The sequence below is a fragment of the Musa acuminata genome, chromosome BXJ2-8, assembly GCF_036884655.1.
Source record: "Musa acuminata AAA Group cultivar baxijiao chromosome BXJ2-8, Cavendish_Baxijiao_AAA, whole genome shotgun sequence".
Lineage (NCBI taxonomy): Eukaryota > Viridiplantae > Streptophyta > Magnoliopsida > Zingiberales > Musaceae > Musa > Musa acuminata.
The window spans coordinates 30,121,076-30,192,500 of record NC_088345.1 but is presented as its reverse complement, the minus strand read 5'-3'; the positions used below and the strand labels follow the sequence as shown (position 1 = coordinate 30,192,500).

The 71,425-nt window shown below is 37.7% G+C and overlaps 1 protein-coding gene across 2 annotated transcripts; it reads left to right on the top strand.

The window, feature by feature from the left end:
• Positions 1-11,124: 11,124 nt before the first annotated feature.
• LOC103994871 (uncharacterized) lies at positions 11,125-60,552 on the top strand. Of its 2 annotated transcripts, none has more exons than XM_009415324.3 (8): positions 11,125-11,460; positions 13,284-13,397; positions 19,348-19,595; positions 23,125-23,244; positions 23,382-23,523; positions 29,822-29,961; positions 30,065-30,100; positions 59,485-60,552. In XM_009415324.3, exons 2-8 carry the CDS (start codon positions 13,322-13,324, stop codon positions 60,250-60,252), a joined length of 1,530 nt encoding a protein of 509 aa, XP_009413599.2. In that variant the 5' UTR covers positions 11,125-11,460; positions 13,284-13,321; the 3' UTR covers positions 60,253-60,552. The 2 variants fall into 2 exon arrangements, with proteins under 2 accessions (XP_009413599.2, XP_009413598.2); XM_009415323.3 differs by having other exon boundaries at positions 23,376-23,523.
• The last annotated feature ends 10,873 nt before the right edge of the window (positions 60,553-71,425 follow it).

Below are 71,425 nucleotides of genomic sequence, written 5' to 3'. Positions count from 1 at the left end.
CCGTCGGAGTCCCTATCTTATTGGATATCCAATAAGCCCCTAAATTATTGGATCCCATGGACGAGATCTAATAAGAGCCCATGAGAGATTTTTGGATAGAGATCCACTAATATAAAAGGCTTGGGTAATTGGATGCAAATCCAATACCCACTAGGGGAGGATCCATTAGGGTTTCATAGGGGACCTCTATAAATAGGAGGGATTCAATGGTTTATAAGCTAGAGCTTTTGCTTGCCTCTCCTATTCTCCTCCCTCTCTCCACCTCAAAGTAGGCCTGGAGTTTTGAGGAGCGTCGTCGTAGTCCTACTGTGTGGATCACTACTAGAGAGGAAGACGCTTGACCTCCTTCACCCTCTCCTAGAGATCTGCAAGGAAACAGAGATATATGATCTCCCTAGGTAACACAATATATTCTATACGCAGTTTGTTTCACAGATTTTTTGCACCAATCTTCGTACGACGACGAACATCTTTTTGGGAAATTAGGGATTTTATTTTTTTTGTTCTTTCACTGCGCATGTGATGTTCTCCGAGATAAGGTGCATTTGCCCAGAAGCTCCCTTCGTCTTTGGCACCATGCAAGATGAGTCCGCTCCGTCAAAATGAAGGACCTATGGAACAATATGATCCTGCGCTTGCCTCTGCAAGAGTTCATGTCCTTGACCTCTATCTAAGGAAAGCATTGTGCCTTCATTTTTGCATTGAAGGTACTTCACCAAGTTACACCCAAGTTGCTCCGCTCCTCATTTTTGCATTGAGTTGATGGTGGCCCTCGCGCCCACCATTCCACAGGTCAGCCCTCCCTTTAGTCCAATCTCCATATCAACTCCAAGTGTACCTTCATTTGTGTTGCTTTGGGTCGCTCCCCCACTTGATCTCGTAATGCATCCACCAATGCATTCTCTCAAGCGAGATCATACGACAACTCATCGCCGCTTGCTCGGTCCATTGAGCTTCGTGGAGTTATTGTTTGTTGAGGTACTCCTCCTCAACATGCGCGGTCTGTTACACATGATTCTCTCTTTGGAGAAACCAAAATCTATCCCTCTTGGATAACTGTCCCATTGGAGCAATATTTCTCTTCGCTTCTTTCTCTCCGAAAATTTCAGAGACCACTATCCCCTTCGGACTACTCTGATTTGCTGAACAAACTATGCATTGTTCTGTCGTCTGCAAACGCACTTCCTAGATTATGACTCCACATTAATACAGCCCCCACTGCACCACTCAAGGCCTAGCAATATGTTGAACTTGCTGCACACTTCAGCCTCCTACGGACGTATCCTTCACATGCCAAAGAGAAAGATTCAATGCTCCATGGCGTCGAGTTTCGGTCGCCTTGGGATGGCCGTGAATATTCCATTATCCGCATACAAGCCTATGCATGAGTATCAAATTCTTTGAGTTAGCAATTTCCCTCACCTCTGTGAGCTTTGCATAACTCTTTCGATCATTGAGCAACTCATTCCACTTTGCATGGTATCATCCTTTACTAAGCGCCTAGTTACTAGTCATAGGTGCCCAGGAAGTCAATCACGTGAGTGATGGCACGTGTGACTTGATACAGAATCTTTTTACTTATTATATTTTGGCGTATATCACTTTATAACTATTGCATAAATGCATATATATATTGTGATGTCCTTGGATTTGTGCAATGGGAATCGGATTGTGATGAGATCACGATAATGAGATCGATTCACCTTTAAACACATATCCTAAATAATCCTGGTCATAGGTTACTCGAGAGGGACATCGTGATAACCGGATAGACTGGTGTGCTGTATACCCGTCCATATGATGGATGCAGCTGGTCTCATAGCTGCTCGTGTAGGGACACTAGGGATACAGTACAGGTGCTCATTGGAGAATGAGTTCACTGATTGATCCGCTTACGGAATGCTGGATGGTTGATGATGCCTTATTGTCAGACAGCGATTCTATAGTCCTAGTGGTGTATTTGGTCCTTAGACTTGAGACACCAAGGATGTCCTGTATGAGTGCTCCACTCTTTAATACCAGACTTATAGGTTTGGCTGTCCCAGATCTAGTACAGTTGGTCATTGGGAGTGGTAGTTGACTTTACGAGGGCTATTGAGTGTCGATAGAGGATCATCCACTCTCGGCGTCATGAGAGGAATATCCCATGTGTTCTTGCTCAGACAAATCCCTAGCCAGGGTTATTCGGGTTGAGAGAGAAAGAGTTCTCCGGGAGAATCCGACTAGAGCGAGACTTGAGTAGAAACCGTATAGGTCTGACAACACCATGCTCGATATACGGTCTCTGGGATATTAGATGGATGAGGGACTATAGGTACATGGTAATTGAGGACAGACAGGTCCAATGGATTGGATTCCCCTGTATCGTCTGGGGACTACGGCGTAGTGGCCTAGTACGTCCGTAGTCGATGAGTCGAGTGAATTATTACAGAGATAATAATTCACTGAGTTAGAAGGAGTTCTGACAGGTATGACTCACGGCCAGCTCGATATTGGGCCTAGAGGGTCACACACATATGGTAGGCATTGCGATGAGTAGAGGTTCGGATATGAGATATCCGACGGAGCCCTTGTCTTATTGGATGCAGATCCAATACCCACTAGGGAAGGACCCATTAGGGTTTGACACGAGATCTCTATAAATAGGAGGGATTCACAGCCTCATAGGCTAGAGTCTTTGCTTGCCTTTCCTATTCTCCTCTCCCTCTCCACCTCAGAGTAAGCCTGGAGTTTTGAGGAGGGTCGTCGCAACCCTGCTATGTGGATCACCGCTAGAGAGGAGGACGCTTGACCTCCTTCACCCTCTCCTAAGGATCTGCAAGGAAACAGGGATATACGATCTCCCTAGGTAAAACAATCTCTATACGCAGTTTTGTGTTTTGCGGATTTTTGCGCACCAATCTTCGCACGACGACGAACATCTTTTTGGAAATCGGGGATTTTTATTTTCTTGTTCTTCCGCTGCGCATATGATATCGCCCCCCATGATTTCCCAACACTAGCTTGCATTGAGTACCATCAAATATTGTTGTCAACGTTAAGTTGTAGCTCAAACTCAGTCATCCCAACATTTGTGCGCTCCGCATTCTTCCAAGCTTTCTTGTTCTCGTGGTGCCTCTTGTCCAAAGGGTTTGGTCATTCCTCTGAATACCAATCTCAAATGCCCGCTCCTCTAAATGACTCCTTTTCCCTATATCTCCATGCCTGTTTTCCCCCAAACGGTCGCGCATGTACTAACTGCCCTCAACGCAACCCCGCTAGGGTCCCCACATTTTCATGCCAAGTGTTTCTATGAGCGCTTGTCCCGCTCTAATACTATCTATCACAGACTTAACTGGTTTTGCCTAAGTCGTGTGGCACCCTTGTATGTCTGTCTGCAATGGCCAGCCTCCCCGAAACCTCCCATGGTCCCTTAAGACCTACAAAAGAGAAAATTGGTTAGAGAAAACACCTCAATTAGGATCCACAAGCAAACATTTCTGAAAACACTTCATAGACAATGCAAATTACAAACAGACTTTACAAGCTCTGAACGGTTGCACAACAAAGGGTCAAAATGGTTCACTACAGACCGAATATCTCTCACAAGTGTCTACATGACATGATCTTTATTTACAAGCCTAAGAAGGCCACCAAACCCAACTAAAATGGGATTGTTAAGCCTTCGACCGTTCCTCTACATGCTGTGCAAAGCATGAACAAACAGAAAGACACATATATACATAAGTACTACATCAAACATCCTGTTTAGAACTTTATCCGTGACAACCTGGGAGACTAAGTCTCCTAGACGGTGCCACTGTCGGCCAAGCTTTCAACATCCTGGTTGGGCCATGAATTCGGCCCAAACCAGCCTAACTTCGGGCCTAGTTGGCCCTTAACATAGTTGATGGGATTACCTCCCAATCCCAACTCCAATTATATGCTAACTACGATTCCTAAGACATATTCTAAGCATTCTAGTTCCGGTATGTCAATTGGTCTTCCGACAAGCTTCTAGCGATCTTTCGGCGAACTTCTGATGAACTCCCAACAATGTTCCGGCAGACTCCCGACAAGCTCCTGGACTTCACAACGATCTTCTTGGCGAGTTCCGATGAGCTTCTTTGGCAAGCTCCTGGACTTAACGATTGGTTTCGGTAAAACTTTTTATGAATGTTCGGACTTCCGATGAACTCTCGAACTCCCGATGAAATCGCGTTCTTAACTCCGAGACCTCATTTTGCTTTATGTCTTGCTATTGTAGTTAATCCTGCACACATAAAAACATACTATGATCTAGACAATTTTTACTAAGCATGAATCATATCGTCCGGCATGTCATTGGTCCATCGACACTTCGTCCGATTCTTCGGTGTATCATCCTCTCTTGTGACCTATTGCCCAATCAGCCAATTGACCTCTGCAACTCCGATATCATTGGTGCAATATCCGCTCTTCTTTGCCTGATGCCCGAATCCATGGCCCAAAGCCTTCTATCGATATGTCGATTGATCCTCCGGCCCGACGTCCAATTTTTTGACATGTTTTCCTCCAGCCCAACATGATTCTTCCTACTTTAATTGTCTCTCCTTGATCGAAGTATCTCGCGTCACTCAAAACGCAGATCAAATCATAAACACTTATCAATTTGTTTCATTATCAAAATATGAGATTCAACAATCTCTCCTTTTTTTATTATGACAATCTATTGATGACGGAGTTAACCTTAACTCCCCCTATCAATATACCATATTGATAAAACTTTGAATTCAAGCTGAATTTAAGTCATTGCAAATATCATCATGCATATTTGCAATACATCATCATGCATAACATAATCATACTTCTCCCCCTTTGTCATCAACAAAAAGGAGAAGTTACAACTATCAAGTATTTGGACATAGAAGTTCAAATCATTGCAATATAATCATAATATTCAATTTTATCATCATACAAGCTAGCAAATTTAGCATCACTTTACAACATACATAATCATTAAATCATCATTAATTTTAAAGATGTGAAAGATAGCAAATTATGCAAGTTTGTATTTTTGTTTCTTAAGATAGGCAATCTATCAATTTTTTGGTGATGTTCAAGATAGCAAGCTCTTTCTTCTCTTTTGAGAAGTGTCATTTTTGCTTCCTTTGTAAAGTGCAAGCTAGTAAAATTTTACATTATTTTACAACATGCAAGCTAGCAATTTAACAAGTGTTACTTCTCTTTGAAGTATGAAGCCTAGCAAGTTTTTTTGAAAAATAATGCAAGATAACAAGCTAGTAGGATACAATGTTTTACATGAAGCAAGCTAATAAGTTTTGCATCTTTTTGCGATATGTACATTTACAATTTTTGCTTCTCTTTAGATATGCTAGTAAGCAAGCAAGTTTTTCTCCTTGCAATTTGTGAGCTAGCAAATTTTACACATATGAAAGTTGGCAAGATTTTTGCATCTTTTTGAGATGAGTAAACTAGCAAAATTTGCTCCCCCTTTGTCATTGTCAAAAACAAGGGAAGAATACAATGTTGTAGTTCTTTTCCCTTTACAATAATTTTCAAAGCATGACAAAGATAAAGTATCAATCTTATTTCAATATGTTTGTGCATCATTATGGTTTCAATTTACAACATGCACAATTTTAAAACTTTGCATATGGTATCCTTACTTCATGCATGACAAATAAATCAATCGTCATGGGCAGATCATACATGATATTCGTGCATTCATGCTACATCATTTTGGTAACAAATCATAGCATTTCAAATCATGATGGTATCTAAATGTCAAATTATATTACATCCTATCATGCATGATCATAACTTCTCATTTGTTTGCATCAACATAAATTCATGATTATGTCATGCATAATTTCATATCATCATATGAAAAATATCAAGAGAATTTTGGTGATAAGATATACAAATTATGAAGACAAATTATGAATATCAAGAGACATATTATGATTCTTTTTGGATAACTCAAATAGCGAAAAGAAAGAATCATAGTAGACAATCTTGATTTATAAAAAGAATTTTCAAGTTATAATTCTAAGAAATCAAGAGAAACCATGATTCATTTTAATAAATCTCCTCTTAAATAAATAACGAAAAGAATTATTAAGAAATCATGATATAGATAAAATTCATTCAATCTTGTAGGAGAACAAGATATTAATTCATGCATATAAAATCTTATGATTCACATAGAAATTCTCCTCTTTAGTAAAATACTAAGAAAAATCGTAGGAGTACAAAGAAGAGATCTTGATTCATAATAAATCTTAATTTGTAAATGTCAAGGAATCAAGATCATGATTTTGATAAAACTCATTCAAATTCAAATCATCAAAACCATCAAAATCTCAATATTTCTTTCAAGAGATTCAAAATGGCATAAATAATTTTATTGATCTCTTAGTGAAAAATTGATAAGGTAGGGATTGAGAAGTTTTCAAGAAAAGTGCTTTCCTCTTTTTGTTTCAACTTATTAATTGATTTCATACATGTATGTTCTTTTCTTTTATGCCAAACCCATGCATCATTCATTAACACCAAAAAAGAACTTTCAAAAGATCACAAAAACTATCATGCATAAGTTTAAAATATAAAATCATCATTTCTTCAAATCATCATGCTTAATTAAATATAAAACCATCAAGTATGATACTTACATTATTTTATATAAGCATGCCTTTGTCATTTATGCCAAATCAAGACATGTATCCTTTTTAAAATCGAAAAAGCCACTTTCATTATGGTAAAAATCGATAATCCATAAATCGCAAGAATTATCATGCATAATTTCAAAAGATACACTCATTAAGTATGATATTACTTCAAATCAAACATGACTTCATAAGGCATTTTTAATCAAAAATATTTTTTTTGTTTATTATAAAATATATAATTTTTATCATTATTTTTAAAATCATTAGAAAGGTAAGCATGATCCGATTTTATTTTTACATTTTTATTAAAGATGCAATTAAAAAAAATATAATTTTTCTAAACTAATTTAAGAACAACTCATGAAAAATATTATATAATTTCGAAATAAATTAAAGGAGTTTCGTTTGAGTTGTTTACCTCATTGTCGAATGTCATTAAGGCGTAGTTTGCCACCTCGCCTTTATTGATTTTCTTCTTGTCTTCGGATGAGCTCGATTCGTCCAAAGTCACATTCTTCTTCTTCTTTTTAAGTAAATTTTTAATTTTTTATTCTTGTTTTAAAAATTTCATGAGAAGTTCAAGTTCATAATCACTTGAGCTTATGCTTGAGTAGTCTTCAATTGTTCTAAGTCTGAAATCCTTCTTGTTTTTTGGAAGATGGTTCTCAAGTTCTTCACATACATTGCACGTCATTTCATAGGTCATCAAAGACTCTATAAGTTCTTCAATTAGAAAATGGTTCAAGTTCTTTGATTCTTGTATTGTCGTTATTTTCGAATCCCAATTTTTAAAAAATAATCATAAAATCTTGTTAACGAGTTCAAAATCCGAAAAACTTCTATCAAGTGTTTTTAACTCATTGACGACACCCGTAAAATGGGTGTATATGTCAACAACAGTTTCACTTGGCTTCATTCGAAAAAGTTCAAAATCAAGCATTAAAAGATTGACTTTAGAATCTTTTACTCTACTCGTACCTTCGTGTGTGATTTCGAGAGTGTGCCATATTTCAAAAGTCGTTTCGTAAGTAGAAACCTGATTAAACTCAGTTTTATCCAAAGCGCAAAATAGAGCGTTCATAGCTCTAGCATTTAAAGAAAAAGTCTTCTTCTCCAAATCATTCCAATGGTTCATTGGAAGAGAAGACATTTGAAAACCGCTTTCGACAATATTCCATAAATTCAAATCCAACGAAATCAAGAAAACTCTCATTCGAGTTTTTCAATATATGTAGTCCGTCCCATTGAACAAGGGAGTACGAATGAGATAGTGACCCTCTTGAAAGCCGAAAAGAGCCATTTCTCTTGGGTGTTAAACCAAATGAGAAATACGAGGCTCTAATACCAACTGTTAGGAATGAGTCGGCACTAAGAAGGGGGGGGGGGGGGGGGGGGGGGGCGGGGGGTGAATTAGTGCTATGGTAAAATCATGTCGGTTCTGAAAAAATCTTCGTTTCATATGATAAAAATCAATTTCAGAAATGCTTAACTTTGAAGGCAATAAGAAGAGCGTAACAAGTAATGAGAAGGCAGTTTGCAGTTTAAAGTAAATTGCTCAAAGTAAAGGCAAACCAGATTTTTATAGTAGTTCAGTCGTCATGACCTACATCCACTCCGCCGATTCTTCTTCCGTTGAGGCTACCGGCATCTACTATCGGTCTTCCTTCAATATGCAAAGACTAGCCACCTTTTACAATTCGATTCTCCTTTTATCGGGTTTAGGAGATAACCCTTATATCCTCACTTACTCCTCTCTCAAACTATTCTAACACTTAGAACTTTTGAGAGGAGTTCACACAAGATTGTAGTAGCGTTTCTTTCTATATTTACTCTCAAGTCTTATGTATCTTAATCAGGGATGAGAGAGGTATTTATAGGCATCAAGTTGATTTAAACTTAGAGCCTAAAAACATCTCATCCCAGGTTTCCTAGGTATGGGTGGTACCACTGCTTGGCATCCTGACACTAGGCGGTACCATCGCCCAATCTAGGTGGTACCACCGCTTGACAGAGCTCAGAGACCGAGCTCTAGCAGTACCACCTCCTAATAGGGGCGGTACCATCACTGGCAGCATTTACTGCTAGTAGTACCACCGCCTAGTCTGGGCGGTATCATCGCCCATCCACTTGGGAGACTGAGTCTCCCAAGCGATGCCACCACTGGCCAGGCTATCAGCATCCTGGTTGGGCCTTGAATCTGGCCCAAACCATCTCAACTTCGGGCCCAGTTAGCCCCTAACAGAGTTGATGGGATTACCTCCCAATCCCAACTCTAATTATTTGCTAACTACGATTCCTAAGACATTCTGAGCATTCTAGTTTTGGTATGTCAATTGCTCTTTCGGCGAGCTTCCGACGATCTTCCGGCGAACTTCCGACGAACTCCCGGCAATGTTCCAATGGACTCCTGGCAAGCTTCTGGACTTCATGACGATCTTCTTTGCGAGTTCTAATGAGCTTCTTTGGTAAGCTCCTGGACTTCTCGGCTGATTTCGGTAGAACTTCTGACGAACGTCCGGACTTCCGACGAACTCTCGAACTCCCAACAAAATCGCGTTCTTGACTCCGAGACTTCATTTTGCTTTATGCCTTGCTATTGTAGTTAATCTTACACACATAAAAACACACTATGATCTAGACAATTATTACTAAGCATGAATCATGTCGTCCGGCATGTCATTGGTCCATCGACGCTTCGTCCGATTCTTCGACGCATTGTCCTCTCTTGCTGCCTATTGCCTAATCAGCTAGTTGACTTCCGCAACTCCGATATCCTTGGCACAATATCCACTCTTCTCGACTCGATGTCCGAATCCATGGCCTGAAGCCTTCTATCGATACGTCGATCGATCATCCGACCCGACGTCCAATTTTCTAACATGTTTTCCTCCGGCCTAACATGATTCTTCCTGCTTTAATTGTCTCTCCCTGATCAAAACATCCTATGTCACTCAAAACTCATATCAAATCATAAACACTTATCAATTGGTTTCATTATCAAAATCTGATGTAAAAAATATCAGAAATATCAAATAAAATTTTGAAAATAGGAAAAACTATATTTTTGTCCACATGGAAGCAAAGTTTCCTTGAAAGTTTTATCTTGTGTTGTTGACCCAGTTATACAGTGTTTGAATTGCTTAAAAAGAATATAAGTGAGTGTAAATTATGGTTTTTTGGGACCACACTTTCAGAATAGATTCTAAGCCTATTTATAAGTTCAAATGTTATAAAATATTGAATGAAACATGACATTTTATCAACTTTTATTAAAATAAAAAAAGAAAAATTCGGAATATTTATAATCTAAAAATATCAAACAAAAATTTTAAAATAGAAAAAGTTATATATTTTTTATTGCTATGAGAGTAATTCAAAGGTTTCCTGAAAAGTTTTAACTTGTTTTGGCTAGGTTTTAACTGGGTTACAGAATTGCCCCCAAAACAGTATAAGTGAGTCTAAATCATGTTTTTTTGGACCACACTTTTTCAATAAGTTTCAAAGATATTTAGAAGTTATTTTAAAGATATTTTTAAAGCACATTGTAGTATTTTTTTTTGGGTTATTTAACCATTCAAGGGTTGAAATCAATTTTTATGGCTTAAAAATGAAAAGTAATGGTAGACCTTTTCAAATTTATGTTGAAGATTTATTAAATATAGAAATGTTTTTATATTTTATATTTTTTAAAATATATAAATATTGTTATTATATTATTCTTCATTTTATAGTTAATAATATTATTTTTAAATTTATTATTTATAATCTTTTTTGATGATTTAAAGTATTTTTTATTTTTTAATATCAATTGATATATTATTAAATTATTTTATATTATTCATTTTAAATTGGTTAAAGTTTTTGGTTGGTTCAATCAATTCAATTGATTGGTCATTTTTAAATCATCAATATAGTGAATTTGAAAGGGGAAAGAGATAGAGAGGATTTAACTTTTTAAGAGAAAAAAAGTAAAAGGTGATTGAAGATTATTTTTTGTCATTTTAAAAATTTGAGACTCTCCGTTGAAATATTTGGAAATGAGAATGTTTATTGAGAATTTCATAAAATAAAAGGCTTTTCTAAAGAATTTATGTATATTTTTATACTGTATTATAGTATTGGACTGGTTCATCCAGCGGATCGATCTATAGAAAAAGGACGGGGAAAAGAGAGACAAAGGGTAGGTGGTCTTTTTTTTGTTTTTTGTTTTCCTTCCCAAAATTCGTCCAAAACAAATTCGTTTTTTATATCTAGAAAGCATGGCTACTAGGCCTATGAATCCGAATCCGGATTCGGCCCAGATACGGATCCGACTACCGAACACGGGCCCCGTCGGAGTATTATTCGGCTGCTGTCGGACATTACCCATTTTCACCCCCGCGTTGATGACGATGATTTGGAACACGTAAGGCTATTTTAGGAAGATAAAAGAAGGGAACCATGGTAAGAAGAAAGGAAAGGGGGAGGAGCACGGACAAGTCGATGGTCTTATCTCACAAGTCTTTTGGAGCCCGACTTGAATCCGTTCCCTTCGCATTCCCTTGCCTTCGCGACGTCAAAACCCACAGGCGTCTTCGAGCAGAGTGGCAAGTAGTTGTTTTGTCACTGACAAAGACGAAGTAGCGAATTATTTCCCTCTCCGTAACAAAGAAGGGGAACTAATTAAGACGCGAGGAGCCCTAATTCTTCCTCCCCCGACCCACCTTTGGATATCGTGAAGAAGCGCAGGAGGAGAATGCGTCGATCCACTGGGCTTTTTCTTTCCTCGACAGGCTACTCTAGCCTCGCCAGGCCGCAATAGATTCTGCAGGTCGGATTGCCTGTGGTTTTGTGGATCGAGGGTTCTGTTCTCCTTCGTTTTCTGTTGAACTAGTTTCTTTTGTAGTTTTATGTTTGTATGCGAATTCTTAGTAATCCTCTTGTAAAAGAGGTTTCTTTTTATCTTTAGTTTTAATATCAATGGTGGTGAGTGATATCTTTCGTGGAAAGTACCAGTTTTGACATTTTATTTTGGAGTCTTTCGGCATGATATACTTTCAAGTTTATTTGGTGTTTGATTATTTAGCTCAATAATCAGGACTTGATTTTCTTTAGATATACTGAAAAGTAACTTTGACTTACTTAGCTTAATAATTAGGACTTGATTTGCTTTAGATATACTGAAAAAGGGTAACTTTGACCTATTCACTTGGGGCAGTAAAGTTGACCTCATTATAAAACAGTTGTCAGATTCATTAGAGGTTGAATGTTTACCATCTGAGCTTGTTACCTATCTTTTTGTGGGTTGTCTTAGTGGTATTATTCTACTTGTTGTGTAAGTAAAGATAAATCTGCAAACCTTTTATCTCTACTGTTGAATCTGATTATTTCATGATACGCTGGATGCATCAAATATTTGATATACATGAAGAAGGATGCATGTAAAATATATGGAAATGACTTAAATATTGTGGAAGGGAAGCTTTTATGTAGCATAGTATCTAGGAGCTTCCTTCACAACTGCATAGAAGCTTTTGGCTGCTAATTATTAACCTACTCAGCAGCTTTTTATGAAGCATAAACACTTCCAAATAATGCCTGTTGTTTCTGTGTCATATGCATGTTGGGCATTGATACATGTGGAACACTTCTGGACAAGTGCTGGATAGTTCAGAATATATTAGGATTCTTTTACCATCTATACTTAAAATTATTAATGAGTAGGGGACATTTAAGTCATTTAAAAATGACTTCAGGATGTGTTAAACATATGGCAATATGTACACGATTTGGATTTATAATTTACTCAATGTTTTATGTTTGGGTTCGAAGTGATTTTGTGAACATTTGCTGCTTATATAATTGTTGTAATGCTTCTCTTCAGTTTAACATTTGATGATCATAATTTGCTATATACAGTTTAAATTCGCAATAATGTATCAAAGCATGCCTTCATTTCGATGTGCATGTCATCTTGTGTCCTACTTCTGTAAGATTTGCCATTTGTGTGTATTCTTGTCGTGTTGTGTTTGAGTCCTATGTCCATGTTCATGCTTGATGGGCAGCATTATGAACTTGCAGAACAAGTTATCTTCAAGTAGTTAGTAGTCAAGTCGGGGATCTCTTGTATCAATGCTTTGAGGCAAGGCTGTAAATACTACATGAGATTTATAATAGCAAGGTATATGGAACATCTTCATAGTTCACTTATAGGTGGACAAATTGACATCAATTATTGTAAGATTAGGCAGCATTGTAAGACTTCCAAAAAATCCAATGGATATCCATTATTGTAAGAAGAATATAAATAGAGAAGGCATCATGGAATTATTAACTTCTCTTTGGCTTGGTTGGTCTATGATTAAAGTGTCTTTGCTAATTGCAAAGGCCCCTATAGAAGATGATTCTGATAATGATCTGTGCTCCAATTGGTTTCTTGAAGGAGACCTTCTGAAAACATGATTTAAGTGGCATGGTGTGTTTTGGTTTTGGAGGTTTTATAAGAGCATTGTTGTTAAATGCTGTTGATATGCTGGTTTAAACTGGCTTGATTTGGTTTAAATTCTTTCTTATTGAATTTATTTAAGAAGTACATACATGTTTACTAAGAGTTCATGTTGATATGCTTTTTATTTGATCTACCCATATTTGCAGGTTGTCATATTTAACTTTCAAAATATAGGGCAGGAACAATGAACAGTTCGTTTAATGGGCAGATTTTGGTCGACAAGCTTGTCAAGCTCAACAGCACACAACAGAGTATAGAGAGTATCCTTCCATTTTCATTGATGTAAACTCATTTGGCAAGTCAACTATAGCAGTGTAGTACTTGTAATATCTGGTGTTGTTTGTAGCTTACAGTTAATGAACTAACCTTCATGTTCATGATGTTTAGAAGTTTTCCCAGGCTGTATAATGTAGTCATGTGTTGCCTTGCCATAGTGCTAGGTTGACCATTAGAAGAGCACCTTTGCAAAGCCACAAATTGTGTTATTTGTTGTTGCTTTTAGAGATAGAAATAAATGTGTATCTGGTGGCACATTCTTAGTTAATGATGAAAAGAGAGATTTAATAAAGTAGATAAGCCATCATATAAATTCTCACTATTCAGGTGCTTTTATATTTGTAGTCATGACAAAAGAGAATAACTGAAATGATCTTTAATGATAAATCAATGTGTCTAGTAAAATTTGTCTAAAGTTGTCTCTCCCAAGTTTTAAAATTTTGGTGCAGACTGATATTTACTGGTTCGATCAAGCACTAATGTTGAAACATATAACTCAAGAATGGTACAAAATCATTCATTATTTATTATTTTTTATCATATCCAAATCCAATGATACTGGATTGTGCGGATCAGTATACTGGCCAATATATTAATATTGTACCAATCTAGTAGGTTATTGAAACCAGAATCAGACTGATTCGATTATTGCTCTATACTTTATAATTTCTTCAGACAACACCATTGAGAGAAATAAGTTAACACTTCATGTGACTTCTGATAGAACCCTTATAGATTCTAAACTTGGGGTTGATCTCTTTAGGGGATCGACCTCCTTGGAACTCTATAGGGGTTCCTCCCTCCAAGTTGTTGCTCAAAGGCTGCAGAAAAGATTCATCTAGTGCTTATCAAAAGAGGTGGAATACATGACTATTTATAGGGCTTCTAAACCCTAACTCCTAATAGGACTCTTACTTAAGACTCATACTTCTAACCAACTCCTAATAGGACTCCTACTCAAGACTTCTACTTCTATCCAACTCCTAATAGGACTCCTACTCAAGACTCCTATTCCTTTACAACTCCTTATTTTTTTCTATGAAATAACCTCCTAACCCTAGCCGGCCACTTCACCTCTTTAATAGGGGTCGGCTTAGGTAGGTTTTACATAAATGTCCATCTCAATTAGGACTCTCCTAGCTAGAGTCCTAACAAACCCGCCCTCTTCAAATCAGCCTTGTCCTCGAGGCTGACGATTCATGAATTTTGAGAATTTGATCTTCAAGTCATCATAGTTCTCCCAAGTGACATCTTCTATTAGTAGGTTTGCCCACTGTATTAGCAATTCAGTAGTGGATCGTCGTCGTCAGTCACGATCCGTCGATCAATAATGACACTTGGCTGAGTCAGAAGTTCTCCTTGGGTAGTCATATTTGGTGGGTGGCTTTGGGCTGTCTCCAAGCACATATTTACAACTTCCGTCTGGCCGTCGGTTTGTGGGTGATATGCCATACTCTTTTTCAATTTAGTACCCTGCATATAGAATAACTTTGTCTAAAATCTGCTCGTAAAGATGCAAGTAGAATTTATCATAAGCACAATACGTCCCTTATAGCGTAATTCTTTTGAGTCCCAATTGTAATGAGCCATGGGGCTTGGTGCTTCCTCCAATTTTTTTATAATTTTACTAGTCTTTGAATCTTCCTGCCATTCCATCTTAATATCCTCAAGGAAGTCGTTGGTCGGAAGTGAAATGGCCAAAACTTCAGCTTGCTCGGTTAGCTGCGAAAGCGCATCTGCAAGAACATTCTCTTTCCCCTTTTTGTAAGTTATTTCATAATCAAATCCAAGAAGTTTTGTTACCCATTTTTGCTGTTCAAGGGATGATATCTTTCGCTCCAAAAAGTACTTGAGGCTTTTATGGTCGGTTTTAATTTGAAATCGTTGACCAATCAAGTAGGGTCTCCACCTTGTTGCTGCGCGCACAATGACGAGCATCTCCTTATCATATGTTGACTTATTTTGAAGGGAGGGAGATAATGCATTGCTATTGTATGCGAGTGGTCGACCATCTTGCATGAGAATGGCTCCAATTCCGACTCCAAATGCGTCGGCCTCAATAATGAAGGGTCGGTTGAAATATGGTAGTGTTAGCACCGGCGTCGTCGTCATGGCTGCCTTAAGTTTGTCGAAGGCAGCGAAGGCTCTGTCTAACCATTGGAAGACATCTTTTTCCAGTAAGAAAGTAAGTGGTGCATTGATCTTTCCATAGTTTTTCACGAACTTACGATAGTAGCCTGTTAAACCCAGAAAGCCATGTAGCAATTTTATGTTTCTCGGGGTAGGCCAGTTTTGCATTGCTTCAATTTTGAAGGGGTCCACTGTCACACCTTCCTCTGATATGATATGCCCAAGATATTCCACCTTCTGTTGAAGAAAGCAAAAATTCGTAGTGGTTGTTGTGTGTTCAAAAGGTGGTTTTTGGTATGTCTTCTTCGCACACTCATATTTGATGATACCCGGATCAAAGGTCCAGCTTTGTAAAGATTTGTGCTCCCTTTCATCTAGCAATTCATCTGCTATTGGAATAAGGTATTTGTCCTTGATGGTTATGCCATTGAGAGCTCGGTAATCAACGCATATTTGCCATGTTCCGTCCTTCTTGCGTACAAGTAGCACCGGTGAAGAATAGAGGTTGCAACTTGGCCGAATAACTCCTGTTTTGAGCATCTCTTTTACAATCCTTTCTATTTCATCCTTCTGGAGATGTAGATATTGATATGGCCGAGTATTTGCTGGAGGTTTGCCTGAAAGAATCGTTATATAATGATCATGCCGACGGGTAAGAGGTAGGTTGTACGGTTCGTCAAATATATCTGAAAATTCAGCAAGCAAAGGAAGTAGGTTTGGATCTTCAAATTCTATTGGCTCTCCCTTAGTTTGCTGCTCAAGTTGTACCAAAAATCTGCTGCATGCTTTATGCAAAACCTTCTTCATTTGTTGTGTGTAAATCATCGTTACGTCGCCCCCACGTTTCCCGTTCAGTATCACCTGTTTCTCCTTACTGTAAAATTTCATAATTAGTTGCATAAAATTCCAAGAAATATCACATAATGTCGTCAACCATTTAATTATGAGCATGGCCTCATAATCATCAAGAGGGAGAAGGAAGAAATATGCAATTATCTCTTGGTAAGGCCTCATGATTAGCAACAGTTTCACTTGCGGGCGCCTACGATCATACTTCAAAATCCATCCATCGGTGACCTTAACGTCAAACTTGTTGCTATTCTCAATAGGTAAGGCCATCTGGATAGTAACCTTACTGTTTAGAAAGTTATTAATACTGCCCGTGTCGATGAGAAAAGTGATCGGTTGTTGTTTGAGAAGGCCTCCAACTTTCATCGTTTGCGGGTTTGAGTAGCCGGCTAGTGCATGTACCGTAACTTCGGTCGGTTGTGGCTCTTTATCTGCATCTTCTTCTTCATGTTCAAGGCTCTCTTCTGGATGTTCAATGATCTCTTCTTCTATTGGTTCAATCATAAGAAGTCTCCCTTTACTACAACGATACTCACGGCTCCACGGCTCGTCACAATGCCAACATAACCCCTTCGCATATGGCTCCCGAAGCTCTTCTCTTGTTAACCTCTTTGGTGTAGGGACTTGGTCAATAGTAGGGGGGGCTGAGGGCTTCAATATTACTGGTTGAGGAGCGACCCTAGTCCTTCGAGCTTCTTGGTTCAATTGCTCCTCTTGATGTCGTGCGAAAGAGATGGCTGCCATAAGCGTATACGGTTGTCGTGCTTTAACTTCTCTTCGGATCTCCGGCTTCAAGCCCTCAATGAAAGTCCTCAATAGCTGTTTTTGAGACCAATCATGAGTTTGATTAGATAACCTTTCAAACCTGGTTTGGTACTCCTGAACGGTGGAAGTTTGTCGGATCTTTGCTAGTTGTCTATCAGTATTCTCGTAATCAGTTGGTCTGAAGCGGATCAGCAGTCCTTCTTTGAATTGTTGCCATGAAAGGACTCCATAAGTATGTTCAAACCAGTCAAACCACTGTATAACATCCCCTTCAAGATGTATAGCTGCAATTTTCACCATAGATGCATCCGCGGTTTTATGGTACCGAAAATATCGCTCCGCGCGCGAGATCCAACCAATCGGGTCTCCTTCTTCCCATCTAGGGAAGTCCACTCTCATGCATGGATAGTTGGGGTTGGTCATAGAGCTTCCCCTCTCTTGGAAGTCATATCTTCGGACTTGGTGCGATTGGGCAAAGCTCTCTCCTTGATGTGATTTCTTCGGGTTTAGTGGTCGGCCCAATCTGAGTTCGGTAAAGAGCGTCCGAATCTTATCCTCCATTCGCGCCTCGAAGGCTTCAAATTTAGCATTGATTACCTCCTCATATGCCATAGTATAAGTCACAAAATCTGTGATGTTATGATCTCTCTTTTGTTGTCGGGTTAAGGGCATGTATTGGTTGAGAGAGGTGATGGTCGAAAGGGTTGGTGGATTGGTGGATGTAGGCTACGGTTTAGGCTTGTTTTGTGGCTATTTTGGGTGCAGTTTGAGGGTGTGGTTTAGTGGAGTTTTAGGGCTGTAGATGAAAGTTTTGGATCTGTGGTAGATGGTAGCAAAGGTTTGATAGAAATCAGTGGAAGTTTGCTGCAGAATTGTGTTGTCTTATAAGAGCAGAATTATCGTCGAAGAAACAGCGGTTTCTCGACGAAATCTCCACAAAAAATTTGAGAGATTTGAGGAGAGAGTTGACAGCAATATCTCAGTTTATATGATAGCAAGGATGTCCATCAAGAAAATTTCGGCAGTAACAGCAAGAAAATTAGTGTAAGTTGCGATAGCAGAATTCTCGTCGAAAAATTTCAGCAACTTACGATGAAAATTTGCAGCAATATAGGAACGAATTTTTTTTTTTTTTGGGATTTTCGGATAGGGATAAATAAATTGCAGCAGCAGTAAGGTAGGAAACGAGAACCTGTTGCAATTCACGGGGAGATCAAAGGATGATCTGCGGTGGTGGAGATGATGGTGGAATTCGACGACGATCTTTTAAGCAATTGTGGGAATTGCTTTGGATGGTTGTGGAGGGTTTATGGATGGTTGTGGAAGGGCAGCGAGACGCCAAGAACGCTGCTCTGATACCAGGTGATAGAACCTTTGCAGATTCTAAACTTGGGGTTGATCTCTTTAGGGGATCGGCCTCCTTGAAACTCTATAGGGGTTCCTCCCTCCAAGTTGCTGCTCAAAGGCTGCAGAAAAGATTCATCTATTGCTTATCAAAAGAGGTGGAATACATAACTATTTATAGGGCTTCTAAACCCTAACTCCTAATAGGACTCTTACTTAAGACTCATACTTCTAACCAACTCCTAATAGGACTCCTACTTCTATCCAATTCCTAATAGGACTCCTACTCAAGACTCCTATTCCTTTACAACTCCTTATTTTTCTCTAAGAAATAACCTCCTAACCCTAGCCGGCCACTTCACCTCTTTAATAGGGGTCGGCTTAGGTAGGTTTTACATGAATGTCCCTCTCAATTAGGACTCTCCTAGCTAGAGTCCTAACAACTTCCTTTTGGATGCATTTTCAAACACCTTTGTGCTTATTTATTATTTTGTCATATAATTGAAATTAATGAATTTGCATCATTCATATTTTTAGTTTACTTAATGTTGAATTTGTTGATCCAAATACAAATAGATCAAGTTAGATAGTGCTAGTGAAGATTTAAAATTTGTTCCATATTGGTAGTAGATTTCACTCTTAGCCAGAAGCTTCACATAATTGTGAGCGTGCATCTCTTTTTGGGAAAAAAAGCTATGATTATGCCCGTAATAGAAAGAATATTCTCTAGTCCAGTTGTGAGGATAGAGTCTTCATTTCTTTCTCTCATTTCATATTTGTGTAGGCATAATTTGCAGTATGCATGATTATCCTCACTCATAATTTAAGTATACTTAACTTGAATAGCGTTATCACATTGGTGTATCTTCCATAGAAACAAAGCAAAGCAGGTTGTGGAAACATGGCAGTGTCAATTTTATTGCGCTCCAAGAGATCAGCGAATTTGCTTTCTATATCTAGCAAATGATATTTTGCAAAACAGCAGGCGAAAAGGCCTGGAATTTATTAATGAATTCTGGAAAGTTCTCCCTGGTGCCCTTAATGATGTATTTAATAATGGGGGTGAGTTTGGAAGAAACACTGTAATAAGATTGGTAAGTAGAATCAATTTATTTCTCTCTTTCTTTGGCATGCTTGTAGTAAGACCTTTAATTAAATTTATCTGACTTATAATTCACAGTTGGTTTCAAATTGAAGTTTGCTTGCATGTCATTCATGGTTGTGTATCTAGTGAATATTTCTGAATATTAAACAGCTCTTGTTTACTTAAGCCATATGATGGGTGCTGACATGGAACTTACATAGTGTAGAAATATGCCTAATTTTTCACATATTTCTGACAAATTGTTGCTGTAGAATTTTTGTGCATTATCCATGTATATCTGATTTTGTTGGATTTTAATTTAGTTTTAGTATCATATCTGTAGATTTTTGTGCACGTTATCCATGTACATCTGGTTTTATTGGATTTTAATTTAGTTTTAGTAAGGGTAACATAAGATGAATTTGGAACATTGCTACAACTACAACCTAAAGGAAGATCCTTAATTAGTGTGAGGAATATATTTTAACTTATTAGATATCTTTGATGGAAATTGTTACTGCTTATATATGGCTAACTTCCAAATTCTGTCACAATGATTGTCACACTTGGCCCAACCTGTACTCTAGAAAAAAGCAAATGTAACTCCCATAAATATTATGTATTGTCTTGTACAGTTCTTCTTTGTTGATAAAATGCTTCAATATTATGAAGTTATCATGGTTGCAAACTTACCAGACCATGTGTACTGTTAGATGAGATATTCAACATTGAGGAACAAAGTTCACTTAAAATTTAAATTGCTAATGATCTATGGAAGTTGCATGACTTTTCAGTTTCGGTGGACATAAAGTTATAATGTTGAATTAATTTAATTTAATTTTACGCTTGTCATTGATTACTTGTATCTGCAATTTATGTATAGGTTCCATGGAATGTGTTCTGTTAGCAATGACACAACCTAGTTGAAATGACAAATTTTGAAGGTACAAAATTGAATTAACAATTAGAAAAGAAATAATATGCTACAAAATATCTAGCACTAACAATGCTCAGAAACCCTTTTACATAGAAAAATGCTCCAACATATATGAATCATCAAAGGAAACAGAAAAACAAGTTTAATATCAAAATCCATCTTCTGCAATTATTAGTGGCAAATCAAGGAGAAATAAGTCTCGTATGTGGGTGGCTAGACACCTCGAAGCCATGTATGCGATAACAAATCAAGGAGAATTGTTCTTAAATTCTAGAGATTAAATAATTTCTTCAATAAGTTAGAAGTATTGGTTTGGTGGCAGATATCAATATGAAATACTTTATAATTCCCACAAAAGAAGCCCAAAAAGACACCTAGAGGATCTAAAGTGTCAATCTTTTATGCCTGTCATGTATAGTAGTAATTACTATGATTATCCCCATGTTATGCTCACTAGGATATTTTTGGGTTTCTCCGGTGGATGTCAAAAGCCTCCATAAGTCAGAAGTCAAATTTGCAGATTGTCCCTTTATCTGATGGAGACGTTTATGTATAATGTTGTAGGAATATGCAATTAGTTTTAGTTGGATTCATGGTTCATATTCTAGATCAACCTAAGCCCTCTATTTCTTGATTTAGTGTATTGACACTTCTACTTAAATGGACTAGAAAAAACTGTCAGGAGTAACATCCACTCTCAGACTCGATGGCTGGGGCTTATTGTGTATTCTTGCTGCATCCTGTCTGTGAGAGACCACATAAATCTTTAAAGTTTTCAGGTTTGATTCAGTCCATCTAAATGTCATTTTGTTTACAGTGTAAGACTTCTAGGAAAAGGAAATCTTTCATTGGTTTAGTCTGGTATTGATCAACTGCAGGATTTCATAGACTTTTATAAGAAAAGAAACTCTCTGGTGGGATTATTCAGTCTATTATCTGAATCCAAATGGGATCCCTTTCTTTTAAATGAAAGGAAAGGCTGCCTGTTCCTATTCATACCTGAATGTATCGAACCACCATCTTTGTCTTATATTAACTTTCTATTGTTTTGCCACTAAAATATTCCCAAATTGACTATTAAATTTGATTCTGAACTCAAAAAGGGACCTACCTAATAAATGATTAACTAACAGACAGATTCTTATTATATTGTTTTGAACTTTTGATCCTTTCTTAACTGCAATAAAAGTGACAGCAAGCTACCAGAAAAATGCCTAATAATGATACAAAATAATTTATACATAATCTCGATTTAGTTATTTTAAACAATATGACAAGTTGACAACAACAAATGATAATGTCCCAACTATTTGGGATCAGCTAAATTGATATTATTCTTATGATTGAGCATCGTACAAGGCAATATCTCTAGTTAAATCAAGAGCAGTCACATCCTTTTTTATTGATACTACTAAAGTTCTCTTGGGCAACTTTTTTTCCTCTTATCACACCACTAATACTACTGGATTCATCTCATCCAACCACAATATTGATAGTCTCTTCTTTGGATGATGCACCTTCATTTTATTCTTTGTTGGGGTTATACCTAATTATTCATGAAAATATCTTTTTATGTCTTCATAGGTAATTCCGCACATCTACCTCGACATGTTCATCTTAGCTGCATAAACTGTTTTTTGTACATGTTTCTTAACTGCTTAACAGTCGGGCCGACCTTTTTTAAGCAGTCTTTCCTCAACATGATCCCTCTAACTGCAGATCAGGGTTCATCCAATTGTTTTGGCTAGAAATAATTATGTTCTCATGGTTATTTGTCTTTGTATCTTGTTGGATCCTTGGTTATGTACAAATTATCAATTGATTAGATATCACTATCCCTAGAGCATAGCTTTTGAATCCAACAACTAGGTCAAGTGCCATGAGCCATAAACTATCAGTTCATTACATTTACATGCTGAGATTTGTGATCCAAGTCTTCACTTTATATGATATCAAAAATACCTATCAGATTATAACACAAGCAGTAGACAGGAGAAAGAATTTATTAGTAGAAGAAAAGTAGGATTAGATTAACATTTGTATTTATATAGAGATGTTTCCTTTTGAATGATGGGAATAGAAGGTTCTCGATGCTAAAGGTGCGTTGTTCATATAAACTTTTGATTTCAGACATGCTTGGCGATCAAGTCTATGTTGTACATCTTTCTTGCAATTCAGTATTTGGCAACACTATGTTATGGATGTCATTTCATTCAACTGAATGCCTAGTTTTTATTTATGTACAATTGTTTGATCGATTGTAGTGTTTCTTTGGTTCTCACTTGGATTGCTAAGGCTGTTATCATGATATGTTGCTCTTTCGTGACTTGGGTGATTAGTATTTGAGTCATGGAAATAGCCTCTTTGCTTGTAAGGGCAAGGTTACACTTCTCCTTAGACCATATCTTAGCGGTAGTCTTATGTGCCGGGCTTGGATTGCAAAATATATAAGAATGAAAATTATTCTATGATGTGTCATTTGTTTAATAGACCTTCTACATAAAACTGTTTGTTTTGTTACCAATTTTTCATTCATTTGCAAAATTTTATTTCAACCTAAAATTTTAATCAGCCACCTTTTGATTCTTCTAAATATCATCAGATTGACATATGGGAAGAACGCAAAGTCTTTGGCTCTCATGGACAAGTTCTTAAGGATGATGTCTTCGGAAGAAATATTGATAATAGAAATAGAAATGAGAAGGGCATTACATACAAGTTGGTAAGGATTTCAAACATTTAGTCTAATGTGTATCTTGCCATGCTGAAATGTTTGTGCAATGCCATATTTTATATACTAGAGCTGTTAATTAAGATTACATGCATCACCATCTGCATGTTTGCCATTGATAGAAACAGCCTGCTGGGGAACAGCTGGAGAAGCTCATTTCAGGCTATAATCATGTTTATGGTCTTCCCTTTGACGAAGATACTTTATTTGGAAATTATCAAGCTGCCATTAACTATATCGAGAAAGTGCAGAAGGAACATGGAAATGACTGTAAGTTGAATGACTCTTAGACTTTCATACAAAGTGGAAATACATCAAATACTTAGTTGACATGAAAGTTTACTTCCTTTCTACAGTTTCTTAGAATTCTGCAAATTTATTGCATCATGAAGCTAGCAAATTTTTTAGTCCTACTCTAGGGCCAATAAAATAATTGATAATACAGATATGTTTTATACTATTCCTGTTCTGAATTACAAGGTTTCGACCATATCACTCTGCTGTCTATGGGCATAAAATAACCTCTGTAGATTGATTTCATCTGACAAATGGATTACTAACAGGTCTTCGGCCTAGTGGTTAAGTTGTCTCTTTATCTTGAATAGGTTCTAGATTGAATATTTGTGGAGGTGATATCCAAAAAACCGTATGTACAAAAATGAAAACTTAAAAAAGAAGTTGACATATGAATGTAACTTTATTTTGTAGGGAGGTATCTTTCTGAGCACTGCTAGTTTGGAAACTTCTAAAGATGTAAGATCTTACTTATAAGGACACTTTAAAATCCCAGTTTCTCTTTTGAAAGAACTCTATTTTATTAGCTTCCATAAATAGATATGAAATGACAAAATTACATGCATGAAAAATTGGACATCATTAACAAATAGTCGACTTTATTCAGAGCCTAGACCTTAGTTATCAGAAGTGTACTATCTTTAAGCTTTGCTTATGGTTGCCTTTTGGAGCTAAGTTTTCTACCCTTGCATTTTCTCAGTGCAAGTTTGACTTCTGAATTGCTTGCTTGAGAACTACTTTTATTCTTGTTTGACTCTGTTGGTGAGACATTTTGTTTGCTTTACACATAGCTTCATTTTATTATATAATGCTTTAATAGTTGGATCCTTTTTGTTTCTTTTATTTTTTGTATTCTGGACATTTCTCATCCTTCAAGAGAGAATCTGCCTAGGACTTTTTTTCATACGTATATCTTAACATTCTAAATTCTCATCTTGACATTCTTCCTTCTTCTTCCTCCTCGTCCTCCACCACCTCCCCTTCTTCCTTCCTCTTCTTCTTCTTCCTCCACTGCCTCCCCTTCTTCCATCCTCTTCTTCCTTCTTCCTCATCTTCCTCCACCACCTCCCCTTGTTCCTCCACTTCTTCCTTCCTCTTCCTCCTCATCTTCCTTCGTCGCCTCCTCTTCTTTTTCCCTCTTCCTTCTCTTCCCTCCACTGTGCCTATTCTTCTCTTTTGGTACATACTGGTTCGATCACAGCAACAATATGGGTCCGGTGCCAAACCTGCAGTCCTTGACAATAACAATAATATCTATGAAATTTCAGTTGAAATTATAATCAGTGATTTAAAAAGCGCTAGGCGTCAATGTCCAAAAACGCCCGAGGCGCTAGGCGCTCGTCCGAGCGAAGCGAGGCGCTAAAATATAAAAATATATAATATAATTAATAAATATAATTATTTAAAATTTTAAATAAGAATATACTATTAAATTAAAAAAATCTAAGATACAAAATCAAAATAATATATTATTAATCTAATAAATACAAATACTATTATTAGTATACTGTTAACAATATACAGAAAGAGAAGAACAAAGAGGAGTGTAAGGGGGTGCTGACTGAGAAAAGAGGAAGCGGCAACGACAGTGGCAGCGGGAGCGGGAGTATAAGGAGGCAGCGGCAGCGGGAGCGGCGACAGCGGCAGTAGTAGCGAGCAGCGACAGCGGGAGCGGGAGTGGCGAGCGACGATAGCGACAGCGACAGCGGTAACGAGCAGGGTTAGGGTTGGGCAGCGACAGCTGATATCGTGCTTTAGTTGGTTCGATTGAACCAACTAAAGCATCGGAGACCGAACCAGACCTAAAACGCTAGTTCGGTCGCCTGGTTTAACCCAGACGCTCGCTCGAAGCGCTAGCAAGCGGCGCCTCTTTGAAGCGTGCCGCCTGGAAGTGAAGCGAGGCGCTCGGGCCTCGCCTCGCCTCGCCTGAGCGCCTTTTTAAATCACTGATAATAATAATTACAATTATTAATTATCACTTTAAATTAATCTGTTCCAATAATAATAATAATAATAATAATAATAATAATAATAATAATAATAATAATAATAATAGTAGTAGTAGATGTAGTAGTAGTAGTAGTAGTAGTAGATGGATGTAACACTTTTTGTGAATTTTTATCCTACACTTCTTGCAACTATGTTACCCTTATTGAGAATATGAAAGGGCTCCTGCAGTGATTATTGATTGAAGAACCCATCAGGGTAGAGATCTCAGTTATCTAAGCATCACTGGAGAGTACCCTATTATTTCAGCAGTTTCTTGATATTACAGGTTTCAAATAGCTCCCAGCCAGCACAAGTCCAAGGAAGAACAAACTAAGCTTATGAACCTGATGACTACAATTTGCACCCAAAACATTACACTGAGAAATCCTATAACATTACACAATTCGACAATCAAATCAGAGGCATCAACCAACCAATTTTAAATAGTAACACAAACTTGCCAAGTAAGATTATAACCATGTAATCACACTATGGTCCTTACTGGATAGATTAGATGATCACATAAGTTCTCATTATTGAATTGTCAAGGTATTTGGGATGAAGAAGAACAAAAATCCAGCATCTGATTTATTTCACTCAGTCCCAAGTTACTGCAAGCTGAAGAAAATTTCTGCCTGCAACAGTCCTGTAGTCCAGCACAACACGATCATCTGGCCCTAATCAGCCATTTGAAAATAACTTCTGCAGGTCCGCAAGGCAGTATCCTATATGCTCAGAAAATACATACCAAATTGTGCCTGATTCAGACTCTAATTCATCACTCTGATTGACATCAAAAGTGGAGAAAAGTTAATGGCTTTGGTTATTATGTTACCTTTCTAAAGAGCCTGATATGGCCATTATTTCCGGCAAATTGGAACTCGACACGTGGAATCTAGCTGGAATCCAACATGCCACTTCAGCTACCCAAGATGATGAAGATTGAGTATGCATCTAAAGAGAGTATTTATGGCGGTTATAAGTACAAGGATATATAAAGTGACATCTCATGTATGTTTTCATAGAAAACTAGCTAAACTAACACTTATGGGCTTTAGACATCCATGGACGCATGCTAACTTGACTGTTAGATTGGTTTGGTTGGATAAACCCTCGACGCAATATGACACATACTAACTTGATATTCGGAAGGGTTTTATCTGACAAGCCCTTGGCTTAATCTTTTTCTGGAAGTGAGATTCAAAATGTGGGCATTTTTTGCACTTAAACTAAGTAAAATAAAGGATTTTGCTGCCTTCGAGAGAATCTCTCTCGGCGCAATCTTTTGTTGGAAGTGAGATATAGAATATGGCCATCTTCCGCCGTTAAACTAAGTAGAGTAAAGGATTATGCTGCCTTCAAGAGAATTTCTCCCTCATCTAAGTTCCGAATGCTTAACAACTTCTCTCTTCCAAAAATAATAACACTCGAAAAACAAGTTTCGGTACTTGGTTTTTTCCTTATAATTTTGATTTCAATGGCAGTTGAAGGTATAGTCCTAAAATATATAAGGCTAAAATTATCATGGATTTTAACGGATGGATCTGAATATGATTTCAAAAGAATTTATTTGTTTTGGTCAGTCCTCCAAAGGTACTGTCAATCTGATTCTTTTTAGTATATAATTTAAATGTCATAATGCATGCCAGATCCCCGTTGCAACAGATGCAACATAAGGACATGTTCTCCTAAGTTAACTTAGAGGCACAACTGAGCTATTAATATTGGCCTATCATGTTAAAAGGATATTTACAAAAGCATTGCTACCACAAGGTTCAACATCACTAGCTTGGGGACTTTGATGTAATTCACATCCTACACAAACCTCGTTAGCTTAACCTAAAACATCATTAGACCATTCCTATTACAAAATTAGCTTGTATTGGGTGATTTAAAGATCTAGATTGGATCACATTAGTCCAGTGATTTCAATAGGTGCTCGGGCGAGGCGAGGCAAGGCCCGAGCGCCTCACTTCATGTCCAGGCGACGCGCTTCAAAGAGGCACCGCCTGGGCGCTTAGGCGAGCGCCCGGGTTAAACCAGGCGACCCCGGTGCTTTAGTTGGTTCAATCGAATCAACTAAAGCATCGATGTCAGCCTCACAGCATCCCTCTCACGACTTCCCCAACCTAACCTTGCTCACGATTTTGCCGTCGAAATTGCATACCATGGTGTTACTCTTATGCTGCACTCTTGTTACCGCTGCCGCTGGCACTATCGTTACCGTTGCCGCTGGCACTATCGTTGCTCGTTGCTATTGTCACTGCTCTCGCTGCCGCTGCTCGCCGCTGTTGTCTTACTCTTACTCACTCTTCTCACATCGACTCGATAGTATACTATTAATAGTATATTAATTGTATACTGTTAACCGTATACTAGTAACAATATTTTTTATTTATTAGATTAATAATATATTATTTTGATTTTAATACTGCTATTTTTTATTTTATTTGAAATTATTGTTATTGTTTTGAATTTTGAGACTTTTTGTTAATGTGATATTGTGATTTTATAAGATTTTCTTAATTTAATATCATATTTTTTATTTAAATAATTATATTTATTAATTATATTATATATATTTATATTTTAGTGGCTTGTTTCGCTCGGGCGAGCGTCTAGCGCCTCGGGCGTTTTTGGACCTTAGTGCCTATTGGCGCCTAACACTTTTTAAATCACTGCATTAGTCAAAAAGTGATATGAGATGCTGCATTAGCCCTAGCTTGCTCAACCACTGTAACAAGTCATCTTGGGCTAGAGTTCAGCATGGTTGAATTGGCTTTATTTGGATTTTTTAAGTCATTATGAAGGGCTTGATACTATTCCATTAGTTGCTAACTAGCATGAAATCTTTTCATCTAGGTCTGGGCCAACTTCTACCAGAAGGATTCGACAAAGTCTGAAAATTGTTTCTTATTTTGAATTGAGCTAGAGTCATAACTTATGTATAATTGTAGGACAACCTTTAATTGGAATCAGATTCAGCCCAACTAGGATTTGACCATCCATGGCAGTCCTAAGCAACTCTAACAAGGAGAAAATAGTCTAGGTCAACCGTATTCTAAATTTGAAACTTTTTCTATGTATTTAGGTATTTTAAGAAAGATTTCATCTTTTCTAATTATCTGGTTTAGTCTGTCAAAATACTCCTTTTGTGAGTTTTATTGGTGTTCCATAGTCCCTGAGTAAAGGTTTAGCTAATTATACCTATTACAACCAATATTTTGAAAATTCTAGAAGTTTCTCTTGCAAGTTTTTCTCTTATAAGATTAGTTTTTTCTCTACAACTATGAAAACTCTCTCTCTTCAACACCCACACCAACCCCACCCCCCCCCTCTCTTTCTTGTGCCCTCCCAACCCTCCATTCCCTCTCCCATTCTTTCTGCTTTTGTTCTTTCTTGCAGGTGCTACTTTCTCTTGCAGAAAAGTAGTTACTGGATAGGAGCCCAGACTATTAGCACCTCTCTTCTATGTTGCAGGGTACTTGAGTCAAAGGTATTTGTGAAGAAAATTAAATTTGTGGGCTGGCTTCTCACTATCAAAGAATTCTTTCTCTGTAAGCCTTTGATTTGGATTGTGTTGTTTCTTTCTTTGGTTCCTTTGATCAACTATTCATGTTCAGTCTCCTAAGTTGGATTTCTCATAGGGTCTTGACAGTTGACATCTAAAATTTTCTCATGGATTTAATCTTTCGGAAACTAACTTTATCAGAAACTAACTTTTTTGTTTCGGTTTGGAGATTCTAATACATAAAGCTAAAGAGTCAAGCCTTTCCCTTGTCTCAATTTATTGATTAGGCATATTGTTTTTCTAGTGTTGATGTGAAGTTGACAATCAGTCTTAAAGTTCTTCATGTTTTCCTTAAAACTCTCTTTTTGGAGTTGTGTTCCACAGCTGACTGTGTTTTCATATGAAATATTTGGATAGTTTAAACTTTAAAGTTTGATCTCTATCTTCTCCAATATAATTTGTTTACTCTGAATTCATCTTAATTTGTTTTATATTATTTTTTCCATTGTAGATTACATTCAATGTACTAGGTTCCCCCTAGTTTTATCACCAAAGATAAAACAATTCATTGCAAATTGCAATTTTGTTTCATGACTATAAAAAGATCGATTTATATGTATGCTTGAGTAAATGTGTCTTCATGTTTCGTGGTAATATAACTCCTTTAAAGGTGGAGGTTTGTTGAGCAATATATTTCAACGCATACTTATCCACTTGATATCTCTTTTTGTGATGTGTTTCATCTTTCTTTTTGTTTTATCATATGTATGATAGGGAATTCCAATGGATCTGAAGTAGTTGTGGAGTTGCAGACACAGCATGGCAGACTAGGAGAATGCATTGAACACCTAAAATCAGTTGAATCATCTAGAGCAACTCTGGTTACCTATCTAAGAGAGGCACTACATGAGCAGGTGGGCAGCTGGTTCATTGTTCTCAAGGCTTTGTGCAGGTTCTCTCTTTTTTTTTTTGTGTTTATAATTTTAATATGTTTTGATAACTGTTTTGGGTTTTCAGGAATCAAAGTTTGAACAAGTCCATCAACAACTTCAGGTACACTTCTTTCACATAAGATCTCCTGTTTATTTCAGTTGACATATTACCTCTGACAAGCTCTTGTTGAATTTTCAACTTCATGAACCTGTGACTGTCACACCCTAGTAAACCTAGATTCAGTGTGCTAGCTGCAAATTACTAAAACAAAAATTTACTCTTATTTTATAGTAAAAATTGCTGCTTTTTCTTGCTGATAAGATGATTTTTTTTTGAATTGATATGCTTTTATAATGCAAGTAATATCGAGTCTTGATATGTTGGTCTCAGGATGGTGGAAGACCAAATAATTTATGGTAAAGTTACTGTATGAGAGTCATGTAAGGTGTAGTGCTGGATTAAAAGGAAATGTTCTGCATAGTAAGAGGCTTTAATTTCAAATATTTTAAGGAGGTCCTTGTACTTAAATGCTTTGATCTATATGTTGCTACACTTTATATTTAATTAAAACCAAGATGGTTGCATTGAGCTTTGTGAGCACGTGGACAAGTTTGTGTTCGTAAGTTATGAATGGGCAATGTCTTCTTGGTGAACTTTTTTCTTTTTGGAAGGAGAATGCAGCTATAATTTTTTAAGAGCCAAGTATAAAAGAGTGGATTGGAGCCTCATCTGCAAAGAAAAAGAGAGTAAGGAGTGAGATCTACCAAAAAGGGCTTATGAGTTGAGAAAACTCGATGCTTTGAGCTATTCATTTGAAGGAAAAAATATCCCTGAATAACAACAACAACAAAGTTGTAAGTCTCACCTATTTGGGGTTGGCTACATAGATTTTTGATTGTCATTAAGATCTGTAAAAAATCGTATATTTAGTTAAGTTTAAAGTATTTAAATATTTATTTATAGTTTCTATTTAAGTCTTTTTAGATATTCTTTTGTCTCTCCTTTTACTACTAACATTAATCATTTCACTTCTTCTAACTACTGTGTTTATAGGTTTCTTAGGCATATGCCCATACCGTCTTAAGCGATTATCTCTCATCTTATCTTCTATCAAAATGATACCTAATTGTTCACGAATAAAAATATTTCTTTTCCTATCTGTCCTAATAGTTTCATATATTCATCTCAACATTCTCACCACAGCAACACTTTTTGTATATGTTATTTTTTAACTACCTAACACTAAGAATCATAAAAGTATTGTTGATCTCACAACTGTCTTTTAAAATTTTTCTTTTAATTTCAAAGGTATTCATTGATCACATAAGACTCCTAATACCCCTTACCATTTTAATCATTCTGATTTTACTGTAAGAATAATATCTTCATCAATCTCTCAATCTTATTGAATAAATGATCCAAGATATGAAACTTCTTGTCCATCCAACTTAACTATATTCTCCTACCTATTCCTAATATTACTAAAATTGCAAATCATATATTCAGTTTTAGTCCTATTTAATCTAAAATCTTTAGCTTCTAAGGATTCCCTCAATAACTCAAGTTTTTAATTTATTTCACTTAGGCTTCCATCAAGTAAGATAATATCATCAACAAATAATATACACTAAAGACTAAAGAGGTCTATCTTGTAAATGACTAGTAAGTTCATTCATTATCAATGAAAATATAGAGATTTAATACAGATCCTTGATATAATCTATTCTAGAATTTATTAGACACACTACATATAGTTTTAACATTAGTACTTATATTATCATACATATCCTTAATAACATCAATGTAATTAGTGGATATACTTTTATTTTTTAACCTATCATAATATATCTATATCTCTAGGAATTTTATCATAGACTTTCTCTAAGTTAATAAAAAGTTAAAAACCATATGCAAGTCTTTCTTTCTCTTTATACTTTTCTATTGATTGACTTAATAAATGAAAAACTTTAATGATTGATCTTCTAGGCATAAAACTAAATTGATTTTTAGATATATTTATTTCAAGCCTTATCCTATTTTCGTAACTCTTTCCTAAAGTTTTATAGTATGACTTATGATTTTAATTCATATATAGTTAGAACAGTTTTGAATGCCACCTTTATTCTTATAAATTAGCACTATAAAACTCTTTCTTCATTTATTAGACATCATTTTGAATCTCATAATTTCCTTAAATAAGCTATTTAACTAAGCTATTCCTTTGTCCCCTAAACTTTTCCAAATTTTGATAGGGATACCATCAGATCTTATACTCTTAATTATATTATCTTTTTTAAAGCTTCTTTTACTTCACTAGCTCTAATTTTACGAATAAATCTATGATTATTAAATCTACTATTATTTATCGTTAAAGTTAAGCCTTGTGTGGAATGCTCATTAAATAATTTATAAAAATATTTTATCCATCCTTCTATAATTTCATTATCATCAACAACTATTTCTTGATCTTCGTCTTTAATGCATCTAATATTACCTAAATTCTTACACTTTCTTTTCCTACCTTTAACAATTTAATAAATATTGTTTTCACTATCTTTAGTGCCTAATTTATTAAAAAAATTATTACAAGCTTTATATATGCTTTTTTAGCCTCTTTTTTAGACACTTTATATCTTTTAAATATTTTCTCATTTTTATAATTTTTTCAATATTTAAAACATAATCTTTTAGTAAAAATTGCTTTTTGAACTTCCTTGCACCACCATCAACTCTCTCTTAAAGCTATATCTCTATCTCTGGTTTAATTAAGGATCTCCTCCTTTGTCAAGCTCCTAATATTATTAGCTATCATAGTCCAAATCAAGGTCTATCGTACCGAAGCGTACCGCCCGTACCTGGCGATACGTACCGGTCCGGTCGAAACTCCGGTACGGTACGGTATGGCGGACCTTGGTCCAAATAATATTAATATTATCCCCTTCCAAGTTGTAAGTCGTCCTCCTTTCCATTTTATTCTTAAAAACCCTTGCCTTATCATCTTTAAAATTCCACCATTTAGTCTTAGTAAGTTTTTCTACTATTTTCTTGTTCCACTTTCTATAACAAATATCTAATACCATCAACGTATTGTCACGGATGATTGTCTCGCACCTGTAACACCTTTGTCAACGGATCGTTCGTCTCTTTTATTTGCTTGTACATATGTTTGGCCTGCATGTTTTGCCTCGTTTGTGTGTTTTGCTTGAAAACTGTAAGCAGGAATAGTTTGCGAGACTGCAAAGCGATCGCTCGCCAGAATGGGCAAAATTACCCTAAAATGGCTTAGTTTTCACATGCCATGGCCTATTTTTTGTAGGATGTGGTGCAGAGAAAAACGTTAGCCATCTTAGCACCTTAGAACCCCTAGAGTGGCACCTGGATGGACGAGGATTTGGGGTAATGTTGGGCATTGATTGGATTCACAAGTTCGTACATTAAGCCTATAGGAACTTGCCAACACCCCCGACACCCAATGAGTAGTTGTTTGCAGACTTGCGACTATTCGTATGCCTTCTAAAGTCCTTGTTTTCTCCTTCTCTTTTCTCTCTTGCACACCAAGTGTTTACTAAATTGCTTGTAAAGCTGTCCGCTTCGTGAGACGTCGGGATTTGTCCGTTGCTCGCTTTCAAACTAATCAATTTATTCTTTTATAAGTCCTTCGCGACCTATAAGAGGTTGCAACTAGGCTGACCCTTTGTGAACGAATAACGTAAGGGTATCTTACGACTTAGGCAATTCAAGCTAAGTCCATGACATTGTGGTATCAGAGCGGGCAAGCAATTCGAGCAAACAGTGAAAGTTTCGCAATCTTGCCGTGACTAAGCATCGTGGAGAATCGAGCAAGACGGAACAAGTCGGACTATTGCCCCAAGCAATCGCAGGTGGGTTGCAAGTTGCAAACTTGCTCTTAAATTATTAGTGCCACTCAAGAGGAGCGCGATAGCGAACAAAACAAGCGAGAAGTTGACTGTTCTCCACAAGTGGAGGAAGTGCAACCTGGAGCATCAACTGGGAAAAGAAGCCATTAGGAGAGGCTTACAACTGTGGAAACCAGCCTTGACATTCTTGAAGCGAGTCTAGAGGAACTCTACTGAGGCTAACGAAGACTTCTTGGGATAGAGAACTCACAAAAGGAGGTGGAATCTTGGATCGATAAGGTTGAGTCCCAAGTAGATCAATTAACGGAAGACACCAAAGACTTCATGCAACACCTACACGAAGTTATAGCGGAACTCATGTCTAGGATTACATTGCTGACAAGGGCTCTGAATGCGAGAGGGAGCAACACCCGCGTTGCTCCAGCACAAAACTTGAGGGCACCCGAGTTGCATTGCTATGGGGGTGCCAGGGACGCAAAGGAGCTTGAGAATTTCTTGTTCGACATGGAATAGTATTTTCGAGCTATGAGGCTCGATTGAAGAAATTAAAGTTTCGATAGCAACCATGTATCTGAATGGGGATGCAAAACTTTGGTGGTGAATACTAGTGATTTAAAAAGTGTTAGGCGTAAAAAAGCTCCAAGGTCCCAAAACGCTCAAGGCTTTAGGCACTCGCCCGAGTGAAGAGAGGTGCTTTGAAATATTAAAATATAAAAAAATATATAATATAATTTAAAATATAATTATTTAAATAAAATATGATGTTAAATTTAAAATATACTGTTAACAGTATATTACTTAAGTTAGAGGGGGAGAAAAAAATATTCTCTAAAATTTTAAAATATAAAAAATATATAATATAATTAAAAATATAATTATTTAAATTTAAATATGATATTAAATTAAAAATATACTGTTAATAGTATATTACTTAAAGTTAGAGGTGGGAGAAAAAAATGTTAACAGTAACAGAGGGAGATAGCAGTAGCGTCGGAGGATTAGTTTAAGATAGTTGTGGTAGTGTTGCGAACGACAATAGCGGCAATGGCGGAAGCTATGGATAGCAGTAGCAGCAATGGCGAGGGAAGTTGCAGACAACAGTAGCGACAATAACGAAAGCTGCGGATAACAGCGACAACAACGGCGAAAGTTATGGACAGTAACAGCGGCAGCGACGGAATCTCCAAAGGGCGTCCGTCGGTGGTGGAGGAACCTGCAGTCCTCTCTCTCGATGAAAAAAGGAAGCGACAACGGAAGGAAGCTATGGGGGTTGTCAGACTTGTTCGTCGACAACAAAGGAAGGCTCGGTCCGTTACGTCTACAACGAAGGCAGCGGTACAAAGCGTCGGCGGTGGAGGCAGAAGCAGTGCTAGGGTTCCTCGGGGTCGTGTAGGCGTGAAGCGTGGCTTTTGAGGTAAGAAACTACGAATCGAACTAGCCTTAAACCGGTTCGGTTTGCCTAATTGAATCGGGCGCTCGCCCGAAGCGCCCAGCGCCTGTGTTCGGGCAAGCACCCAGGCGACGCCTCATTGAAGTGTGTCGCCTGGTGTACACACGAGGTACTCGGGCCTCGCTTCACCTCACCTCGCCTCGCCTCGGTCGAGTGCTTAGGCGAGTACTCGAGCGCCTATTTAAATCACTGGTGAACATGTTGGGAAGAGTCTAATAAGGCTAGTGTCGATTTGACACATGGGAGGGCTTGATGTGGGGGAGTTGATAACTCAATTCATACTCGAGAACAAGGAGTTCATGGCAAGAAGGAAGCTGAGACAACTCCATTAAAGTACTTCCATTGAGACTACATAAAGCAATTTTCTACACCGATACTGGACATACAAGACATATCCGAGAAGAACAAGCTGTTCAGCTTTCTCGATAGCTTGAAGTTATGGGCACAACAGGAACTGCATCAAAGGAATGTCATCGATGTGGTCGGGGCAATTGCAATTGTGGAAAGGTTCATTGACTTTGTTTCCTTGGAGGCAATGGGGAAGAAGAAACAATCTTTAGGAAATCGCCAATCTAAGTTATTCCCGAGGAAAGGAGTCCGGAAGCAACCAAAAGAAAAGGAGTTCCCATAAATGGCCAAGCTCAAAAGGCAAGGTCTTAAAACCCGACGAATGCTTCTTGTGCGGAGGACTGCATATTGTGAGGGAGTACTCACAAAAGTAAGTTCTCAATGTATTGACAATATCAATCCATCCCCCTAGTCTAGACAAGGGCCAAGCCGTTGCCCTTAGTTCGAGTAATTCAGAATCTAGCAATGACGATGAGGTGTTGCAAGGGCCTCGCATGGGAGCAATGCATTTGTTGAATACATTGCAGGGTTAAGTGGGGGAGAACATGATGACGAAGCCACAAAAAGTAGGGAGTAGCGAGTTGATGTACGTGGACATCAAGCTAAATGGCCGAGCAACTCGTGCGATGGTGGACACGGATGCTACCCTAAATTTCATTGCTGATCGAGAAGTAAGGTGACTTAGGTTGAACTTGGAAAAGAACCCAAGTCGGATGAAGGCTATGAACTCAAAGGCTAAGCAAATCCTTGGACTGGCCAAGGGGGTCCCCATCGAGATCGGGATGTGGAGCAGAGGCACAAACATGATGGCGGTGCCGTTGGAAGACTTCCAAGTGATCCTCGGAATGAAGTTTATGCATACGACGAAGTTGGTGCCAATGCCATTCCTGAACTCTCTATATCTGATGGGAGGTGATGACCCTTGCATGGTTCCAGTTTCTCGAGGAGGAATCAAGGACTCACAACAAATATTTACTTTACAATTGAAGAAGGGGGTGCGAAAAGGTGAATTAACTTTTGTGGTGTAGTAAAACTAGATCCACTTGATATAAAGGCTACTCGTGAACCTACTGTGGTGGCGGATGTTTTGAAGGAGTTCACTGACGTTATACTACTCGAGTTGCCAAAAACTCTATCGCCACGCGGAGGCATGGATCATTGCATCGAGCTGGAGCTGGGAGTGAAGCCTCTAGCGAGAACCATATTGTATGGCCTCTCCAGAGTTGGTAGAGCTCAAGAAGCAATTAGATGAACTGCTAAGCGGTGGTCTCATCCGTAGTTTTAAAGCACCATTCGGAACTCCAGTCATCTTCCAAGAGAAACAAGATAGGAGCCTCTCATTATGCATCGATTATCGAGCCCTAAACAAGGTGATGGTGAAGAACAAGTATCCCATCCCACTCATCACGGACTTGTTCGACCAACTAGGCAAAGCGAAGTATTTCTTCAAATTCGACCTTCGGTCAGGTTACTATCAGGTGCACATTATTGAAGGTGATGAAGTGAAGACTACCTATGTGACCAGGTATGGAGCGTTCGAGTTCTTAGTGAAGCCTTTCGGCTTAACCAATGCTGCGGCCACATTTTGCACTCTCATGAACCAACTATTCAAGGAGTATTTGGACAAGTTTGTGGTTATCTACTTGAACAATATTGTCGTTTACAGCCCAATGGTCGAGGAGCATATCGAGCACCTTTAAACAATTTTTAAGGTTCTCAGGGAAAACACCTTGTTTGTGAAAAGGGAGAAGTGTTACTTTGCTCAAACGGAGTGGGGAACACCAAAGAAGGTACCGGAGTTGAGATCCTTGGTTTTGTCAACTATTATTGGTGCTTCATAATAGGGTACTTGAAGCGCGTAGCTCCACTGAAAGAGTTGCTGAAAGAGCAGCCTTGGCGATGGTCAAACAAATGTGGAGCGGTATTCCAAGGCCTAAAGGCTGCTATGTTGGAAGAATCGGTACTCAAATTGTTGAACTATAGGAAGCCTTTCGAAGTTTATATAGATGTTTCAGACGTCGCTATTGGGGGAGTACTTATGTAGGAGGGTCATACGGTGGCCTACAAGAGCCCAAGCTCAACGAGATCGAGCAGCAATATCCGGTGCACGAGAAGAAGATGACAATGGTGGTCCACTATCTACGAGTTTGGCTGCACTACTTTCTCGGAACGTGATTTATGTTAAGGACGGAACATCGTATTGAGTTACTTTTAAATTCAAAAGAAATTCTCTCCAAAGCAAGCACGGTGGCAGGACTTTCTGGCTGAGTTTGATATGGCAATGGAGTACTAACCCAGAAGAGCAATTGTCGTGGCCGATGCATTGAGCTAAAAAGTGGAGCTAGCGAATGCCATGCAGTTGGAAGGCGGAGGCCAAGCAAGTTAGTTGCACTCCAACTTCCTTTCCAAGATCAGGGATGAATTGTATAGTGTCTCCCAAGCAGTAACCTGATGCAACTAATTATAGAGAGTAAGGCATAGCGATTTTAGGTCTAGATGGACTCGTCGACACCAAAGTGTCTCGTACTTAGCTGGAATTGCCTAAGTTGTAAGGCACCCTTGCAGCAATGTCATTAACTTAGCTGAAATTGCTTAAGTAGTGAGGCACCCTTGCATCAATATCACAGATTTAGCTAGGATTGCCTAAATCGTGAATCATCCTTACGCCAATGTCACAGACTTAGCTGGGATTGCTTAAGTCATGAGGCTCCCTTGCGTTATCCGTCCGGAAAGGGTCAGCCTAGTTGCAACCTTGCTCAGGTCCCGTAAGACCTATAAAAGAGCAAATTGATTAGTTCAAAAGCGAGCGACGGACAAGTCCCAATGTCTCGCGAAGTGGGCAGCTTTATAAGAAATTCAGCAAACACGGTGTGCAAGAGAGGAGAGGAAGGAGAAAACAAAAACTTTAGAAGGCAAACAAACAGTCTCTCCAAACGACTGCTCACCGGGTGTTGGGCGCGATGGCCAGTTCTCGTAGACTTAGCGTGTAAACTTGTGAAATCCAATCAACGCCCAACACCATCCCAAACCCCTATCTAGCCAGGTGCCACTTGAGGGGTTCCAAGGTGCTGAGATGGCTGACGTTTTGCATTGCACCACAGCCTGTAGAAAACAAGTTGTGGCATGCGAAAACGAAACCATTTTGGGGCAGTTTGCCCGTCATGGTAAGCGATCGCTCTAGAGCCCTGCGATTTGTTCCTGCTTATAATTTTCTAACAAAAACACACAAAACCAAGGCAAAACATGCTGCCAATTATATGTACAAGCAAACAAAAGTGATGAACGGTTTGTTGACAAAGATGATATGGGTGCGCAACGATCGTTCGTGACAAAAGGGAATATAGTTTATGTTCCTCAAGCGGACAATTTGAGGTGTGAACTCTTGAGAGAGTGTCACGATTCCTTTTGGGCAGGACATCCAGGTATTCTCAGAACATTGGCTCTCGTGGAGAGGGCCTTCTATTGGCTAATGATGGGGACTGATGTGGAGGAATATGTTCGAATGTGCCTTGCCAATAAGATAAGGTAGAGCAGTGGAAGCCGATGGGACTTTTGAAGTCGTTGCTCGTACAAGAAAGGTCGTGGGAGAGCATTTTCTTAGACTTAATATCAAGCTTGCCGGTAGTAGGGGGACTCGGATAAATACTCATGGTGGTCGATTGGTTTTCAAAGTCTACAACATTCATTGCTCTGGAGTGCAGCAATGAATGTTGCAGACTTTGAAAACCGATCAACCTCCTACACTGCTCAACGGAGGAGGTAGCCAAGTTGATGATGAAGAAAGTGGTGAAGTATTGGGGAGTCACGCATAATATCATCAGTGGCCGAGATGCACGGTTCTTGGGATGATTTTGGACCAAGCTGTTCAAATTGCTGGTATTTAAGTTATGTTTCTCCACAAGCCTCTACCCCCAAACATATGACAAAATTGATAGAATAAATTCGCTTATTGAGCAATATCTTCGGCATCACGTGAGTGCCAACCAACGAGATTGGATGAAACTATTGGACATAACCTAATTCTCTTACAATTTGCAGTGGAGCTCTACGTCCAACAAGAGCCCCTTCGAGATCATTACAGGATTGTAGCCGTTGACTCCTCACACCATGGCAATCGGTTATACCAGGAGTAGTCTGTCAGCGTATTACTTTGCAAAGGAATGACATCAAAATGCAGATATTGCTCGGGCTTACTTGGAGAAGGCAGCCAAAAAGATGAAGTGAGCATATTTGGGAAGGCGACCATAGGAGTATAAAGTCGGCGACTTGGTGTTGGTGAAGCTCCAACCAGTATCACTCCAGTTCTTAAGGCATAAAGTACACAAGGGACTAGTGCATAAGGATAAAGGACTATTCTCAATTATCAATAGGGTAGACAATGTCTCCTACAAGTTACAGCTGCCAGCTCAAAATTCACAATGTCTTCCACGAAAGCAACTTGAAAGCCTACCACTCAGATCCGCAAGATGCTTCCTGAAGTATTCCAACTCGACTACCCCCACCAGATCCTCCTAAGAAAATTGAGTTGAAATTATTTTGGTGGATTGCAAAATAGCTACCCAACGGAGTAGAGTAGACAGAGTACTTGGTGAAGTGGTGAAAGCTTCCCTATATAGAAGCCAGTTGGGAGCTCGAAGATGCCTTACGACATAAAGAAGCAATCATCAAAGCTTATCGGCAAGCGTCGACGAGGGCATCGACAGTTTAATTGGGGAGAATGTCACAGATGGTCGTCGCGCATTTGCAACACCTTCGTTAATGGATCATTCGTCGCTTTTGTTGCTTGTACATATGTTTATACATCGTATTTTGTCTCGTTTTTGTGTGTTTTGCTTGAAAATTGAAAGCAGAAATAGTTTGCAAGGTTGCATAGTGGCGTTCACCAGAATGGGCAAACTTGCCCCAAAATGGCCTAGTTTTCACATGCCATGGCATGTTTTCCACAAGCTGCGGTGCGGAGAAAAACGTTAACCATCTCAATACCCTGGAACCCCTAGGGTGGCACCTGGCTAGACGGGGGTTTACGGACTAGTTTTACGGGAACTTGCTAATACACCCGACACCTAGTGAGCAGTCGTTTACGGACTTGTGATTGTTCGTTTGCCTTTTAAACTTCTTGTTTTCTTCTTTCTCTATTTTCTCTCTTGCACACCAAATGTTTACTAAATTATTTATAAAGCAGCCATCTTCGCAAGACGTCGGAATTTGTTCACCACTTGCTTCGAACTAATTAATTTGCTCTTTTAAAGGTCCTTCGGGACCTGAGCGGTTGTAACTAGGCTGATACTTTGCGGATGGATAATGCCTCACGACTTAGGCAATTTTAAATAAATCTGTGACAGTATGTTAATTTATTAAATATTTGTCAGGCATAACTGTACAATTCTTATGAATAACTTTATCTACCTTCTAGTGAGAAAAAAATCTTGACTACAATTTTGACCACCTCTTATAATTTACAAAACGCCCACCTCTCTTCTTAAAATAAGTAATTACGATTATCAAATCATACGAAATTACAAAATCCAAAATCATACCACCATCTTCATTTCTCTTCCTATAACCAAAGCCCTCATGCACCCCTTTATATTTACTATATGTTTTCCTTATATGATCATTTAAATCTCCTCCAATTATAAGTTTTTTTATTATAGGCATTCCTTGAATAATATCATCGAAGCTTTCTCAAAATTCTATTTTGGTTTGATAATCTAATTCAACTTAAAGGGTGCAAGCACTAATGACATTCAAAACATCTTGTCTTCTGATAAATTTTAGAACTATAATTTCATCTCAAAATCTTTTCACATCTACAATATATTCTTAAGATTCTTATCAACAATAATTCTCACACCATTTTTTGTTTAACTTTTCTAGTATACCAAATTTTATATCCAGTACTATACTATCAATTTCTCTAGATTTTTTCTCTATCAACTTAGTCTTTTGTAATATTTAATCTTCTTTTGATTATAGTGTCTACCAATTCTAATCCCTTTCTTGAAACTTAGAATTGTTGTACCATTTTTGGTGGTATGATTAAAATAATAATAAAAAAGTGGTGGGCCCTTGTCCAACTCAACGTTAAAAAGAAAAAACAAACAAATTAGGGCTCACAAACATGAGCCCCCTTCTTGCTTACTATGTCGTTGCCCTCGTCATTATCGCTTCGTCATTTTTGCTTTCGCTACTACTACGATGCTATTGCTTCATCGCTATCGCTATTGCTTCGATGCTGCTTCCTAGGTACACTGTCGCTACTTATTCTCCTTCTCTTCTTTCTTCCTTCGTGCTTCCTCTTCCTCTGTTTCTCCATTGCCTTTTCCTTTTCACCCTCTTTCTTCCTCGTCGAAACATCGGTATACATTAGCGTACCATGTGTCGAAACACTGGTATGCTCTAGCATATCATGTGTCGATACACCAGTATGCACCGGCATATCGTATGTCAATACACTGATGTACCATGTCTCGATACACTAGTACTAATCGATACGTATTGGTTTGGCAGATCATGAAAACAGGATTGATACTTGAAACTGCAAACCTTGGTTGAAAGTGTACCTATATTCTAAGTTGCTAACCTAATCCTTTGTTCTTGGACTAACTTCTTTACTCCTATTGGTCTAAAACATCGAGAGAACCCTTGCCTACTTTACACCACATTCGAGCGTCGATGTGATTGGTCACTTTCGGGCGACCTCTTAGCCCACTATTTGTAATTCAAGATACCTAGGTGGTGAAGGTGCCTCGTGTCACTTTCTGGTGATGACTTAGCTCTATACTGAAATCGTTTAAGATCTATGTTAATGAGATTTGATATAATTTTACGTCAGTTGTTAGTGATTTAACGCAGCCCTCCACCTTTTTTTTTCGGACTTGGGACTGGCATTGGCTAGTTGTCCCAAAATACACTCCTTAAAAGCCAGAGAAGAGGAGAAATTCCTTTTACAAAATTAATGATCATTGAATTGGATTTGATCCAAATAGAGGAGAGTTGTAGTGAGGTAACTACTATGAGGTCATGGAGCAGGGATAGTGTTTCCACCATCAACAAGCTAGTGGTAGTACTGCGTTCACCACCCAACCATATCAATTCACTAGTCTGGGATTTTATGAGGAAGTCCACACGTACATAGACTGTCATAAAAGAACCATCAAATTCAAGGAAAAAATTGAAGCCTACTTGCTCAATATCAAGGTATCAAATTCAACGCAAAAATTGAAGCTTACTCACTCAATATCAAGGGTATCACAGATATTCTTAATAGGGCCTTTAGGACCTTGGTTGGACTCAAATAAGTCACTGATAGCGACCATAACCTTCCTAAGAAGGGTAGAAGAACTGGTAGAGTCGTTGCGATACTTAGCCTCATTGAGGTTGTTCTATAAAAACCCAAAGGATGTCACGATAATAGAAAGGAGGCGGGATAGAGAAGGTTTGTTTAGAAGAGAGCATTCCTCCACTCAATTCCCCAAATACCGTGAGTGAAAGAATTGAAAATAAATTTTTAATTGTTGCTATAGAAGTTACCAAAAGTACAAAGCAAAGTTGCACTCGAATAGAATGTGGGAAGATGAATCCACATGCAAATGGCAAACAAAACAAGGGTCCTCTACTGACAGTGGAGTATGTTGGAAATATAGTTAGATGTGGGTAGTTGTTTTAGGAAACTTTCCGAAGAAAAATTTTGATTTTGGGAGCAACCTTGAGGTGCTAAATTGCCTTCTAACCCTGCCATGGTTCTTTTGTAGTGTAGTATTTAGTAAGGTGCTTATAGGCACTACTGATAGTGGTGTTGCTTGAAGGGCTAAGAGTCCAAATCTAGGAGTCATCATTAGGATTCTGAGAAAGGTGAATGACCTGGATATGAGCCACTAGTAAGGGGTGAAATAAAGACCCTAAGAATTATAGTATTCCATTTGGAATTAGATATAAGGTCAGACACAAGGGTATAGTTTCTCATTTCATTCACCTCAATGCCAGTTGGCTATCTATTAAAAGGAGTGTTGTCAAGCCAAGGGTCTTCTTAGATTTTAGTAGAGGACCCGCTATTGATGATCTTGCGGAAACCATCCTGGATGCTGGTAGTTTTAATAATAGATCTATCGGTTGGGGAGACATTCCTAGTGTTGGAAGACACCCAAGGGTGGATATTGCCATATATGAAAAGAAAGAGTGTAACCCAGGCTGGGAAATCGCAGATCGACATCTCATGCGCCGCGAAAAACAAAACCAGATTTCCCGAAGTCAAGTACTTAGTCGTTGTACGATGATTGGTGTGCGAGAAAATTGTAAAATCGAAAATCACACGTATTATGTGAGAAGTGTTCCCCAGGGAGATCGTATATCTCTGAAATTTCCAGATCCGATGGAGAGGATGAAGGAGAACTTGCATACTCTCTAGCAGTGATCCACACGGTAGACGCAGTGACGACGCTCCTCAGATTGCTACGGAATCTCCCTTTCTACGTGCACCACAAGGCTATCAGAGCTAAGAAGGAGGAGAGGAGGCTGAGGAGAATAGAAGGGGCGACCAACAGAAGTTCTAGCCTATGAACCGTGAGGTTCCTCCTATTTATAAAGGTGTAAGCAGCTTAAACTTTAGTGGATCCTATCCTTATTAGATATTGGATCTCTATCCAATTGTCCAATCTTATTAGATCTCATCCATAGGATCCAAACTAGGAGCTCCGCGGATATCTCATATTCGCACCTTTATTCGTTGTAACGTCCACCATATGTGTGTGACCCTTTAGGCCCGATACCGAGTTGGCTATGAGTCGATCTTGTCAGAACTTCTTCTGATATAGTGAATTATTATCTCTATAATAATTCACTCGACTCATCGATTATCGACGTACTAGACCACTACGCTATAGTCCCCAAACGGCACAGGGGATCTAATCCATCGGATCTGTCTGTCCACAGTTACCATGTATCTATAATCCCTCATTTATCTAATATCCCAGAGATCGTATATTGGGCATAGTAACGTCAGGCCTATACGGAATCCTATTCGAGTCTCGATCTAATCGGATTCTCCCGGAGAACTTCTCTTTCAATCCGAACGACCCTGGCCAGGGATTTGTTTGAGCGAGCACACACGGGATATTCCTCTCGCAATACCGAGAGTGGATGATCCTCTACTAACACTTAAATTGCCATCGTAAGGTTGGTTGTCATTCCCGAGAACCGGTTGTACAAGTTTTGGAACTTTCAAACTTGCAAGTCCGACATCAAAGAATGAAGTACTCATATAAGATATCTTTGGTGTCTAGTCTAAGGACCAGATACACAATTGGGACTACGAAATTGTTGTCTGACGTCAGGTATTATTAACTATCTAGCATTCCGTATGCGGGTCAATCAGTGAACTTATTCTCCAATGAGTACTTACACTGTACCTTTAGTGTCCACACACGAGCGACTATGAGACCAGCCGCCTCCATTATATGGACGAGTATATAGCACACCGGTCTATCCGGTTATCTCGATGTCCTTCTTGAGTAACCTATGACTGGGATGATTTATGTTCTATGTTTAAAGACGAATCAGCATCAATATGATTCGATTCCCATTGTAGAGATACAAGGACATCACAATATACATCCCGATAATATGTGATAAAATGTCAATAATAATAAGCAAAGAGATTGTCACAGTGTGTCACAAGTGCCATCACTCACGTGATTGGCTTGTAGGGCACCTATAACAACAATCTCCCACTTAACCTAACGCCAATCACCTACATGTCTGATCCCCATCAGACCTCTGTGATGCTCAAATACAATATGAGTCAATGGTTTCGTAAGTGGATTTACAATATTATCTTCGAGTGGAACTCTTTCCACTGCTTTATCTCCACGGGCCATGATATCTCTAATAAGCTGAAACCTCCTCAGAACACTTCTAATGAGACTCGGGTTCCCTTGCTTGAGCGATATTGTCGCAATATATGAGAATTGGTTCCGCGTTGCTCGATATGACTCTCAAATCTGTGATGAACTTCTTCATTCAGACTCCCTTTTTTGCTGCTTCTGCCGCAGCAATGTATTCTGCCTCTGTGGTTGAGTTAGCAGTAGTATCTTGCTTGGAATTCTTCCAGCTCACTATTGCCCCATTCAGGGCGAATATATACCCTGAATTCGACTTGCAATCGTCGACATCGGACTGGAAACTCGAGTTCATGTAGCGCTTAACCTGGCGACTACCTCCTCCGTATACCAGTAAAAGATCCTTAGTCTTTCTTAAGTACTTAAGGATATACTTTACTGCTTTCCAATGCTCTAAGCCTAGATCCGCCTAATACTTGCTCGTGACACTTAGAGCATGCACTATATCAGGCCTGGTACATAGCATAGCATACATGATAGATCTTATCACAGAGGCATATGTTATCCTATCCATGTTTGCCCTTTCTTCAGGAGTTTATGGGGACATATTCTAAGAAAGTGAAATTCTATATTTCATCGGTATGAGGTCTCTCTTGAAATTTTTTATGCCAAACCTTTTGACAATGGTGTCTATGTACCTGGATTGGGACAGGCCAAGCATTCTCTTGAATCTATCTCTATAGATCCGAATCCCCAAAATATAGGATGTTTCCCCTAAATCCTTTATGAAGAAGTGTTTAGATAGCCAAGCCTTTACTGTGGAGAGCATTCCTACTTCATTTCCAATGATTAGGATGTCATTTACATATAATACCAAGAAGGTGATAGCGCTCCCACTTGCCTTCCTGTACACACAAGGCTCATCTTTGTTCTTAACGAAGTTATAAGATCTGATTGTCGCATCAAATCTTATGTTTTAACTTTGGGAAACTTGCTTTAGTCCATAAATGAACTTAAGCAACCTACACACCTTATCTAGGTAGTTCTTCGATACGAATCCCTCAGGTTGTATCATATATACCTCCTCCTCGAGGTTGTCGTTGAGGAACGTATTTTCATGTCCGTTTGCTAGATCTCATAGTCATAATATGCTGCAATAGCCAATAGAATTTGAATGGATTTCAGCATAGCTACGGGTGCGAAGGTTTCGTCATAGTCAACACCTTGCCTTTAACGATCCCCCTTAACCACTAGCCTTGCCCTATAGGTCTCCACCTTTCTATCTACTCTGATCTTTTTCTTGAAGATCCATTTGCAGCTGATGAGTACGATACCCTTAGGTGCATTAATAAGATTCCAAACCTTGTTGGAGTACATGGATTCCATCTGAGAATTCATGGCTTCTTACAACTTCCCGGAGTCTATACTCATAATAGCCTCATCGTAGGTCTGAGGATCAACATCTTGAGTGTCCTCTTCACTGATATGTCATACATATCTCTCAGGAGGGTGTGACACTCTACCAAACCTGCACAAAGTTGGAACTTGTGTGTCAGGTACCTGAACAGACTCAGTTTCTAGAATGGTGCTTGAGCTAGGTTCTCCAACTTTGTTTAACTTTATCATGCTCCCACTGTCTCCACCAAGAATGTGTTCCTTCTCAAGGAACACTGCTCTCTTAGCAATATAGACCTTTTGGTCCTCGGGGTGATAAAAATAATACCCACAAGTTTCCTTAGGGTATCGTAGGAACTTGCATCGTTCCGTCCTGGATTCTAACTTATTGGGGTTGTATCTCTTAACGTGGGAAGGGTAGTAGCAAATCTTAACAACTTTAAGATCAGACTTCTTCCTTTTCCATATATCATATGGTGTAAACATTATTGATTTAGATGAAACTCTGTTCAGAAGGTAAGCTACGGTCTTCAAGGAATATCCCCAAAATCAAACGGGTAGGTCGACAAAACTCATCATGGATCGCACCATATCTAATAGTGTGCAATTCCTCCTTTTTGATGCACCATTGAGCCGTGGTGTATAAGGAGGTGTGTCCAGTGCAATAGAATCCCGTGGTCCTTGAGGAACTAGGTGAACTCCGTACTCAAGTATTCTCCTCGATCTGATCGAAGAGTCTTAATACTCTTTCCAATTTGGTTCTTTACTTCATTCACTCCCTCAATTTCTTGAAGGCTTTAGACTTGTACTTCGTAAAAGGACACATGTCCGTACCTAGAGAAATCGTCAGTGAAAGTAATGAAGTAGGAGTGACCACCTATGGCCTGAGTTGACATAAGACCACATACTTTGCTATGAATGAGTTCTAGTAACTCAGAACTCTCTCTCCAGTTCCATTAAATGGAAAGTTGATCGTTTTTCTACGAAGGTAAGGCTCGCAAGTTATATATGACTCATAGTTAAATGGATCTAGGTATTCATCTTTCAGCAACTTTCGAATTCGTCCCTCATGGATATGACCTAGCCTACAATAGGACAGGTCTGCATTGTTCACCTCATCTTGCTTCCTCTTGGACGGACTTACGTTCATGATAGTACCTGAAGCTTCTCTAAGTTTCCGTTTTATCTTTTCTGTAAGGTACTCTTTGCATTTCCTCTTCCAATGCTTGTCTTTACTGTAGTGGGAGCATTGGCCTTTATCCTTCGCTGGGTCATTCTTGGCAACCTTTGCCTTGCCCCGTTTGCCCTTGCCCTTGTCCTTGCCCTTCCTAAGGGACTTCCCAGCCTTCCTTTTCCTTTTGGTTTCACCAATGTAGAGAACTATTTTTTTTTCTTGATGGTGCTCTCGGGCTCCCTCAATATATTGAGAAGCTTAATGAGAGTCACCTCAAGTTTGTTCATATTAAAATCTATAATGAATTTGGGAAAAGGAATTTGGTAAGGATTGAAGTATAAGATCAACACACAGGTTATCATCTAGCACCATTCCTAGACCTGTGAGTTTCTCAATCCACTTTATTATCTTTAGGATATGGTTCTGAATCGATGCCCTTTCAGTCATCCTAGTGCGGAAGAGACTCTTGGGTATCTCATATCGCTGAGTTCTTCCTTGCTCCTTAAATAGTTTACGGAGATGCAGGAATATGGATCTGACATCCATGTTTTCATATTGTCTTTGTAACTCAGGAGTTATAGAGGCCAATATATAACACTGAGCAAGAATGAAATCATCTATATACTTCTCATATCGGGCAAACTCTTCCTGAGGTGCTCCTGCCTCAAGATATGATATGACCGTATCTAGGACATATACGATTTGTTTTCCCTATGAGAACTATTCTCAGGTTACGGAGCCAATCCGTATAGTTTGGACAAGTGAGGCGGTTGGCATAAAGTATGCCACGTAGAGGGTTTGATGGTGACATGTTTATGATAAACAGAAGATATAGCATAAATAAATAACATGCAGATTTTGCAGAAAAATAAACAATCAAGATATGAACTTCTATCTTGATGTGCTCCAACTATTTTTTTAGTGAGTCACGCGACACCCTCAACACGTGAAACGAAAGTCTCCGATAGACTTCTAGTGGGGATCAGGATCCAATCGGCATCTTAGTGTAACCTTGAGGGACTCGACCAATCACACTAAGCCCAAAAAGGTAGGTAACTCTTACCAATCACAACTCCTTATGATTCTTATCTTTTTTGGCCTTTGAACCATCATGGTCTCGAGGGACTCGACCAACTATGATGTCCAGTTAAGTCATCATCATCGTTATAAGATGAGTTTGATTTGATGATATGCCTTGAGGACTCGACCAAGCATACCATATCCTCAGGTCACCAGTGCTCTATGTCGTAGGCAAGATCTCAAATCGCAATATAGGCGAGCCTCGAGGGACTCGACCAACTTAACCTACATTGGGATTCGATTTCTTTCTATAACAATGGAAGGCCATGTGGGTCAATCTAATTGTCTCACGCTTATCGACTTAATATTATCATAGCAGAGGATTTTGATTCAATCTCCTGATATGATGTGTCACTCATACATATTTAATATATATTTATATTGCATGCAAATATATATACTTATCTAGTAGGTGTATAACAATCACATGCACAAGTACACCAGATGATCATGGACCACAACGTAATATGATCAGGCCCGAGCTAGTAGGCCTAATCACTTACATCAGGATCTATATGTGTATCAGCACATATTCATGCTCGGTGATCATCCATCTTGTCATCGTCGGATCTGCCGGCACCTTGCCGCATCTCCATGCATCGCAATCGTCTGAATCAGCCTCGAGGGTCCCACTGCCACCTCCAAGCTTCCGCCGCGCCTCTTCATGTAATTACAATATAATTATAAGCGCGCAGGCCCGACAATGAACGAAAAAATAAAGGCTTGTAGGCTCCAATAATAATAATCACATACACACATCACATGGTCCATGATCATCCTCCCACATTATACATCACATGTATATATCACAATGATTTCAATAGGCGCTTGGGCACTCGCCTAGGCGTTTGGGCAAGGCGAGGCGAGGCCCGAGCGCCTCGCTTCATTTCCATGTGGCGCGCTTCAAAGAGGCGCTGCCTGGGCGCTCGCCCGAGCCTAGGCGCTGGGTGTTTCGGGCGAGCGCCCGGGTTAAACCAGGCGATCGAACCAGCGTTTTAGCTCTGTTTCGGTCTCCGGTGCTTTAGTTGGTTTAATCGAACCAACTAAAGCACCAATATTAGTCTTCCTCTTGCGACTTCCCAACCCTAACCCTGCTCGTCGCTACCGCTGCCACTGTCGCCGCTCCCGTTGCTCGTAGCCGTTTCTCGCTGCTACTGCTGCCACTATCGTCGCTGGTTGCTCCCGCTGTCGCTGTCACTGCCGCTATCATCGCTCGTTCTCGCTCCCTTTCTCGCCGCTCGTTGCTACCGTTATCGTTGTCGCTGCCACTGTCGTCGCTCGCCGCTCTTGCTCCCGCTGCCGTTTCTTGCTGCTATCGCTACCACTGCCACTTTCGTCACTCGCCTCTCTCGCTCTCGCTCCCTCTCCCGCTCCTGTTGCCGTTGCTCGCTGCTACCTCTTCTCACATCGACTCGATAGTATACTGTTAATAGTATTATATTAACAGTATACCGTTAACTGTATACTAATAACAATATTTTTTATTTATTAGATTAATAATATATTATTTTGATTTTAATATTGCTAATTTTTATTTATTAGAAATTATTGTTATTGTTTGGAATTTTGAGATTTTTCGTTAATGTGATATTGTGATTTCATAATTTTTTTAATTTAATATCATATTTTTATTTAAATAATTATATTTATTAATTATATTATATATTTTTATATTATAGCACCTCGCTTTGCTAGGGCAAACGCCTGGGCGAGCGCCTAGCGCCTCGCGCGTTTTTGGACCTTGGCGCCTTTTGGTACCTAGCGCTTTTTAAATCACTGATATATCATTATGTAGGATTACTAGATAAATAATAATAGTTAATTAAATTTTTTAATTAACTAATAATTTATGAAATTCAGGATATGCAGGGAATTTTTTGAATTGTGAAGGGTATTTTTGTAATTTGGATAGAAATGATAAAACTTGAAAATTTTAAAATTCAAAGGGGTAAAATTATCCTTTTAACTAAAACCCTAATCCCCTTATGCGGTGGCCACAACTTCTTGCGACGTCGCCTCCTTGCTACCGGTGCTAGTGTGGCGACCGCAACTTCGGCTGCCGTGTTGCGTTGGCAGGCGACAGTGCGGCGTCGCCTCGTGCGTAAGCGGTCGCCACCTGTGCACGAGGCTGGCGGCCTGCCTATGGGCATTCTGCCCGTAGGAGATGCCCTTGCTGGCAGATGTCCGCTAGCGAACGGTGGCTTTGCTTGCGGGTATTCTACCCGCAAGCGTTGTCCCTGCCTGCAGGTGGCATGCTCTCGAGCGCCTTGCCCGTGGGCACTGCCTCGGCGGGCAAGTGGCTCCTCCACAACTCTTGCGTGCACGTCGCCTTCGATCGATCCACCGGGCAGCAATAATTACCGCCCCTGTTTCCTTCATTTACGTCAACAAATTTGACGTTGAAAGACCGCTCTAAAGACAACAAGGCACCTTTCTGATATGAAAACTACGTCAAACACAGCAAGAACGCGTAAAACAATTCTACGCGATTAAACACAACATATGTAGTTTAGAAGCCAATCATTGCATGACAAACTTGGTTCTGTACCACTGCTAGGAAATCGCGGATCGGCTCTCATGCACAGCAGAAAACAAAAGCAAAACTAGATTTTCTAAAGTCAAGTACTTGGTCGTTGTGCGGTGATTAGTACGCAAGAAAACCGCAAAACAAAAAAACCGCACGTATTATGTGAGAAGTGTTACCTAAGGAGATCATATATCCCTGAAATTTCCAGATCTGATGGAGAGGATGAAGGAGAACTTGCATACTCCTCTCTAGCAGTGATCCACACGACAGATGCAACGATGACACTCCTTAGATCGCTGTGGGATCTCCCTTTTCACGCGCACCACAAGGCTGCCAGAGCCAAGGAGGAGGAGAGGAGGCTGAGGAGAATAGGAGGGGCAACCACCAGAAGTTCTAGCCTATGAACTGTGAGGTTCCTCCTATTTATAAAGGTGCAAGTAGCTTAACCCTTAATGGATCCTATCCTTATTGGATATTAGATCTCTATCCAATTACCCAATCTTATTGGATCTCATCCATAGGATCCAAACTAGGGGCTCCGCGGATGTCTCATATCCGCACCTCTACTCGTTATAACATCCATCATATGTGTGTGATTCTCTAGGCCTGATACCGAGCTGGCCGTGAGTCGATCCTGTTAAAACTCCTTTTGACATAGTGAATTATCATCTCCATAATAATCCACTCGACTCATCGACTATTGACGTACTAGGCCACTACGCTATAGTCCCTAGACGGTACAGGAGATCTAATCAATCAAACCTGTTTGTTCACAATTACCATATATCTATAATCCCTTATCTATCTAATATCCTAGAGATCGTATATTGGGCATGGTAACGTTAGGCCTATACGGAATTCTGTTCAAGTCTCGCTCTAATCGGATTCTCCCGGAGAACTCCTCTCTTAATCCAAACGACCCTGACCAGGGATTTTGTCTGAGTGAGCACACATTGGATAATCCTCTCGCGAAACCGAGAGTTGATGATCCTTTGTTGACACTCAATTGCCTTCATAAGGTTAGCTGTCATTTCCGAGAACCGGCTGTACTAGATCTAGAACTTCTAAACCTGTAAGTCTGGCGTCAAAGAATGGAGTACTCATACAAGGCATCTTTGGTGTCTTAAGTCTAAGGACTAGATGCACAAATGGGACTACGGAATCGCTGTTTGACGTCAGGTATCATTAACCATCCAGCATTCCGTAAGCGGATCAATCAGTGAACTTATTCTCCAATGAGCACCTGCACTGTACTTCTAGTGTCCCCACACGAGCGACTATGAGACCAGCTGCCTCCATCATATAGACGAGTATACAGTGCACCGATCTATTCGGTTATCTCGATGTCCTTCTCGAGTAACCTATGACCGGGATGATTTATGGTCTGTGTTTAAAAGCGAATCGGTCTCATTATCGTGATCTCATCACGATCCGATTCCCATTGCATAGATCCAAGGACATCACAATATACATCCAGATAATGTCGTAAAATGCTAGTAATCGTAAGCAAAGAGATTGTCAGAGCGTGTCACAGGTGCCATCACTCATGTGATTGGCTTGTAGGGCACCTATAACTAACAACCCAAACTGTGTTGTCATTGGTTAAGGATAGGTGTTATATGTTTGGCACAAATAGCTCTATTGACAAGGACATGGTCCCTTTTACCCAAGCATGCTTGATCCTTAGAGAGGGTCATGTTGTCCCAAGCAACAAGATGTATCCTATGCTGGTCTCGCTTTTCATTCTGAAAGAAATTACATGAAAGCTTCGAAAATCTAGCAAGCAACTTGTTGGAAACCCAAGAACTTAGCAAAATGTGATCTAGGAGAGAACTGATGACAGAGTTAATGAGCACCTGTTTTCTAGCTTGAGTTAGCAGAAGCCTTTGTGCCACCCTTGGATCTTATCGGGGGCTTTGTCTATGAGAGCATTTTGGTATCTGTCAGGCAGTCTACCTCTAGATAGGCATTTAGCACCATTTATGAACTACTTTGTTAATGGTTGAATGAGATTAGAAAAAGTGGTTGACTTTTGAAATGGAGTTGAAGATGCAAAAAGGTAGTCCCAACACTGAAGAGGTTAACTAACAAGAAATAGGGTTGGGAGGATTTTGAGATCAGGATTGTCATGCCACACTAATCTTTACACATACAAAGGTCTATATTATGGAGAATGGTGAAGTTGTAGTTGAGGTTTCTAGTCTTGAACCCAGACCTATACCAGTGGTCCTTGGCTAGACCAGTATGTGTTGTGTTCATACTGGCAACAATCAAAGATAAAATAGGGATAAAATTGGGGAGGAGAAGGAGAAGGAGAAGGAGAGAAAAGGAGTAAGCGAAAGGTCATAAGGAGCAATGGAAGAGGAGGCATACAATACAGATACCTAGCAGCAGAGTGGTGGTGGTTGGTAGTGGTGAAGCGGCAGAGAGAAGGAATAGACATAGGAGAAAAGGAGAGAGATAAGAAGAGAAAAGGGAGAAGCCACCATGTGGGAGGAAAGTTTGAAAAAAGGAAAGAAGACAGCCGTAGAACATATAAAAAATTGGAAGTATGGGCTTATCACCTGGTGCCCTTGGTCTTAACTATGAAAACCAGATGGTGAGTTGGTTCAATAGGTTTACTATCCCTGAAACGGATCAAGAGAAAATCATCTTGACTTTGGACAGACCGGTAAATACTGGTTAGTGCAGACCGGTATGGCTAGCGTTTATACCTTTGTTGTAGCACAATTGATTAGGCTATTTTGTTTTTATGTTTCTAAATGCTGTAACTTGTTGGGATGGTGGAAATTTCTAGGTATATGTCAACAATATTATCATTGTTTTTTTTTGTATTAATTCCCAACTTTGCATTGTCAACAATATTCCATATAGAATTTCGTATTCAGGAGGTTTATGGGTGACTATGTCCTCATCCGGTTCAATTGAACCAGAGATCCAAATTGAGTCGACTTAGGCTCGATCCAAGCTAAGTTGAACCAGGTTGGTACTTGCCTCTCCTACGGCTGGGCTGTGCCCGGTTGAAGTCGCCCTCCTACTCTCCTAGCCCACTTATCAAGCTCTCAGGCCTTGCATGGGTGCCTAGGCGAGTGCTTGAGCGATCGGTGAGTTCACTAGTGGGAGGGGCTTCTTAGTCCCACTTTTCTCTATCTTGTCTTTCACACTTCCCACCTCTCCTCTGAAGATGCAAGTTAGATCCATGAAGGTTTAGCTTAGGCTTAATTTGAGCCTTAAAATCATGTCATTTCAATCTATGTCGAAATATTTCAATTACATATGTAATGTACTTTTATTTTCAATTGTAATAAATTGCGACTAGTATATTGTATTTTGGATGAATTTGAATCAGTATCAGAGCTTCACTTGTGTTATTTATCGATAGTCCCAAGTGTACATTTAAATTTTTGTTAGATCTTATGAGCATGGATTTTAAATTATTGTAAGACTTTTTTTGCCCTAAAGTGATACATGACGTCTTCACTATTTGGGACCCTCTTAGATGTGAATATAGGCAAGAATTCTTACTTATCTTGGACAAAGTGGGTAAAGAAGTTATCTCAAGATTATAGAATTAGACTAATAACTTTGAGCACAATAACATTTTTGTAGAAGTGATTAGAATTGGTATATATAAGGATTACAAGGAGAGAATTGGCATAATTTGTTCATGGAAAACTGTGGATCGGGGAAATGTTAAGGAGACTAATAAAACTTGACATCAGTTTTGGTATATTGGAAAAGTTAAACATGGAATAATGTTTATATTATTGTAGATTAGCAATTCGAAAATAAAACTCAGAGGTGGAGAGGGTTGGGGATAGAATTTTAGTATTAAAATAAAATTTTAAATACTGAATGTTATAAATGCTTATGTTTCTCAAATAAAACTAGATGATAAAAAAATAAAAGAAAATTTTGAAAAAAATGTAGTTGAAATATTCATGAAATACCTTGAAGTGAAAAACTTATCATTGGTCGTATAGGAAGAGAATATGGAGAATTTGATGGGGTGTGTGTTTATGTTTTGGGTGGGAAGGAGGGTGGGCAGATTTTGGTTTTACAATTTTATGATCTCATGATTGTTAATGATATTTCAAGAAAATCATATAACGTTATTCATTGGCTAAAAGTGTGGTGATTAAAGGAAGAGGGGTATTTTTATTATGTGTGAACATCATGTGTGCTTTGAATTAAATAGTAATTTGAATAAGATATGTAAAATGATTAATTTTTGTGGTATGAGAAGAGGTAGAGGAAGACATAAAAAGATCTTAATAGAAACTATAAATAAAGATTTAATACTTTGAACTTAATTAAACATGATTTTTTACAAATCTCAATGACAACAAACGATCCATGTAGTCGACGCTAAATTGTTATACCTACGGTTTTATTGTTGTTGTACGTGTAATGCCCATCCATGTATTGAGGATCAGAGTGCTCAATAGTTAAAAAATATATACAAAACATTAGTGTAGTTGAGATGGGAATGATGAGGTGGATTTACAGAGTATCTGGAAATGATATAATAAAATTATTTCATTCTTAAATAATTAAAGTATTTTTGATAAAGGATAAAATGAGAGAACCATTTAAGAAGTTATAAACATATTTAGAGAACTATAAATGTTATGGTTATATGAGGTGAAGAAAACTTCACTACAAAACAATGAACGGGCTTGAATTGATCAATAGTTTTGCCCTTAATATAGCTCAGTGGTGAGAAAAATTTCATAAAATCCATACAGCTTGCTTTTAATAGTTAGGATATCATGTCTTCTTGTTGTTGTCGTTACTATTGATGTTAGAACCATAATTAAGTAACAGGTTTAGGAGGATCTATGTCTAGTTACTTGTGTTTTTGTTGGAGTTAGAGATAAATACTTGTGATTATGGCAATGATTTAAAAAGCGCTAGGCGTCAAAAGATGCCAAAGTCCAAAAATGCCCAAGGTGCTTGGCACTCGCCCGAGTGAAGCGAGACGCTAAAATATAAAAATATATAATATAATTAATAAATATAATTATTTAAATAAAAATATGATATTAAGTTAAAAAATCTTACAAAATCACAATATCACATTAACAAAAAATCTCAAAATTCAAAACAATAACAATAATTTTAAATAAATAAAAATTAGCAGCATTAAAATCAAAATAATATCTTATTAATATAATAAATAAAAAAATATTGTTACTAGTATACAGTTAACAGTATATTGTTAATATACTGTTAGCAGTATACTATCGAGTCGATGTGAGAAGAGGTAGCAATAAGCAATGACAGCGGGAGAGGTGAGCGGCGACAATGGCAGTGGCAACGGTAGCAGTGAGAAGCGGTAGCGAGAACGACAAGTGACAACAGTGGCAGCGGCAACTGTAGCAACGAGCAGTGGCAGCGGGAGCAGGAGTGGCGACGGTGGCAGCAAGCAGCGGTAGCGACAGTAGGAGCGGGAGCCGCGAGCGGCGATAGTGGCAGCAGTAGCAGCGAGCAGCGGGAGCAGCGACAGCGGGCAGTAGCAGCGAGCAACAGGAGCAAGAGCGGCGGGCGACGACAGTGGCAACGGTAGCAGCGAGCAGCGGGACCGACAACGACGAGCAGGGTTAGGTTGGGAAGTCACGAGAGGAAGGCTGATATCGGTGCTTTAGTTGGTTCGATTGAACCAACTAAAACACCGGAGACCGAACTAGACCTAAAACCAACTAAAACACTGGAGACCGAACCATACCTAAAACGTTGGTTCGGTCGCCTGGTTTAACCCGGGCGCTCGCCCGAAGCACCCGACGCCCGAGCTCGGGCGAGCGCCCAGGCAGTGCCTCTTTGAAGCGCGCCGCTTGGAAATGAAGTGAGGCGCTCGGGCCTCGCCTCGCCTCGCTCGAGCGCCTATTGAAATCACTGGATTATGGTTGATTGGATAACACATTTTGTCTAACTTCTTACCTTAGGATAATTAGAAGCCTACTTTACAAGAAATCCTATTCTGTGGTGTCTAGTTAATTGTGTTTAGATTTGATAATTGAATTTACATCATTTCTTTTGGCTCTTATCTTGCTTGATCATCTATTTTTTTCCTGCTCTATTTCCTAGCCACAACATCTTCCCTTCTTTCTGTTATGCAGGAAACTAATAGTTGAATCAACATCAGTTTCTCTTTCCTAAGCTTTTCATTTCCCACTATTGGTTGTATTCTATTTTACAACATCCTTTTTCAGCCTAACCGAAAGCTAACCAGCCTTAAGAAAGTGCTAACTTCTAGCAATGGCATGCATTGGGTAAGGTTTGTCTTCTTGGTTTTTTCCTCTCTACCACTAGTCATTGTAGCTTCACCAACACCAGGCTTCCTCTAGTTGTCAAGTGATCTTTTGAGAATTGAACTTAATTTGCATTGGCCCTAGTCAATTGCAGTTAGGTGAACAATGAAATCCTAGGAGCAAGATACTTTTGATGGTATGAAATCATTCATAACTAAAGGTTGATAATTTTGATGGTGTGAAGTCGTAACATGTTAAAGCATAAGATGAAAGGAAAGGGTGAAAGGTGGGAAGGATTGTTTTCATTAGTTCTAGGTCATATCCTCTCTACAGTGAACCAAATTAATTTTGACCATTAAAACTCCAACTTTATTTGCTCACCCTATATGATCTTTTTGTTATGTTCCTTCTAATCTTTAATAAGATGAAGAATCTTTTCTAAATTTTATTACTTTTTGTATGTTGATGCTGTGTTAACCCTTCAAAAGCCATTTGAATTACTTCTAGGGATTCCATAAATTTAGTCATCTACATATAAGTATTCTTGCAATTGCACATAATTCAACAGAATTTCCTTATGATGAGTAGTAGAATGATCAATCTCTATTCTAACTGGTGAAACTTCACATTATTAACTGCAACAATGGTTCTTGTAATTTTCCAAATAGACTTGCGCTTGTACAAAATTTTTGTTTAGGTCCCAGTATCATTAATTTCGTCATCATTATTAATAATTGGGCTATTTGGAGCAATGACAAGGTTGATGTTGCTATCCACGGGGATTATGTTTTTCTAATATGACCTGGTCATTGTTATCCTAACATAGCCATTAATCACAATTCTTATTTTTGCTCAGTATGGGTCAGGACAACCCCTTTTGTAGTATTATACTACATTCTCCCACTTCACACACATTGCAATGAATTTATTGAATTGTTTAAAATATATAGATTAGTAAGACTATTTGTAGTGTGGGCCATGATGTCATGGTACGGTTGCTCCTTTTCGGTATAGCTGATCGGGGTTCAAATTGCCGAAGTACTGTCTGTTTGCAGTGTGACTGCACTCATTAATTCTCCTTAGACATCACTCCACATTGGCAAAGAGTCTTATGTAATGAACCACCCTTTTTTCACAAGAAGTGATAATTGGCCTAGGTTCTGTAACTTTTTAATAAATTTGCACCATTTTTCAGAAAATACAAAGATAAAGAAACCTGATTACATTAACACATTTTGGCACTACATCAGAGAAGATTGAACTAAAAACAAGCATCAAAATAACTTAAGGCTTCAGATTTTCCTTAGTTTATAGTACTAATGAAAATGAAATTGAAGATTGGAGAACTAAATGGTATTCTACCTTTCAATAATGACAATACCTGACTGTCCTTATTTCAGTGTCCGCTAGTGGACTTATCTTTATGGATTAGCCTCTTATGACAGCTTTATTAACACTTTATGGTCATGGTTTTTTGCTAGTTGGGATGTTTTTGAAGCTAAAAATTTGCTGCTTTTATAAAATTCATGATGGTTTTCTATGTCACGTCTTTTTAATTGTTCCAGGCTGCTCAATCACGATATGAACAATCAGTCAACTTACTTAAACAGCTCAATGTTGGCTCTTCATCACCAGAACCAAGGCTTAACGGATCATCATCATTCGCTGATGCCATAACTCACATCCCTGAGTCCACAGCTTGCAGTGGTACTCAAACTACTCCAGTAAGATACACCCAGGAAGGACCTCCTTCAGACAGTGCTCCTGTTGCTGTAGAGGGGAACCAGAAGGCAGCTGCTGCTGCTGTTGTGGCACAGCTTGCGGCATCCACTTCCCCTGCCCAGATGCTGAGCTATGCCCTCTCCTCCCTAACTTCAGATGGTGCTGTTGACCCCTCAAATAAAAAAGACCATTCTGATAACAAAAGACTGAAAGTAGAGGACAATATGCCTTCTTACGTGCCACTGCTTCAGCCACCCTTGCCGCCATTCCCACATCCTGATTTGTTGAGTCGGCCTCCACTGCAGCTACCATCTCCTGTTACACATCCAAGCTCAACTGTGGAGCCGCCGCCACTACCACCTCCTTTCCCACCTGTACCACCACCACCTTCATCTGTGACACCCCAGTTCATGCAGATTGCTGCTGGACCTGCAACAGGCATGCCTTTTGGTTATGGTCCACCTCCTCCGCTCCCGAATTTCCCAATGCTTGGCATGCAACCCTATCCAAGTGCTTTAAATCCATACCATGGGTTTCAAGCATCAGAGGGCATCAATCATTTAGGCCAACCGCCATTGCCAGCTGCACCACCACCATTGAGCCGGCAATAAGAGCTAGAGAAAAATGGTTAGGGAGCTTCAGATGTGCAGTTATTAAAAGAATCCCTCTTTATATATAAAGAGAGCTAGAGAAAATCGTTTGTCTTCTATATAAAGAGGGATTTCTAGTTGGCATGTCCTTGTAGTTTTGGCTATAAACATGTAATGCAGATACCTGCTTCATGACACTGGACGTTAACCATGTCAGAAGATGAATCAGAGAATTTGATGTTTGATATTTGATTGTCATCTGACTGAGGCACAATGTTGTTTATTTGGAAACCTATTGATTCCGGAACGAATCTTTAGAAATCATAGTCTTTATTTTGTTTCTAGAGAACATCAGTAGCTTTGGCAGCCTGATGCTCCAAAATTTAGCAGGTAATTGATGTGGATGGTTTTAACTCTTCATCAAAGTGGGCTATATATATTCTGTAGGCATTTATAATCAGGCAGGGAGCTTTATTGATGTAGAATGAAGCTCAACTGGATTGACGATAATGGAAGAGGCATATATGTTCCCGAACAGGATTCGTGGGGGAAAATTTAGTAACACCTATCTGCCAAGCCATCAAATTATATAGTCAACCATTGGCGCATAGCAGCGCATAATGCTACAATGTATGTTTATGAGCCTTTTACAAGCAGTTGTTCTCTCTCTCTCTCTCTCTCTCTCTATATATATATATATATATATATATATAGAGAGAGAGAGAGAGAGAGAGAGAGTCAACATCTGCTTGTAAAATATTTACTTTTTGAGGTTTGACGTACAATAATTTTTATATTATTTGATACCTATGCCCTTATTATTCCCCTCTTTCCAATGGATCAACGGTATGTGGAGCCCTTGTAAGATTCATAGCTTTTACATCAAATCTAACCTGATGTTCCCTATGAATCCTCAACCAGACTTAGAAGAATAGCAATAAAAATATTTGTTTTGCATCAAATCACCAGAAGAACGTCGATTTGATAAGGGATTATCGTGGACTTAGACCAAGCCGTTGGTGATGAGTCCCAAATATCGAACACTGGCTGAATGAGCTCTTAAATCCAGTCCTTCATTTACTAATCAAGGATTGGTCAGACCTTCCCAAGTAGGTCTCAAATGAGTAACTAGTTGGTTGCTGAATGAGAGATCGGCAAATTGTTGACGAGGATTCAATTTTGGGACCTGAAATCAAGTGATTTGTTAAAGATTTGATTCAATCACATTGTTGAAGAGGATTCAATTTTCAACGCCACGATTCTTTTGGTACATTGTTACATAGGAAGATTTTCTCACAGAGAAAAATGAGAAGCAAGAAAAGATTTTTGGAACAAGCAATAAAATCCCTCTTTATAGAGAAGAGAGATCAGTGATTACAGCGTAAACGGTAAAAATCAATTACCGAAGGTAATTAATTAAAAGAATGGTAACGTAACCGATAAGCAAATAAGGAAAATAAAAAAAATAAGTAAATGAAATATACATTTTTGGGTTTTCTTTTCTTAAGACAACGTAACACGTTACGAGGTATGGACTATATAAAATTTGGTGCCTCGTGGTTTATGGATCGCACGACATTTATATTTCATTTCTGTTCTAGTTTGAGCTGCTGTGATTAATCTCGAAGATATAAATCATCGATGATTCTGAAAAAGGCTCATCTTTTCCTGTTTTACCCTTCTGATTTCTCGTCGTAGCAGATTCGCTTCAAGTATGGCATGCACAGAATCTAGCAACTTCGAAAAAGAAACTTGTCTTACTGTTGTCATGAAAACTTGACCTGAAAGTGTGATAATTTATTGCTGATTTTAATGTGGGATGGAGCTACAGCCTTTAATTCTATTCGGTAGAGTTTCATCTTTTCCATCACCGTAGGCTGAGTGTCTGAAAGATCAAGCAAAATTATTTAAATGATTAGCGACCATAGTGTGTGATAGATACTATTCGTGGAGTTGCAATTTAACGTGGTCAGAAAATAAAAAGTATTAATAATGTAAGCATAAAATATATAATATAATATATATAATATGGAAACAATCTTTTATGCTATAATTAAAATCAAATAACATTAGATCGATTTTAAAAGAAGAGAAAGAACTTAGATTGATGGATTTAAGGAGATTGAGAGAGAAACTTTAATATGTTAACTGTGTCCTCTATGAGATGAGATACATTGTTTAACCCTTAGGAGTCTTATTTATTTATAAGCAAGAGCAGAGGGTCTAGGATAAGTTATTAGGAGAGTTCCTTTCATCAAGGACATCCCCTAAGGAATCATACCGTAATATGAACTTCTTTTCTATTGGTCAATATCTGTCATCAAAATCTAATTAGTTCTATTATATATCTTATCCAATTATAAAGGGCCACGTACATCTAACATTCTCTCACTTACCATTAATTGATAAGATATAAAAGATATTTCAAATTAAAATAAATAAAATAAAATTTGTTTAAAAATAGTTTTACCTAATTAGATTTTGAAAATTTTTAAAAAGCATTTTATACATGATCATAAATTTTAAAAATAAATCAATAAGTCTAATAAACACAATAATACTACATTAGGTCTAACTATCAATGTGAGTCATAGCGGTTATATATCATCAATGTCATACTCCATTCTATATACTATAATATTGTTAGTCTTTTCTAATATAGTCCATAATGACCCATATAATTTATCTTGTCAAGATAGTCCTATTATTATATTCAACTATAATATGCATAAACATAAATATAAACAAGATACTAAAAATAAATAACTTTAATTATGCAAAAGAAATATCAATAATATCATCCACCTAAATATGCATCACCATATGCAGCTTTACTCAGCCAATGATACACCTATTACTATAGGTGAATTTTTCACCTCGGTAATAGGTGTATCTCTTCAAGATACGATTAATATATTTTTTTTAAAATAATCCTAATAATCTTTGAGATCTATTCCTGAATATCTTAATGCTAATAACATAAGCTGCCTCATTCATATCAATTATCTTAAAGTTCTTGCTAAGAAATATCTATATTTCATGTAATAAACTAAGATCACTACTAGCCAGTAAAATATCATCCACATATAAGACCAATATAATAAATTTGATCTCATTTACCTTTAGATATATGCATTGATCAATAGTGTTTTTCTTGAATATGAAGGAAGTAATGGTATCATGAAACTTTATATACCATTGTTGGAAAGCTTGTTTAAGGTCATAAATGAATTTCTTAAGTTTAAAAGCCCAACTTTCTCTTCCCTTTTCTATGAATCCTTTAGGTTGTTCCATATAAATTTTTTTATTCAAATTCCCATTCAGAAATATTGTTTTCACATCCATATGATGAAACTCAAGATCATAATAAGCTACTAATGCAATGACAATACTTAAAGAGTCCTTTCTAGAAATTGGAGATAAAGTATCGTTGTAGTCGATGCCTTCTTTTTGAGAAAAATCTTTGGCCACAAGTCTAGCTTTATATTATTCGATATTGCCCACTAAGTCACGTTTTGTCTTAAAGACCTATTTACAACTGACTCTTTTACAATTATTGGGTAATTCAACGAGTTCCCAAACACCATTCTAGACCATTAATTTTAATTCTTCTTTCATTGCATTATACCATTTTTCAAAATTGTTACTTTCTATGATTTATAAAAACGATAAGGGGTCTCTTTTTATTAATTTGATTCTTGTAGATATGCCACATAATTATCAAAAATGATATGTTTCCTTTTCCTTTAAGATCTTCTCAAGGTTGTCAATTGTGATTGTTCTATAAGATCATCAATGACGACATCAACCATATATAAGAGTTCATCGATATTATTTTATTGTTCATCGTCAATTCTCTCATTGATTTGAGGAATAATAATTTCTCAAATAAGAGATGAGATGGGAGAATTAACCTGGATCTCCTCAATATCAAAATTGATCTTTTGAGATTTTTCACTCCCACTTATTTCATCATTTTCTACGAATCTTGCATTATCAGATTCTACTATCCTCGTACTATGATTATGGCAATAAAATCTATATCCCTTAGATTTTTCTAGATAACTAATAAAATACAGAAATAGTTCTTGGATCTAATTTATTTTTATATGGATTGAATACTCTTATCTCTATAGGATATCCCTAAATATGTAAATGTCTCAGACTGGACTTTCTACTGGTCCATAAATCAAATAGAGTTAATGAAACCAACTTACTAGGAATATTGTTCAAGATGTACATAGCTGTTCTAAGAGCATCACCCCACATTAACTCAAGTACAAAGGAATAACTCATTATGCTTTTAACCATATCCATAAGAGTATGATTTCATCTTTCAATAATATCATTCTGTTGTGGCACACATGGTAATGCATATTGAATATAAATACCTAGTTGTTCTATGAATTTAGCTAAAAGACCAACATTCTGACCAAATTCATCATATTTGCCATAAAATTCACCACCCTCGTCAGATATGATAATTTTAACTTTTCAATCTAATTGTCTCTCAATCTCATTTATGTACACTTCAGAAGTATTAACGGCTTGAGACTTTTCATGTATTAGATAAATATAGCTATATTTGGATAGGTTATTTGTAAATATGATGAAATACCTTTCTCTACTAAAAGAGGGAATATGAAGTGGTCTACAGATATCAGTATGAATAATCTTATGGAGTTATTTACTTCTTGTGGTATTTTTTTTATATCTTTAGTTTGTTTTCTCTTAATGTAATATATATAAATATCAAAATCAGTGAAGTCTAAATGTTCGAAAATGTTATCATTCATTAATCTTTCAATTCTATCATCGGAGATATGCCCAAATTTTCTATGTCATAGTATAGAAGATCTTTCATTATTGAAACTATATTTCAATCCTTGATTGCAGGGTCAATAATATCTTTGCAAACTCAAGATTCAAATTAATTCTGTATAAACTATCACACAGAATTTCAAAACTAACTTTTATTAAATCATAAAATATATTGAGTTTATCATTCCCAAAATAAATACAATATACTAACTCATCAATTCTAGATAGAAAATTAATTTTTTAGAAATAATAGGAATATAATATGCATCAACAAGATATATCAAATGACCCGTCTCTAGGCATAAACGATAAGTCCCCATTGACATCACTTTCTCTTTATGACGATTTCCCATAATGATGAATCTTTCATGTTTTTTAGTTTCTAAATTGAAATAAATCTTTGCATATTATTGGTAACATGAGTTGAGACACTAAAATCAATCCACTAAGTATTACAAGGAACTTCTATAATGTTTGATTTGAAACGTACAAAGGTCGAGTTTATATCTTTCTTTTCGAACCAAGTCTTACGTTTAATGTAGTCCTTCTTCACATGTACTTTCTTGCCACAAAAGAAACACTTTATTATAGGAGTTTTCTTTTTATTAGTTAGTTTAACATTTCCAAACCCGACATATTTCTTTGATGAATGGTGCTTCAATTTTCTTTTCTTGTTACCAACTCCTTGAGTAGCAATCATGATATTATATGAACTTTCCTACCTTAATCTCAATTTTTCCTAAACACATATACTAGTTAACTCATTCAAGTCTCATTTATCCTTATTAGTATTATAGTGAATCTTGAATTTGCCAAACTGAGAAAGAAAAGAGTTAAGAATAAACTGTACAAGGAAAGACTCATCAACATTCATACCTAGTGCTTTTAGTTTTGTAGCTTTATCAACCATATTGAGAATGTTATCCTAAATTCCACGAGTACCATCATATTGAGCTATAGTTAGTTCTTTCATTAGCGTGCCAACGAATGACTTATCAACGAATTTAAATATGTCTTTAATAACTTTTAAATATTCTCATGCGCTAGTTGTAATCGATAATGAAGTTTATATATTATTTATAATTATTATTCTTATGAACATTAAACTAAGCCTACCAGATCTTTTCCGAGCCTTCATTTCATTAACTTATTCCATAGTACTTTAATCAGTCAAGTCTACGAACTTTTCAATAAGAAATTCTAAATTAAGATCTAATACGCTCAATATGAATTGCACATGCTCTAATCATTCTAAATAATTTGATTCAGAGAGTACAGAGACACTAGAAGCATAAAAATATATGAACGAAAGTACCACTATAAAATATAAAATAATATTAATGCTTTGAGTTTTCAAAATTTGATGAACTATTAATATCATCTATATTTTATCTTTAAGTGAAATATTGACGTATCTAGTGTTCACTCAAGATCATCTATAGAGGACTGACACTATCCTTGTAGAATAGTATCGTTACATTTGGGTATAAAACCCTAAACTACAAGAATATCTAAAATAGTATCATCCTATCCCATCACATAATTATTTGAAATAGATTCTCTTTTGGGATTATCTAAATCTCCTAATTCTGTGTATCATTGTGAATATTATTTTCTTAATATAATTTAGGACTAATTCTTTAATGTGCTTTTATAAGTTATTGATTTAGATCACTTTGATGGCTACAAGACGAATACAATAATATAAAATATAGTTTAAAATATTCTATAAATGATAAGACTTTTATTGTAATTCATATCCCAAAAGCTTATCATCCCAAGCCACTTTGGTAGCTATAAGTTAGATAAAATTTAGGGAGATGAGTTACAAATAATATTCATCAAATTTCTTTAATTTAATTTATGCTAAGCAGTTCAATAATAGAATAATAACCATAATAGTTATTGAATATTAATCAATAAAAAAAAACTCATATAATAATTATAATAATGAAAACATATAAATCATGTCTTCAAATGAAAGATAGATATTAATTCATAATTTCAAATATATACATGTGAATAACCAAATGAATATCCAAGAACAATAATTGGATTTTGTTTATCATATGTAAAATGTAATCAATAAGTCATATGAGAAAACTATAAAAGAAAACCATAATTTATAATTTTTTAATTAAATAATCAAAATATAATCATGATTAAATTCAAACATAATTATAATAAATCATATTTATCAATTTTATAATTGAGGATATAAATTAGAAATTCTTAATTTTATAAGGGCAAAACTATAATTTTATTAAAAAATATAAGGTGTAATTATGACATTGCTAAAGGGTAGAACGATCAAAATACTAAAAAGTATTTATAAAATATAGAAGGGCAAAGCTGTAATTTAACCAAAAACCCTACTGCCTACGTTGTCGTCGCTTGTGCATCGCTGCCACTGCCGCAACACTACCTTTACCCACGCACGACTGTCACTTGGGCGCGGCCTGTGCCTGCGCATGGTCAGCGCTTGCGTGGTCATTGCCGGCAGGTGGATGTTGATTATGCAACCCCTCTACAAAACCAACTCGATGTGCGAACATCACTTGGGCACGGTCGCTGCCTGGGTGCGGCCTGCTGCCCTCGTGTGACCGCCGCTTGGTCGCGGGTTCTGCCCATGCACGGTCGTCGCGTGTATGCGCAACCGCTTGTGCGATTGCTTGTGCGCTTGTGCGCGGTTGCTGCCTATGCCCGATCGTCACTTGCACGATCAGCACAGTGATGGCCTGGCTGCTACGATGTGCATTCGTCGATGACTGCAGATGCTGCTACGACACGCACGTTGCCCGGCATAGTTGCTACCGCCAGCAGATCCGTTGGTTGTACGCAGCAAACTTGACTGTAGTGTTGCACAATGACCATTACTGCTTTGTGATCATTCAAGATCGCATTACAAGAAATCTAACATTGCCTAAAGTAGATGATAAAAAAGAAAAGATATAAATTTAGAACGACAAAATATGGATCATTCAAGCATCGTAAATAAAAATAATAGATCTAATATATTTAATCTCAAGAACCAAGACTCTGATACCAATTGTAAACATAAAATCCATAACATGCTACTTGTAATGCGTAAATAATCTTTTATACTAGGATTGAAATCAAATAACATTAGATCGATTTTACGATGCTATCTGAAAATGATCTCTGTGTGATATGTAAAAGTATTGTATTTAGATCCAAAATATGTAAGGAGAATTAGACTCTCATTTTTTTTTCTATCCTTTTATAGGACCACTTAGATTGATGGTTCAGAGAGGTTGAGAGGGAAACTGTAAGTTATTATAGGCGAGAGCAGAGGGTGTAGGATAAGTTATTTTGAGAGTTCCTTCCATCAAGGGCATCCTCTAAGGAATCTTACTATAATATTTTTTTCTATTGACTAATATTTATCATCACAATATAATTAGTTCTATTATATATCTTATCCAATTATAAAGGACCACATAAATCTAACAACTAGGACATTCATCGTGACAATGACAATCAATGTTGAAAACAAAGATAGACAAAGACATCAATATAAGTAGTAGCATAATTCAAAAAATAAAAATCTATTTCGACATTCTATTTGAGAACTAAAATAAAAATAAAGAACTAAAATAACTCAAAAAAAAACCTTACATCATTTATAGTGATATATTTGAGAGAAAGATTCTTGATCCTTCTTTGAGTAGATTTAGGTATCGTGGGAAGATTGATGAAGGTACTGGAAAAACAAAATTTGGAAAGAAAAAAGAAATATCTAATTATATAATTATAGAGAGACGTCATGAGCAGCAATAAGCTCAGATTTCTGTCATTTCTCTTTTGTTGAGCAACAAGCTCGGATATCTCTCTTACTGTCGACAAGCTCGGATATCTCTCTTACTGTCGTCTCTCGTTCAATCCCGATCCCTTCGAGTTGTCGAGGGGGTAATAGAAAATGGCTCCAAAATGCATTAGTTTGCATCATTTGAAGCTTTGCAGGGTGGGAAGTTCAATAGAGGTGGGAGAGCATACAACAGCAAGAGCGTCCGCCAAACCGATTCAGCTGGCAAGCAGCAGCAGCCCAATAAATCACAGAAAGTTAGAGGCCACCGCATGACCATATAATCTCTGGAACCAATCCCATTCCTTTCGTGTCGCTGCCTCGAGTAGCATACGTAGAAGATATGTTATCAGATCAGATCGTGTATACTCTTTCTTCTTGTTAGAATATTGCATGCGAATAGCCAAATGAGTTCCAATGAGGTTATTGCCTCCGATTGCTTCCACATATCGGTTGGGTTTGCATCATATCATATCTACTTTCGGATGGTATATTATTGGATCGTGGATGGAGGTATAAGCATTAAAAATAAATTCATAAGATGTTATTATTATATAAAAAAATTTAATATCAGAATTAAAATTAAATAATAATAGATTAAATTTATGGTATGTACCTTTCGATATCATCCAGAAAAATATTTATATGATATGCAAGAGTGCGTCAATCTAGAAAGATAATTAGATTTATCTTCTTCTCTCTTCTTATGTTTCACAGGATCACTATAATTGATAGATTAGATATCAGAAAAAATAAAAGAAGAACTGTAATCTTTCAATGACTAATTCATGTAACTAAGAGAAAATGAGAGAAGATCTGTAATCTCTCAAAAATATCACATATCCATGTCTCCACATATCATCTAGTTAGTTCTTAGGAGGTCATATATATTTATAGGTGAGAGTAGAGAATCTAGAATAAGTAATTAGGAGAGTCTCCCATCAAGATCATCTCCTAAATAATTCTATCATAATTGGACTTCCTTCTATTGGTTGATATCCATCATCAAAATTTAACCAGATCTATAATATATCTTACCTAATTAGATATGACCACATAATATAATATTCTCCCACTTGGTCTATTAATTAATAAAATATAAAAAAAATTTAAAATCAAAATAAAAAAATAAATTTGTTTGAAAATAATTTTATATAATTGGATTCTAAAAAAATTAAAAATATTTTATACATGGCCATAAATTTTAAAACAAATCAATAAGTCCAATAAGCATAATAAGACTACATTTAAGTCCAAGTACCAATACATGTAGTTGTACGTTATCAATATTATGCTTCCTTTTATATACCACAACACTATTAGCCTTTCCTAATATAATCCATAATAACCTATATAATTTATCTTGTCAAGATAATCCTATTATTACGTTTAATTATAATATATATAAATATAAATATAAATATAAATAGTATAGTCAAAATAAATAACTTTAATTAAGTAAGAAAAATATCAATAATAGCATCTACTTAAACATGCATCATCATATCTTTTATGGCTTGCTCACAAGCCTCATTCTAAGAACATATGCTTTAAATATTTTAGACTATAAAGCCTTGGTAAATGGATCAGTAATTATCAAGGTGTTATTTCTTATGGATTAAAATAAGCCCCGAGAGCTTGGTATGAAAGACTATCTTAAAATTGCATATAATGAGCTCTAGTAGTACCACTACTTGATAGGGTGGTACTACCACCTAGCAGGTAATAATTGCCTATGGTACCATCGCCCAGAACACTTGGGAGACCGTTCCCTAGGTGGTTCCACTGCCCTAGTCTAACGATGCCATTGCCAGACAGGGTCCAGCAACCTAGTTAGGCCTTGAATCCAGCCCAAACCAGTCCAATTACAAGCCTAGTTGGCCCTTAATAGAGTTAGTGGGATTACCTCACAAATCTAATCCTAATTACATGCTAACTATGATTCTTAAGACATACACTAAGGAAATCAAGTCCGGTTAGTCTAAGTTTCTTCCAACGAGCTTCCGGTGATCTTCTGGTAAACTTCTGATAATCTCTCGACAATATTCCATCAGACACCCGGCAAGCTTCTAGACTTCACGATGATCTTCTTGGCGAGTTCCAACGAACTTTTTTGGCAAGCTCCTGGACTTCTCGGTCAATTCCGGTGGTACTTCCAACGAACGTCCGGACTTCCGATGAACTCTCAAACTCCCGACGAAATCTCAATCTTGACTCCGACACTTTGTTTTGCTTTATGCCTTGATTGCTATCGTAGTTAATCCTGCACACTTTTCTCAACATATAGAATTAATCAAATAATTTACCAATTGATTTCAGCATCAAAATCCGAGACTCAACAATCTCCCTCTTTTTTATGACGATAATTAATTGATGACGGAGTTAACCTTAACTCCCCCTATCTATATACCATACTTGAGAAAAGATACTTTTGAATTCAAGGCCCTTCAATTCAAGCATCAAACTAATAAGTTATATTCATTTAAACTTATCAATATGTATATCATGATACTTATCATGATTTACCGATTCAAAATATAATACTAC

What these genes read in the sequence shown, in the direction of transcription:
- LOC103994871 (XM_009415323.3), top strand. Translation starts at nt 13,322, where the DNA reads ATGAACAGTTCGTTTAATGGGCAGATTTTGGTCGACAAGCTTGTCAAG. An exon ending in GAAGGAACATGGAAATGACT is followed by an intron (nt 23,524 to 29,821) that starts GTAAGTTGAATG and finishes TATGTATGATAG; the next exon opens with GGAATTCCAATGGATCTGAA. An exon ending in GAGAGGCACTACATGAGCAG is followed by an intron (nt 29,962 to 30,064) that starts GTGGGCAGCTGG and finishes TTGGGTTTTCAG; the next exon opens with GAATCAAAGTTTGAACAAGT.